The sequence below is a fragment of the Rutidosis leptorrhynchoides genome, chromosome 9 (assembly GCF_046630445.1).
Source record: "Rutidosis leptorrhynchoides isolate AG116_Rl617_1_P2 chromosome 9, CSIRO_AGI_Rlap_v1, whole genome shotgun sequence".
NCBI lineage: Eukaryota > Viridiplantae > Streptophyta > Magnoliopsida > Asterales > Asteraceae > Rutidosis > Rutidosis leptorrhynchoides.
This window is the reverse complement of record NC_092341.1, coordinates 233,094,054-233,166,142: the sequence shown is the minus strand read 5'-3', so window position 1 is coordinate 233,166,142 and position 72,089 is coordinate 233,094,054. Positions and strand designations below refer to the sequence as shown.

The 72,089-nt window shown below is 36.1% G+C and overlaps 1 protein-coding gene across 1 annotated transcript; it reads left to right on the top strand.

The window, feature by feature from the left end:
* The first annotated feature begins 31,144 nt into the window (after positions 1-31,144).
* On the top strand, positions 31,145-62,921 carry LOC139868584 (DExH-box ATP-dependent RNA helicase DExH17-like). Its single transcript, XM_071856920.1, is given in 29 exon segments — positions 31,145-31,212; positions 31,563-31,748; positions 37,112-37,271; positions 37,448-37,685; positions 37,798-37,834; positions 37,922-37,968; positions 38,063-38,100; positions 38,242-38,263; positions 38,364-38,576; positions 38,695-38,851; positions 38,938-38,989; positions 39,176-39,247; positions 39,778-39,827; positions 39,936-40,025; positions 48,063-48,111; positions 53,163-53,269; positions 53,357-53,484; positions 53,560-53,624; positions 53,626-53,721; positions 54,171-54,359; positions 54,442-54,693; positions 55,057-55,106; positions 55,249-55,266; positions 55,475-55,557; positions 55,648-55,714; positions 61,426-61,557; positions 61,831-61,868; positions 62,040-62,371; positions 62,739-62,921. Coding segments are annotated over 29 exon segments (3,219 nt in total).
* The last annotated feature ends 9,168 nt before the right edge of the window (positions 62,922-72,089 follow it).

Here is a 72,089-nt window from a genome sequence, read left to right as displayed (position 1 = left end):
GTGTATACTTCTTCCCACTACAGCTGGCCACATTCACTGGACCAAATAGATCCATATGAAGTAAGTGAAATGGTTTCTCAACAGATGAGATTTGCTTTGATTTGAACGAGGCATGGTGATGTTTCCCCTTTTCACAACCAGGACACAATCTGTCCTTCACATAAGACATTGTGGGTAGCCCAGACACCAAACTTCTACTGGATAATTTGTGAATATCTTTGAAGTTGAGATGTGAGAGTCTCTTGTGCCATAACCACTTCAGGTTGTCTGCTGCCTTCGAATAGAAACAAGTATCAGTTGTTGTGACTGCTGTGTTCATGTCAATTTGATACATGTTTTCATGACGTTTTGCAGTCAGCAGTGGCTTCCCTGTCTTATCAAAAATAGTACCAATTTTCTTTCTGAATTGGACTATCTTATTCTTGCTTGTCAGTTGGCTTATGCTGAGTAAGTTATGTTTAAGCCCAACTACATATGCAACATTTGAGAACGTGACATTCCCATTTGTCAAAGTACCAAAACCCTTTGTGTAACCCAACGAATTATCTCCATACGAAACAACTGGACCATCCTTTTCCTGATAGTCCATCAGCAGGGACTTACTTCCGGTCATATGTCTCGAACAACCACTGTCGAGATACCAGATTTGCTTGTTTTGAATGCCCTGCACAATAACTTAGAGATTAGTTCTTTTTGGGAACCCATCCAAGGATGGGTTCTGAAGGAGTCACCTTTGATGACTTCTTCTTTTCTACTGGCTTGCTAGAAGAAGCAGCAGATGGGGTTTGGGTTTGAGTACACTGGTTAGCCAGGTGAGCTTTGCTGCCACATTTGTAGCATTTTCTCACTTTTGGCTTTTGTGGCTGGTCATTCACAGATCTAATAAGGGCAGTAGGATCGGGTCGACTTTTAATTACTGCCTCAATTAGCTGGTCAAGCTTGGCTGTCATTATCTCAGTGATAGACAGCTCATCAGTCGAGTCAATTTTTGCTTTTCCCTTATGGGCAGCTTTCCTTTTGGAACCAGTACCATGACCATGGCGAACTGTCTTTTCTTTATCATTTGACAAGTTAGCGTGGGAAGTTGCTGGCTTGTCTTCTGATGCTGATGAACCAGTAGGTATCTTAATTGCTGCCTTAGATTTGGCAGTATTTCGTTTCACTGGCTTGTCTACAGCTACTGGGTGACCAGTAGATTCATCATCAGCTGGCTTAGCACTGGTAGAACTCGAACACGAAGGGGAATCAGTTGGTTTAACTTTTCTCAAATTGTTTTCAGTGATTTCCCTTTTAATACGTCTTTCTTTCGGAGTCATGTAGTGAATGCTTGAGGGGTCAGTAGTCTCATCAATTGAGTTACTGGCTTCTCTTGCTCTAACTTCATCCTCCAAAATTTCTTTCATGGCAGGTGGTGGGGACACAGTAGGTCTAACAAATTTGTTTGTCACAACCTTTTTACCTTCAACTATCTTGGCAAAAGTATTTGGCAAGACAGCTTCAGGATCAGTTTCAAGAGTCGGGTCCATGAAAGTAACTTCTGCAATAGCAGCAGCAGCAGCATAGTCACCAGCAAAGAAGGCTTGAACTTGGGCAGGCACCTGCTCATTAACACATTTAGCTGTGCGTTGAGCAGATGTGCACCATGAAGCAACAACTCTTTTGAGATTGTCCAGCTGGGTCTTGACTTCTGCTGCCTCAACGTGAAGAGTTTCTAAAGCAAAGTTTTGTTTTTCAAGTTTGGAAATTGTATCTTTTAAGATCTTAATTTCATCATTTTTGCCTTTGAGTTTTTCATTTAAAGATTTGTTATTAGATTTCAAACTCTCTTCACGTTTGCAGCTTCTGCATAAATCAATTCTTAGGTAGTCAAACATTTCAGCTTTTTCATCATCAGTATAAGTTCGAAAATTATCAACCTTATACATCATTTCAGTTTTCCATTGAGGAGAGTCTCTGTTTTGATCAGCTTCCCTCATATCAGCCAAAAACGTACTACTACCATCATCCTCATCAGACTCCTCGACCTCTTTGGCCATCAAACACAGCTTTTTACCAGTAGCATAACCAGCACCATCATCATCAGTATCACTATCAGAAGATGAGGACGTGCTGGCTTCATCCCAGTCATGATGTTCAGCAACTAGAACCTTTTCTGGCTGTTTACCCTTCTTGTCAGTCTTTGCACTTTCCTTCATCTGAGCTTTCATAGCTTTGTACTTGTTTTTGTACTTATCAGCTTTTGAGAAAGTGTTAGCATGTGACGTGGAAGGTTTCTTGGACATGCATTCAGCAGCAAAATGTCCAACCTTCCCACAATTAAAGCACTCAGATTTAGGACCCTTGACTGACTTGCTGTTGTACCTGGCATTTGGCTTTTTGCTCCATTTGTATGACTTGCTGGTTCTACTACGATTGAACCTTTTGAACTGCCTAGCCAGCAGAGCCATACCTTCAGCAAACCCTTCTACATCACTTTCATCTGTACTGCTTTCTTCAGACCCAGTACCACTTTCCTCAACACTATCAGCTGACTCTTGTTCTGCCAGTAACTTTTGAACCAGTAAAGCTTTTTGAGCTTTCTTCCATTTAGCAGCAGCAATAAGAGCAGCATCATCATTTTTAGATGATTTTGAAGTGGTGGGGGCAGACCTAAAGTTTTCTTTCATGTTAAGTTCAAACTTGGCTTCTGCCTTCTCATGATTCCAAAGGGAACTGTAGAGAGAAGACAGGTTAAAGTTCTTTAGGGTCTGTGTGGTTCTTAATGGGTCAGTAACAGGTTTCCATTTAGATGGCAGTGCATCAATGAATTTGTTCACTTGTTCAAATTCAGTGTAGGTTACATTTAAAGTGGTCAGGTCTGCTATCAAAGAGTTAAACCTAATGAAGGTTTGCTTAAGGGTTTCATTCTTATAGGCAAAGAACATTTCATATTCTCTTTTAAGAGCAATCATCCTGTTCTGCCTAACTTCTCCCATACCCTCATAGGTGACATCCAGGTAGTCAAGCATAAGCTTAGCATTTTCTTTTCCCTTGATCAGTTTGAACAGTGGGTTAGGCAAAGTTATGGCTAACAGGGTTCTGATTTTAGGGTCAAGACCAACTCGACGTTTATCCTCATCATCCCATCTAGAGGGAGTAAGAATAACCTCTCTGCCAGGGATGGCAGGAGTGTCAGCTGTTGCTGGTGCACTACCAACTGTCTCAGTGGGAACAAAAGGGCCATTTTTGGCAATTCCAGGCATGAGTGAATCCACAGACTCAAGATGTAGCATGAACCTTGCCTTCCAGGTTTCATACTCATCTTCATCAAACTTAGGTGGTCTGTTAGACGAGCCATTCTCAAGGTAAGCTGAGTTTGAATACGAAGCCATAAGAGAATTCAGATCCAAGATATTAATTATCAAGACTGAAGCTCTGATACCAGTTGTTGGTCCCTTAATAACAACAGGAGTATTGTAGAGGGGGGGGTGAATACAATTCTTTTCTTAATTAACTAGTCAGTTAATCACGTTTAGTATTCTGTAGTAAATAAGATAGAGTCACAGGTAATTTTCAACTGTTATTCTTTATTGATTAAATCAGAAAGAATCACAACTATCCTTGGCGGAAATGATAGTTGGTTGATACAGATTACCTAGATTATAGCTAAGAGATAAACTAAAGCTATTACACGGTTTTGACTCTAACAGATAAACCCACACCACTACTTTTTACAATAGTGGATACTACAATATATATAGTAGTTCTATTAACTGTGTAATTAGTCTATTGTCCACTAGTACATTGGATGCTTTGTACTTGTGGGGACAATTGTGTCAGAAGGCGTGCTTTCCTTCTTTCCTCTTAGGTAGCTATTTGCTGGAACACACCCATTCGGTTTGGCACTACCATTTGATTTAAACAAATGGAATGTTGTGTTCCCTAGGTATGATTAAAGTATAACACATGTCTGCACATGCGTTCCACTTCTGCATTCCCACGTGGTCTTGTAAGGTCACTTGTCAGCCGCCGACTCCTGTCCTTTTCTGTTCAACTTTGTCTTCGACTTCTGTTGAATAGTGCGTTGATGTAGACCACTCTGGGAAACTACCATGCTTGTAATGGAGCATGGCTGTCTTGTGTTGTATGCTAATAACCAGACTTACTGGTCCTTCATATGCTGAGTCACTTGATATTCTTGATTTGCTGGGTGCACATCCTGTGCTGATTCGAAGAATACATATCTACCTTGTGCTGATAGACTAGGCAGCATACTAAACACTCGACACAGCTATATTAGCTGACTATACATAAACAAACGTGTGCTGGCTGCACATAACACTTTAGTGCAAATAAATATTGTTTTGTCATAATTAAATCCTTAATTATTTTGGGGACTCAACATGTGTATTGAAATATGAAATCTTGTGGTCTATTATTATGATTTGATATATATAGGTTAAACCTATAACTCACCAACATTTTTGTTGACGTTTTAAGCATGTTTATTCTCAGGTGATTATTAAGAGCTTCCGCTGTCGCATACTTAAATAAGGATGAGATTTGGAGTCCATGCTTGTATGATATTGTGTAAAGACTGCATTCAAGAAAACTTATTTTGTTGTAACATATTTGTATTGTAAACCATTATGTAATGGTCGTGTGTAAACAGGATATTTTAGATTATCATTATTTGATAATCTACGTAAAGCTTTTTAAACCTTTATTGATGAAATAAAGGTTATGGTTTGTTTTAAAATGAATGCAGTCTTTGAAAAACGTCTCATATAGAGGTCAAAACCTCGCAACGAAATCAATTAATATGGAACGTTTATAATCAATATGAACGGGACAATTCAGTTGGTATCCGAGCGTTGGTCTTAGAGAACCAGAATTTTGCATTAGTGTGTCTTATCTAGTTTGTTAGGATGCATTAGTGAGTCTGGACTTCGACCGTGTTTACTTGAAAAATGATTGCTTAACAAATTTTGTTGGAAACTATATATTTTTAACATGTGAATATTATGTGATATATTAATCTCTTAACGCGTTTGATATTATGTGATAGATGTCTACCTCTAGAACAAGTCCCATTGACTCACCTAATAATAATGAAGAGTCAAATGTAAATTGGAATGATTCGTGGACTGATTCACAAGTTCCCGAAGAGGAACCGGAAGAAGAGTCGGAACCGGAAGAAGAATCGGAACCGGAAGAAGAATCAGAACCGGATGAAGAAATAGAACCGGTGGGGGAAATAATAAAACGGTTAAGTAAAAGAAAATCCTCAACCAACCGACCAAGGTTAATTATGGTCAATGGTGTTTCCGCCAAGGAAGCAAAATATTGGGAGGATTACCAATTCTCCGATGAATCGGATTCCGACGAGAATTCCGATGATGTTATAGAAATTACCCCAACTAAATTTAAAAAGGCAGAAGAAAATAATAAGGGAAAGGGCATAAAAATAGAGAAATCTAATTCCAACCCCGATGAACTTTATATGTATCGTCAACCCCCGAAGTCCTTAAGTTGAAACAATGACCCGGGAACCTCTAAACCACCAGGTTTTTCTAAACCAATGTGGATAACGACGGCTCGTATTAGGGGAACATCATATATCCCTAGAAACTTGGCAAAACGAACCAAAACCAAAGAAGAAGAAACAAGCGAGTCGGAATAAGATAGTTGTATTCGTGTGGTGTAATATAAGTAATATTGTGTGCTTATGCTTTATGATATATGTAAAAATTGCTTGTATTAATAAGTATTTTTTTTATTTTTATGAATCTAACTCTTGTCTATTTTACAGTATAAAAACACAAAATGGATAGACAACCCAATATTTTAAGAGACCTACCTGGAGACATGATTGATGAAATCTTGTCTAGAGTCGGTCAGAATTCTTCGGCACAACTATTTAAGGCGAGATCAGTTTGTAAGACATTCGAAGAACGTTCTAAGAATGCCTTGGTTTATAAAAGGCTTTTGTTCGAAAGATGGGGGATATCACATTGGGAAATCTATAAGTTACGATGTGTTTACTTTGACGCATATATTGCGGGGAACCCAAATGCTATTTTACGCAATGGGTTAAGAAATTATTTTGACTCAATATATCCGAATATTGGACTTCGTGATTTAGAAAAAGCGGCTAACATGCAACATAAAGAAGCATGTTATGCTTACGGATTAGTAATGTTCGCTTCTCACCAAAGTGAGAACAAGAACATCGGGCTACAACTATTAAACAAAACGTTCCCACAAGTGACGGAGTCGGTAATTGGGGTAAGAAATGAGGTTTTTAGATTGTTACGGGACTGTTGGACATTACGTAACCCTCATCCCTTTGATGACGTTACAACACGCTGTCTTATCAACGACCATAACGGTTATGTTCCATAAGACCAAGGATGGGAAGTAGTCCTAGTAAAACCAGAATGCATGACTTGTTTCTGGACGTATGAATTACGTGTCTTTATTGCCTTTGCTGAACGACTTGTGTACTAGCTAGAATTATCTTCACAACTATCTTGTATCAAAGTTATTGTGTGCTATATTTCATGCTTTATGTAAAATAAGCGGTATTGTAAGTTTGTAAAATATTGTATAAAAGTTTGAACGCGAAATATTATTATAATCAGTTTTTCATATAGAATTGTAGTAGTTGAATTGTATATTAGCTACTAAGTATGAACTTAACGGGTAGGTACTACCCGAATTTAAACTTATAAAACGCTAATATGAAGAAAAAGCTTTTATAAATGAGTTCATATTATGCTACGAAATACTATTAACTACTCTTAATATTCTGTATGATTAACTTGTTCCATTTGACTATTTTGAAGGAAATGGCACCGACTACTCGACACACCGTGAATATGAATGAAGAGGAATTCCGTACTTTTCTAGCTTCAAACATAGCCGCAGTCCAGGCTACGCTACATACCAATAAGAACCTTGGATCTAGCAGTATAGGAAATCGTGTAGGATGCACCTACAAAGAATTCACTGCCTGCAAACCTTTGGAATTTGATGGAACCGAAGGACCGATCGGATTGAAACGGTGGACCGAGAAGGTCGAATCGGTGTTTGCCATAAGTAAGTGTACTGAAGAGGACAAAGTAAAGTACGCTAAGCATACCTTCACAGGTTCTGCGTTAACATGGTGGAATACCTATCTAGAGCAAGTGGGACAAGACGATGCGTACACACTACCGTGGTCAGCATTCAAGCACTTGATGAACGAGAAGTACCGTCCCAGAACCGAGGTCAATAAGCTCAAGACAGAACTTAGAGGGTTACGAACCCAAGGATTTGATATTACCACGTACGAAAGAAGATTCACAGAATTGTGCCTATTGTGTCCGGGAGCATTCGAAGATGAGGAAGAGAAGATCGACGCGTTTGTGAAAGGATTACCGGAAAGAATCCAAGAAGATATAAGTTCACACGAGCCCGCCTCCATACAACAGGCATGTAGAATGGTTCACAAACTAGTGAACCAGATTGAAGAAAGAATTAAAGAACAGACTGCTGAAGAGGCCAATGTGAAGCAAGTCAAAAGAAAGTGGGAGGAAAACGGTGATAAGAATCACCAATACAACAACAACAACCATTACAACAATAATCGCAACAATTATCCCAACAATCGCAACATCAATTGCAACTACAACAAACGGTCCAACAACAACAACAACAACGAAAACTACAACAATCATCCCAACAACAATAATAACCGCAACAACAACAACAATCAGAAGCAGCTATGCCAAAGGTGTGAAAAGTATCACTCGGGGTTCTGCACCAAATTTTGCAACAAGTGTAAAAGAAATGGTCATAGCGTGGCGAAGTGTGAGGTCTACGGACCAGGGGTTAATAGAATGAAAGGAACAAATGGTGTCGGAACGAGTAATGGCGGAGCAAGTAGTGTCGGAGCAAGTTATGCCAATGTAGTTTGTTATAAATGTGGAAAACCGGGCCACATTATTAGAAATTGCCCGAACCAGGAGAACACGAATGGACAAGGCTGTGGAAGAGTTTTCAATATTAATGCGGCAGAGGCACAGGAAGACCCGGAGCTTGTTACGGGTACGTTTCTTATTGACAATAAATCTGCTTACGTTTTATTTGATTCGGGTGCGGATAGAAGCTATATGAGTAGAGATTTTTGTGCTAAATTAAGTTGTCCATTGACGCCTTTGGATAGTAAATTTTTACTCGAATTAGCAAATGGTAAATTAATTTCAGCAGATAATATATGTCGGAATCGAGAAATTAAACTGGTTAGCGAAACATTTAAGATTGACTTGATACCAGTAGAGTTAGGGAGTTTTGATGTGATAATCGGTATGGACTGGTTGAAAGAAGTGAAAGCAGAGATCGTTTGTTACAAAAATGCAATTCGCATTATACGAGAAAAAGGAAAACCCTTAATGGTGTACGGAGAAAAGGGCAACACGAAGCTACATCTTATTAGTAATTTGAAGGCACAAAAACTAATAAGAAAAGGTTGCTATGCTGTTCTAGCACACGTCGAGAAAGTACAAACTGAAGAAAAGAGCATCAATGATGTTCTCGTCGCAAAAGAATTTCCCGATGTATTTCCGAAAGAATTACCGGGATTACCCCCACATCGATCCGTTGAATTTCAAATAGATCTTGTACCAGGAGCTGCACCAATAGCTCGTGCTCCTTACAGACTCGCACCCAGCGAGATGAAAGAACTGCAAAGCCAATTACAAGAACTTTTAGAGCATGGTTTCATTCGACCAAGCACATCATCGTGGGGAGCTCCTGTTTTGTTTGTCAAGAAGAAAGATGGTACATTCAGGTTGTGTATCGACTACCGAGAGTTGAACAAACTTACCATCAAGAACCGCTACCCACTACCGAGAATCGACGACTTATTTGATCAACTACAAGGCTCGTCTGTTTATTCAAAGATTGACTTACGTTCCGGGTATCATCAAATGCGGGTGAAAGAAGATGATATTCCAAAGACTGCTTTCAGAACACGTTACGGTCATTACGAGTTTATGGTCATGCCGTTTGGTTTAACTAATGCACCAGCTGTGTTCATGGACCTTATGAACCGAGTGTGTGGACCATACCTTGACAAGTTTGTCATTGTTTTCATTGATGACATACTTATTTACTCAAAGAATGACCAAGAACACGGTGAACATTTGAGAAAGGTGTTAGAAGTATTGAGGAAGGAAGAATTGTACGCTAAGTTTTCAAAGTGTGCATTTTGGTTGGAAGAAGTTCAATTCCTCGGTCACATAGTGAACAAAGAAGGTATTAAGGTGGATCCGGCAAAGATAGAAACTGTTGAAAAGTGGGAAACCCCGAAAACTCCGAAATACATACGCCAGTTTTTAAGACCAGCTGGTTACTATAGAAGGTTCATCCAAGACTTTTCCAGAATAGCAAAACCCTTGACTGCATTAACGCATAAAGGGAAGAAATTTGAATGGAAGGATGAACAAGAGAATGCGTTTCAGTTATTGAAGAAAAAGCTAAGTACGGCACCTATATTGTCATTGCCTGAAGGGAATGATGATTTTGTGATTTATTGTGACGCATCAAAGCAAGGTCTCGGTTGTGTATTAATGCAACGAACGAAGGTGATTGCTTATGCGTCTAGACAATTGAAGATTCATGAACAAAATTATACGACGCATGATTTGAAATTAGGCGCGGTTGTTTTTGCATTGAAGACTTAGAGGCACTACTTATATGGGGTCAAAAGTATTATATATACCGACCACAAAAGTCTTCAACACATATTTAATCAGAAACAACTGAATATGAGGCAGCGTAGGTGGATTGAATTGTTGAATGATTATGACTTTGAGATTCGTTACCACCCGGGGAAGGAAAATGTGGTAGCCGATGCCTTGAGCAGGAAGGACAGAGAACCCATTCGAGTAAAATCTATGAATATAATGATTCATAATAACCTTACTACTCAAATAAAGGAGGCGCAACAAGGAGTTTTAAAAGAGGGAAATTTAAAGGATGAAATACCCAAAGGATCGGAGAAGCATCTTAATATTTGGGAAGACGGAACCCGGTATAGGGCTGAAAGGATTTGGGTACCAAAATTTGGAGATATGAGAGAAATGGTACTTAGAGAAGCTCATAAAACCAGATACTCAATACATCCTGGAATGGGGAAGATGTACAAGGATCTCAAGAAACATTTTTGGTGGCCGGGTATGAAAGCCGATGTTGCTAAATACGTAGGAGAATGTTTGACGTGTTCTAAGGTCAAAACGGAGCATCAGAAACCATCAGGTCTACTTCAACAACCCGAAATCCCGGAATGGAAATGGGAAAACATTACCATGGATTTCATCACTAAATTGCCAAGGACTGCAAGTGGTTTTGATACTATTTGGGTAATAGTTGATCGTCTCACCAAATCAGCACACTTCCTGCCAATAAGAGAAGATGACAAGATGGAGAAGTTAGCACGACTGTATTTGAAGGAAGTCATCTCCAGACATGGAATACCAATCTCTATTATCTCTGATAGGGATGGCAGATTTATTTCAAGATTCTGGCAGACATTACAGCAAGCATTAGGAACTCGTCTAGACATGAGTACTGCCTATCATCCACAAACTGATGGCAGAGTGAAAGGACGATACAAACGCTTGAAGACATGCTACGAGCATGTGTTATTGATTTCGGAAACAGTTGGGATCGACATCTACCGTTAGCAGAATTTTCCTACAACAACAGCTACCATTCAAGCATTGAGATGGCGCCGTTTGAAGCACTTTATGGTAGAAAGTGCAGGTCTCCGATTTGTTGGAGTGAAGTGGGGGATAGATAGATTACGGGTCCGGAGATTATACAAGAAACTACCGAGAAGATCATCCAAATTCAACAACGGTTGAAAACCGCCCAAAGTCGACAAAAGAGCTACGCTGACATTAAAAGAAAAGATATAGAATTTGAAATTGGAGAGATGTTCATGCTTAAAGTTGCACATTGGAAAGGCATTGTTCGATTTGGTAAACGAGGGAAATTAAATCCAAGGTATATTGGACCATTCAAGATTATTGATCGTGTCGGACCAGTAGCTTACCGACTTGAGTTACCTCAACAACTCGCGGCTGTACATAACATTTTCCACGTCTCGAATTTGAAGAAATTTTTTGCTAAAGAAGATCTCACTATTCCGTTAGATGAAATCCAAATCAACGAAAAACTTCAATTCATCGAAGAACCCGTCGAAATAATGGATCGTGAGGTTAAAAGACTTAAGCAAAACAAGATACCAATTGTTAAGGTTCAATGGAATGCTCGTAGAGGACCCGAGTTCACCTGGGAGCATGAAGATCAGATGAAGAAGAAATACCCGCATCTATTTCCAGAAGATTCGTCAACACCTTCAACAGCTTAAAATTTCGGGACGAAATTTATTTAACGGGTAGGTACTGTAGTGACCCGAACTTTTCCATGTTTATATATATTAATTGACATTGATATTTACATGATTAAATGTTTCCAACATGTTAAGCAATCAAACTTATTAAGACTTGATTAATTGAAATATGTTTCATATAGACAATTGACCACCCAAGTTGACCGGCGATTCCCGAACGTTAAAACTTGTAAAAACGACATGACGATATATATATGGATATACATATGGTTAACATGAGATTATGATAAGTAAGTATCTCCATAAGTATATTAACAATGAGTTATATACATATAAACAAGACTACTAACTTAAGGATTTCAAAACGAGACATATATGTAACGATTATCGTTGTAACGACATTTAAATGTATATATATCATATTAAGATATATTAATATATCATAATATCATGATAATATAATAATTTAACATCTCATTAGATATAATAAACAATGGGTTAACAACATTAATTGAGATCGTTAACTTAAAGGTTTCAAAACAACACTTACATGTAACGACTAACGATGACTTAACGACTCAGTTAAAATGTATTCGAAGGTTTAAACTTGTAATCACTAGAACATAGTTTAGTTAATTCTAAACTTGTTCGCAAACAAAAGTTAATCCTTCTATCTTGACTTTTAAAATCAACTAAACACATGTTCTATATCTATATGATATGCTAACTTAATGATTTAAAACCTGGAAACACGAAAAACACCGTAAAACCGGATTTACGCCGTCGTAGTAACACCGCGGGCTGTTTTGGGTTAGTTAATTAAAAACTATGATAAACTTTGATTTAAAAGTTGTTCTTCTGGGAAAATGATTTTTCTTATGAACATGAAACTATATCCAAAAATCATGGTTAAACTCAAAGTGGAAGTATGTTTTCTAAAATGGTCATCTAGACGTCGTTCTTTCGACTGAAATGACTACCTTTACAAAAACGACTTGTAACTTATATTTTTGACTATAAACCTATACTTTTTATGTTTATATTCATAAAATAGAGTTCAATATAAAACCATAGCAATTTGATTCACTCAAAACGGATTTAAAATGAAGAAGTTATGGGTAAAACAAGATTGGATAATTTTTCTTGTTGTAGCAACGTGAAAATTGGTAACAAATCTATATTAATCATATCCTAGCTAACTTATATTGTATTATACATGTATTCTAATATATTATGTAATCTTGGGATACCATAGACACGTATGCAAATGTTTTGACATATCATATCGACCCATGTGTATATATTATTTGGAACAACCATAGACACTCTATATGCAGTAATGTGGGAGTTAGCTATACAGGGTTGAGGTTGATTCCAAAAATATATATACTTTGAGTTGTGATCTAGCCTGAGATATGTATACACTGGGTCGTGGATTGATTCAAGATAATATATATCAATTTTTTTCTGTACATCTAACGTTGGACAACTAGTTGTAGGTTACTAACGAGGACAGCTGACTTAATAAACTTAAAACATCAAAATGTATTAAAAGTGTTGTAAATATATTTTGAATATACTTTGATATATATGTACATATTTGTTATAGGTTCGTGAATCGACCAGTGGCCAAGTCTTACTTCCCGACGAAGTAAAAATCTGTGAAAGTGAGTTATAGTCCCACTTTTAAAATCTAATATTTTTGAGATGAGAATACATGCAGGTTTTATAAATGATTTACAAAATAGACACAAGTACGTGAAACTACATTCTATGGTTGAATTATCGAAATCGAATATGCCCCTTTTTATTAAGTCTGGTAATCTAAGAATTAGGGAACAGACACCCTAATTGACGCGAATCCTAAAGATAGATCTATTGGGCCTAACAAACCCCATCCAAAGTACCGGATGCTTTAGTACTTCGAAATTTATATCATATCCGAAGGGTGTCCCGGAATGATGGGGATATTCTTATATATGCATCTTGTTAATGTCGGTTACCAGGTGTTCACCATATGAATGATTTTTATCTCTATGTATGGGATGTATATCGAAATATGAAATCTTGTGGTCTATTGTTACAATTTGATGTATATAGGTTAAACCTATAACTCACCAACATTTTTGTTGACGTTTAAAGCATGTTTATTCTCAGGTGAATATCAAGAGCTTCCGCTGTTGCATACTAAAATAAGGACAAGACTTGAAGTCCATGTTTGTATGATATTATATAAAAACTGCATTCAAGAAACATATGTCGATGTAATATATTTCTTTTGTAAACCATTATGTAATGGTCGTGTGTAAACAGTATATTTTAGATTATCATTATTTGATAATCTACGTAATGCCTTTGAAACCTTTATTGATAAAATAAAGGTTATGGTTGTTTTAAAAATGAATGCAGTCTTTGAAAAACGTCTCATATAGAGGTCAAAACCTCGCAACGAAATCAATTAATATGGAACGTTTATAATCAATATGAACGGGACATTTCAAAAGTTAAGGTCTTTAAACGGTTTTAACTTGGGAATGAGTCAACCGAGTGTCACACACATTGCAAAATCTTAACTCATTGACTTTATGAAAATTGTTGAATTTAATGGTTATAAATTTTAGTTAAACGAGCCCTGTATGTCAAGTGTATATGTAGCATGTATCTTGAATAAAAGTTAGAACTTTGGTTGAAAAGTTTATTAATCTTAATAACTAATCTTAAAACAAATTCACTAAAATACTACTTAAACTTGTAAAATCAATTCCCGGAGTTCTAGGATGAACTAGATGGCGAACTTGCACTTTTCGGAAAGGTCTCCGGATAATCTATTTATTTACGCTAATTTGGTCAGTTAAGAACATTAGGTTTAAGGTCGAAATTTCTGTGACTTTTGGTGTGTTCTAAACCGTTGAACATGAACATTAAATAAATAAATAAATAAATAAATATATATATATATATATATATATATATATATATATATATATATATATATATATATATATATATATATATATATATATATATATATATATATATATATATATATTACTTTAACGCGAGCACTAGGATTTATATAAACATATATATATCATGGATGTAACATTGCTTGTTTTGGGTATGTAGGACATGTTATGTAGTGACCCGAACTTTTCCATGTTTATATATATTAATTGAGATTGATATTTACATGATTAAATGTTTCCAACATGTTAAGCAATCAAACTTGTTAAGACTTGATTAATTGAAATATGTTTCATATAGACAATTGACCACCCAAGTTGACCGGCGATTCACGAACGTTAAAACTTGTAAAAATGACATGACGATATATATATGGATATACATATGGTTAACATGAGATTATGATAAGTAAGTATCTTTATAAGTATATTAACAATGAGTTATATACATATAAACAAGACTACTAACTTAAGGATTTCGAAACGAGACATATATGTAACGATTATCGTTGTAACGACATTTAAATGTATATATATCATATTAAGATATATTAATATATCATAATATCATGATAATATAATAATTTAACATCTCATTAGATATAATAAACAATGGGTTAACAACATTAATTGAGATCGTTAACTTAAAGGTTTCAAAACAACACTTACATGTAACGACTAACGATGACTTAACGACTCAGTTAAAATGTATATACATGTAGTGTATTTAGATGTATTAAAATACTTTTGGAAGACTTCAAGACATATATCAAAACACTCATACTTAACGAAAATGGTTACAGTTACTTTCCCATTCTTTTCTTTCATCAAGAATTCTAGTCGTATTCTTACCCGTATTATACACAGCTTCAAAACGTACTTACTATGGGTATATACCAATAGGAACTAGCATGGAATTCCACTCTTGATTATGTCATGTATGACTAATCAATTTTAACTTCTACCATGAGCTAGTCAACTAACTAGAACTCCTTTTAACCCCACTCACCACTCACCAATTACCACTCATCATTCACTCCATTTCACTTCCAATTCTCTTTCTAATTCTCTCTCAACACACACACACTATTATGAACGTATTTTTCCAGTAGTTAATCATCATCTTCATCAAAAATCACTTCAAGAATCAAGCTATAATCATCATAGGAAGAACACTTCAAGAACACTTCAAAAATCCCTTCAAGTTTACTAATTTACTTCCAAGCTTTCTAATCCATTCCAAGTAATCATCTAAGATCAAGAAACCTTTGTTATATACAGTAGGTTATCTTTCTTATTCAAGGTAATATTCATATTCAAACTTTGATTCAATTTCTATAACTATAAACTATCTTAATTCGAGTAAAAATCTTACTTGAACTTGTTTTTGTGTCATGATCCTACTCCAAGAACTTTCAAGCCATCCAATATCCTTTAAAGCTAGATCATTTCTTGTCACTTCCAGTAGGTTTACCTACTAAACTTGAGGTAGTAATGATGTTCATAACATCATTCGATTCATATATATAAAACTATCTTATTCGAAGGTTTAAACTCGTAATCACTAGAACATAGTTTAGTTAATTCTAAACTTGTTCGCAAACAAAAGTTAATCCTTCTAAATTGACTTTTAAAATTAACTAAACACATGTTCTATATCTATATGATATGCAAACTTAATGATTTAAAACCTGGAAACACGAAAAATACCGTAAAACCGGATTTACGCCGTCGTAGTAACACCGCGGGCTGTTTTGGGTTAGTTAATTAAAAACTATGATAAACTTTGATTTAAAAGTTGTTATTCTGAGAAAATGATTTTTATTATGAACATGAAACTATATCCAAAAATTATGGTTAAACTCAAAGTGGAAGTATGTTTTCTAAAATGGTCATCTAGACGTCGTTCTTTCGACTGAAATGACTACCTTTACAAAAACGACTTGTAACTTATTTTTACGACTATAAACCTATACTTTCCTGTTTAGATTCATAAAATAGAGTTCAATATGAAACCATAGCAATTTGATTCACTCAAAACGGATTTAAAATGAAGAAGTTATGGGTAAAACAAGATTGGATAATTTTTCTCATTTTAGCTACGTGAAAATTGGTAACAAATCTATTCCAACCATAACTTAATCAACTTGTATTGTATATTATGTAATCTTGAGATACCATAGACACATATACAATGTTTCAACCTATCATGTCGACACATCTATATATATTTCGGAACAACCATAGACACTCTATATGTGAATGTTGGAGTTAGCTATACAGGGTTGAGGTTGATTCCAAAATATGTATAGTTTGAGTTGTGATCAATACTGAGATACGTATACACTGGGTCGTGGATTGATTCAAGATAATATTTATCGATTTATTTCTGTATATCTAACTGTGGACAACTAGTTGTAGGTTACTAACGAGGACAGCTGACTTAATAAACTTAAAACATCAAAATATATTAAAAGTGTTGTAAATATATTTTGAACATACTTTGATATATATGTATATATTGTTATAGGTTCGTGAATCAACCAGTGGCCAAGTCTTACTTCCCGACGAAGTAAAAATCTGTGAAAGTGAGTTTTAGTCCCACTTTTAAAATCTAATATTTTTGGGATGAGAATACATGCAGGTTTTATAAATGATTTACAAAATAGACACAAGTACGTGAAACTACATTCTATGGTTGAATTATCGAAATCGAATATGCCCCTTTTTATTAAGTCTGGTAATCTAAGAATTAGGGAACAGACACCCTAATTGACGCGAATCCTAAAGATAGATCTATTGGGCCTAACAAACCCCATCCAAAGTACCAGATGCTTTAGTACTTCGAAATTTATATCATATCCGAAGGGTGTCCCGAAATGATGGGGATATTCTTATATATGCATCTTGTTAATGTCGGTTACCAGGTGTTCACCATATGAATGATTTTTATCTCTATGTATGGGATGTGTATTGAAATATGAAATCTTGTGGTCTATTATTATGATTTGATATATATAGGTTAAACCTATAACTCACCAACATTTTTGTTGACGTTTTAAGCATGTTTATTCTCAGGTAATTATTAAGAGCTTCCGCTGTCGCATACTTAAATAAGGATGAGATTTGGAGTCCATGCTTGTATGATATTGTGTAAAAACTGCATTCAAGAAACTTATTTTGTAGTAACATATTTGTATTGTAAACCATTATGTAATGGTCGTGTGTAAACAGGATATTTTAGATTATCATTATTTGATAATCTACGTAAAGCTTTTTAAACCTTTATTGATGAAATAAAGGTTATGGTTTGTTTTAAAATGAATGCAGTCTTTGAAAAACGTCTCATATAGAGGTCAAAACCTCGCAACGAAATCAATTAATATGGAACGTTTTTAATCAATAAGAACGGGACATTTCATGTTAGTGACCAACATTTATGTTTAGGTTGATTTTACTCTGTCACCGGTTACTTGTTACTTTCGATTTGATCGATACAGTTTGCTGAGCTTAAGGTGAGTCTACAGTCCCGCTTTTTACATGTTTTCAGGGATGAGAATACACGTTGTTGTACTTACATTTTCAAATGCTTTTTATATTGACACGAGTACTATATATACATATTGAGTTTGTTCACAAAGCCTCTAGCTTGAATACTTTTAATACCATCGAGTAAACACAATTTAGATGGACGGATCCGTTAGGTTAGACAACCTCGCCCAAACAATATTAACCGTGGCGCATTTACTTTGAACAATAGATACACTTGAACAAGTGTATAACATTTTTATGGGGTAACGGGAGTGTAGTGGATTCTATACTCTGGTCATTGCTAGTATTCAGGTGCTCATAGATTATGTAAACGTTTCGCAACTTGGAGTTGTACTTGAAAAATCTCGTGGTCAATGAACTCGAACTATTTTCTGATAACTGTTTTTCAGATACTGTTATATTAAGTTAAACTTGTAGATTCACCAACATTATTTGTTGACCTGTTTGCATGTTTTATTCTCAGGTCCTTAAGAGGTAGACTTCCGCTGTGTTTGATGCTTGGTCTGGCCGTTGAGTCAGCATACTTATTTAAAAACATCATTTACTTTCGCATTTAAAACTTTTGTAACTATTTAAATACTGTTGGCTTGTGGTTACGATCACAACGATGTTTTTATGTTGGGATTTATTGACTTATGATTTTGAAAGTCAACTATTAATAAAATTAAATGCGATTGCTTTGAACGTCTCATATAGAGGGTGTAACTGTTAACTGTGGGACCTTAATTAACACGCCGTCAGATGGTAAATTGGCGGGGTGTTATAAACAGCGGAGTCACATGACAAAGGAAAACGGGCAAATGTTATGTGGTCCAATGAAGAAAGTCGAATTTTAGCTGAATGTTGGGTGCGTGCTTCTGAAAACAACATTATCGGGAACTCTCAAACTACCGGGACATTTTAGTCCACTGTATGAGCGAATTACAATAGTTTGGTCCGTGAGCCTAGCCGACAAGATTAATTAACGGGAAAATGGAGTAATATGTGTAAAGACATCAAGATCTTCATTGCAATATACGAAAAGCTCTCAAAACATTGGAAAACTAGAGAGTCCGACGCGGATATTATGAAACATGCGAAAAAAGCCTTCAAACTTCAAACGTATAGGACATTCGTATATGAAGATGCTTGAAAAAGTATAAAAGAATGTCCTCAATTTTTTACTTATAAAGCGTTCAACAACAAACACCCCTAACCCGAGTAAATTAATCTAGAAGATCCCGACCTGACGCCGACACCGAACACGAATGTCCCAAATTTGGAGCATTTATTCCAAGGAGATCCTATCCGTCGTCGTCGAGGTCGTGATAGTTCAGAAAATGCAAGAAGTTCCGGTTCATCGGATGCAGCTTCTCGTTTCTGTAACAACCCAACCTGAGAATCGACACGAAATTTTTTATTTTTTTTATATAAGTCAGGCTGGCCTGACAGGCTTAACCCGCGGCGCAGTTAGCCCAGCCACAGCGCGGCTTAACTCGAATTCATAAAGTCAGAAACAGCAAAACCCTCGACATCCAAAACAAGTCTTATCCCGCGGCGCGGCTCAACTCTGATGCTGATTCTTACTTAATAAAATTTCACAAGTGCCAAATTCCGCAATTACGATAATCAACATTTCGAGAGACTTCACGCCACATTATTAAGCAAAGTTTACATGTTTTAAGACTCCCATTCAAATATTTGACCACCGAGCATCATTCGCTCATTGCAATTCAAAATATGAGTTTCGACCACAAAAAGTTTAACTTCCAAACGACACTTAGAGCATGGTGTTTGGGGTTTAAACTACCCATATCTTGGTCGAACTTCCAAAAGCTATATCCCTCGAGAGTCACTATTCTAACCGGATACCTTTGCCCTTATCCACGCCGGATCCTAAAAAAGGTAAACAACGAGAGGGTAAGCAAAACGCTTAGTGAATGCAATAATTACACATACACATATATAACCCATCTATTTGCAATCACACCCACCAAATACCTCATACGAACTTGTATCTCAAATAGCATGTCATCATACCCGTAATACTAACAAGTCGTACATTAACATAAAACCGCATTAGCATATACTCAACGCAATATATATGATATGCTAAACATTCACAAACATAATATGGTTAACCGTAAACGCTATGGTGCTACCGGCTCGTGGTTCACACCATACGCATTTGAGTCATACTCCTTTATAGTGCTACCGGCTCGTGGTTCACACTTTGTTTTATAGTGCTACCGGCTCGTGGTTCACACTTCATTTTATAGTGCTACCGGCTCGTGGTTTACACTTTGTTTTATAATGCTACCGGCTCGTGGTTCACACTTTGATGCTACCCGCTTATGGTTCGCATCACGACACTCGTCCCATACATGTTATGGTACTACCGACTCGTTGGTTCATACGATAACATTCACAAATAAACACGCCATATACACATACGTATAATTACTCCACTCACCTTAAAGTCTTTTGTGAAAGATAGCCGAGCTTGCAACCTTCAAAGTAACGTACCTATTACATTATACATATAATCAATCACAAACTCAAGTTGGTCAACCAACTCACTTATCATCCTAGGGTCGTTTTGACCCATGGTGCAATTTCGACCCATTTGCACACTTAACCTTAATATTGGGCCAACTTCGCCAAAACCCTAACACTAGCCAAATATGGTCTCAATTACTATTTTAACACAAGGTTATCACATTTTCACCCTCATTAAACAATTTAAGTTATCAAAGACTCATTTGACCCATTTCAAGGTTAACACACCCATTTGGGTTATCTACATAACCACATAACACCTACATATAAATTATCAAAGCGTGCTAGTGATTAACTAACCATTTAAGACTCATAAACGCCAATTATCGCTTCGAAACCCTAGGTTAGTCATTTTTGAGTCCTCATGACTCAATCTTACCCAAAAACCCCCAAAATCACCAACAATGGGTTTTATGTTCATCACTAACCCAAAACCCTAACCCTTAATCAATTAAAATAAGGAAATCAAGATTAGGACTTACTACCACAATCAAGATGTAGCTATAGACTAGATGAACAACTTTAACACACGCGCTTTGGCCCGAAATCAACTTCTTCCTCTTTGATTTGAGCTTTCTCTCTCTCAAAATGGGTCTCTCTCTCTCTAGAATTAAAGTGGAAGAGATAAAGTGGTTGAAAATGGAGTAATGACACTCCTAGATCTGATCTTGTGCTTTAAATTCGTCCACCATGCAAAAATACCAAATTGCCCTTCTTATAATTAAATAAAAAGTAATAGTTTCTGCCAGGTGCCAGCCGCGCCGCGGCCCAAGATTGAATCTGAAGGTCGCCAACAGTAATATATATATACAATATGTACGAAACGATTTCGGGTCTTACAACTCTCCCCCACTTGATTCGGATTGCGTCCTCGCAATCCAAGCCGCATGACAAGCAGGAAGATACACCAAGACAAACTCTTCGGATTCCCACATAAACTCGGAGCCTATACTATGACGCCATTGAACTTTAAAAGTTCTCACCTCCTTATTTCTCAACAATTTCACCTTCTCATCAAGTATAGCTATTGGCTCCCAAACATACTCTAACTTGTTGTTTAGCTCGATCTTTTCTAATGGTACCCATGAAGAATCATCCGCAAGACACTTATAGAGATGGGAAACGTGAAATGTATTATGGATCCCCGCAAGCTCTTCGGGTAATTTCAAACGATATGCAACCTCACCAACACGAGCTAAAACTTTAAATGGCCCGATAAACCGAGGAGCTAACATTCCCCGTTTTCGAAACCGAATGACACTCTTCCAAGGCGAAACCTTGAGCATCACCATGTCACCTTCTTGGAATTCGATCAGTCGCCTACGTTTATCGGCATACGACTTTTGTCTATCTTGAGCCTCTTTCAAATGAGTTCTAATCATCTCAATCTTACTATTTGTCTCTAAAACCAAATCGGTACTCCCGATTTCCCTTTGTCTCACTTCACCCCAACAAATTGGAGTTCGACACCTTCGTCCATAAAGCATCTCATAAGGTGGCATCCGATACTAGTATGATAACTATTATTGTACGAGAATTCCACCAAATGCAAGTGCTCATCCCAACTGCCACTGAAATCAATAATACACTCCCGTAACATATCCTCCAATGTTTGATTAGTACGTTTGGTTTGACCTTCCGTTTGAGGATGGTACGCCGTGCTCAATTTCAATTGTGTACCCATATCTTCATGAAACTTTTCCCAAAACCGAGATGTGAAACGAGTATCTCGATCTGAAATAATAGATATAGGAACCCCATGCCTTGATATCACTTCCTTGATAAACAACTTAGCCAAAGTCTCCGATGATATCGCTTCCCGAATAGGAAGAAACAAGGCACTTTTCGTCAATCGGTCAACTATCACCCAAATCGTATCAAACTGGGTTCTCTCCGTCTTAGGTAACTTTGTGATAAAATCCATGGTGATGTGCTCCCATTTCCATTTCGGGATTTCTAATGGTTGTAACATACCATACGGCTTTTGGTGCTCGGCTTTAACTTGCAAACACGTGACGCATTGCTCAACATACTTAACAACATCACGTTTCATGCCCGACCACCAGTAATCCTTCTTCAAGTTAAGATACATTTTCGTCGCGCCCGGATGAATGGAATACTTTGACTTATGTGCCTCATCAAGTAGCACTTGTCGTAAATCTCCCATTCTAGGCACCCACACTCTTCCTTAAAAAGACAACAAACCATACGAACCTAAAGTAATAGACTCCATTTTCCCCACGATTCGTTCCTCATGCTTATTGTTAACAAAAGCCTCAATTTGAATCTCGCCAAGCTTCCCAAGAAAATCGTTAGTAATAATCAAACGTAACGATCCTAGCCGTATCACCGGATGTTGACTCTTTCGACTCAACACATCCGCGACAACGTTCGCCTTACCCGGATGATAAAGTATCTCACAATCATAGTCCTTTACCACATCCATCCATCTACGTTGACGATAATTCAAATCTCGTTGATCAAAAAGATGTTTCAAACTCTTGTGATCCGAATAAATCGTACGCTTGACACCATACAAATAGTGGCGCCAAATTTTCAATGCATGCACAACCGCCGCCAACTCAAGATCATGAGTTGGGTACCTCGTTTCGTGTTCCTTTAATTGTTGAGAGGCGTAAGCGATGACTTTACCTCTTTGCATTAGAACACACCCGAGCCCATTTAAAGAAGCATCACAATAAACCGTCATGTCTTCTACACCAACACTAACATCGGAGCTTGACACAACTTCTCTTTTAGCAATTGGAAGGCGATCTCTTGCTCATTCTCCCAATTAAATCTAGCGTTCTTTCTCGTCAATTTCATCAATGAAGAAGCAATCTTAGAAAAGTCTTGGATAAACCGACGATAATAACCGGCCAATTCGAGAAAACTTCGGATTTCCGTAGGCGTAGTCGGTCGTCTCCAACTCTTCACCGTCTCTATCTTCCCCGGGTCTACTTGAATACCATCTTTGTTCACAATATGGCCAAGGAATTGAACTTCCCTTAGCCAAAATTCACATTTAGAGAATTAAGCATACAACTTCTCCCTCCGTAACATCTTCAACACACCACGCAAATGATGTTCATGTTCCTTCATACTCTTCGAATAAACAAGTATGTCGTCAATGAATACTATTACCGACTTGTCCAACATAGGTTGGCACACTCGGTTCATAAGATCCATGAATGCCGCCGTTGTATTCGTAAGACCAAAAGGCATAACTATGAATTCAAAATACCCGTAACGCATTCGAAAAGCCGTTTTCTCAATATCTTCCTCACGGACCCGCATTTGGTGATAGTCGGACCGTAGGTCAATTTTAGAGAAATACGTTGCACCTTGGAGTTGGTCAAACAAATCGTCAATCCTAGGAAATGGATAACGATTCTTGATCGTCACCTTGTTCAACTCCTGATAATCGATGCACATCCGCATACTACCATCCTTCTTTTTTACGAATAAAACCGGAGCGCCCCATGGCGAAGCACTCAGTCGAATAAAACCCTTTTCAAGCAACTCTTGGGTTTGATTTAAAAATTCTTGCATTTCTGTTGGTGCAAAACGATAAGGAGTTTTAGCAACGGGGGTAGCCCCCGGAACCAACTCAATGCGAAATTCAACTTGTCTTTCCGCCGGAACACCCGGTAACTCATCCGGAAAAACATCTTCAAATTCACTTACCATCGGAATTTCACGAATGGATGGTGGCTCATCACGAGTATCAACAACATGGGCAAGAAAAGCCATGCCACCACTAACAAGGAAACGACGTGCCCGTGCATAAGTGCATATCAGCACAAGTCTTCTTCGCTTATCACCATGAATAATTAACTCTCCCTCACTAGGGGTCTTCACCCGAATAAACTTTTCATGGCATGCAATATCGGCTCTATAACGATCGAGCCAATCCATACCAACGACAATATCAAAATCACCCAAAGTCATCGGAATGAGATCGATTTTAAACATTTCGGTACCAAACACAACATTACAATCATTACAAACATCAACCCCTAGCACCGTCTTACCATCCGCTATTTCGACTTCTACCGGATGACTCAACTTAGCTAGCGGTTTTTTTAACTTAGGCACAAATCTTGGAGACACAAACAACAAATTAGCACTACTATCAAAAAGTATCTGTGCCGGATTAGAGTTAACCATAAAAGTACCTGAGACGACTTCATTGGATTGTTTGGCCTCATCATTGGTCATTAAGTAAATTTGTCCCCTAGTCGTACCCGCCGCCTTTTCTAGCCGCTTAACATTATCGGTGTTCAAATCGGGACACTTCGTCCTTCGGTGCCCTTCTTTACCACAATTATAACAAGTAAGTTTGTTCGGCGCCTTGGTACAATCACGGGCCATGTGTCCTCTTTGATTACAATTAAAACACGTGGGCCCGTAACTCGGAGTACCACCCTTCTTCACGCTATTGGTACTTTCGGAACCCTTCTTAGACTTCTTGTTTGAAAAATTCGAATGACTTGAACCTTCAAACTTTCTTTTAGAAAAAGAGAAATCACTTCTCTTTGGAACTTCTGGTTCAAAACCCCGAGCCAACTCATACAACTCTTCAAAAGACTTAGCCATTCCCCGGCTAATCTTACGTTTCAATTCACCGCTCAGAGTGCGATAGAAATCTAGCATCAACATTTGGTCATCACCAACATACTCCGGACAAAAACGAGTCTTGGACAAGTAGGTAGACTTGAGAGTAACTAAGTCCATAGAACCTTGTCTCAATTCACGCAACTCGTCCCGAATTTGATTAATGTCGGATGGAGTGCGATATTCACCAAAGAACTCCTTCTTAAACTCTTCCCACGTTAAGCCATGCATTGTTCTTCGCCATACAATTGAATCTTATCATCCCACCACAACTTCGCCTCTTCCCATAACATGCTAGAACCGTACCTCGTTTTCTTCTCGGGAGGACATTCCGCGGTACGGTCAGCCCCTTCGATGTCGGAGATCCAACATGTACTTTTCACCGGATCCCTTGCCCAATTAAACATAGGAGGTTGGGCATCCTTGAAGTTTTTATAATGGAAGTCCCGCCTTCCATGTCCACCATTACCATCACCTCCTTCACCACGAGGATAAATATTTCTAGCGTCAAGTGCCTCTTCGATCGTGACCTTCATTCGTTCGTTAATTAAATCGGTTACTTGCCCATCAACCAAATCTTGGAAGACCTTTCGGACGTTCTCAAGAAATTCCGCTTTTTTGCTTTTTAAAGATGGCCTCAACTTTGGCCGTGAATTCGAGGTCCTCACTCGTACCCCCGCTTTCGTTATCGGTTCCGTTTCTCGTCTTCAATCTATAAAACGGAAGTAGGTTAAACAAAGAACGAAAGGACATAACACGTATGTATATATATATATATATATATATATATATATATATATATATATATATATATATATATATATATATATATATATATATATATATATATATATATATATACACCACACCACCCCATCTTGCTCAACAATCATCCTACATCACTTGTTTGACACGATTTAAACCCGTAACAATGGTAGCTAATCATTGTTACGCGAGCACGTCGCATTAACTTGTTAGTACAACGTCTATCTCGCTTGATGATTGCTAACACAACACAAAACAATTAGCGCAAGGTTAGTTCACATAAACCCTAGCACTAACCAAACCCCGGTTCGACCCGTCTCCTACAAGTCCCGCATAAAGCTAATACACAATAAAATCTAAGTCTAGGCACCTATCTCAAGTCGCCTAAATCCCTCAGACCATGCTCTGATACCACTTGTAACAACCCAACCTGAGAATCGACACGAATTTTTTTTTTTTTTTTATATAAGTCAGGCTGGCCTGACAGGCTTAACCCGCGGCGCGGTCAGCCCAGCCACGGTGCGGCTTAACTCGAATTTAGAAAGTCAGAAACAGCAAAACCCTTGACATCCAAAACAAGTCTTAGCCCGCGGCGCGCCCATGAGGGCCGCGGTGCAGCTCAACTCTGATGCTGATTCTTACTTAATAAAATTTCACAAGTGCCAAATTTCACAATTACGAGAATCAACATTTCGAGAGACTTCACGCCACATCAATAAGCAAAGTTTACATGTTTTAAGACTCCCATTCAAATATTTGACCACCGAGCATCATTCGCTCATTACAATTCAAAATATGAGTTTCGACCACAAAAAGTTTAACTTCCAAACGACACTTAGAGCATGGTGTTTGGGGTTTAAACTACCCATATTTTGGTCGAACTTCCAAAAGCTAAATCCCTCGAGAGTCACTATTCTAACCGGATACCTTTGCCCTTATCCACGCCAGAGCCTAAAAAAGGTAAACAACGAGAGGGTAAGCAAAACGCTTAGTGAATGCAATAATTACACATACACATATATAACCCATCTATTTGCAATCACACCCACCAAATACCTCATACGAACTTGTATCTCAAATAGCATGTCATCATACCCGTAATACTAACAAGACGTACATTAACACAAAACCGCAGTAGCATATACTCAACGCAATATATATGATATGCTAAACATTCGCAAACATAATATGGTTAACCGTAAATGCTATGGTGCTACCGGTTCGTGGTTCACACCATACGCATTTGAGTCATACTCCTTTATAGTGCTACCGGCTCGTGGTTCACACTTTGTTTTATAGTGCTACCGGCTCGTGGTTCACACTTCATTTTATAGTGCTACAGGCTCGTGGTTCACACTTCATTTTATAGTGCTACCGGCTCGTGGTTCACATCACGACACTCGTCCCATACATGTTATGGTACTACCGGCTCGTTGGTTCATACCATAATATTCACAAATAAACACGCCATATACACATACGTATAATTACTCCACTCACCTTAAAGTCTTTTGTGAAAGATAGCCGAGCTTGCAACCTTCAAAGTAACGTACCTATTACATTATACATATAATCAATCACAAACTCAAGTTGGTCAACCAACTCACTTACCATCCTAGGGTCGTTTTGACCCATGGTGCAATTTCGACCCATTTGCACACTTAACCCTAATATTGGGCCAACTTCGTCAAAACCCTAACAATAGCCAAATATGGTCTCAATTACTCTTTTAACACAAGGTTATCATATTTTCACCCTCATTAAACAATTTAAGTCATCAAAGACTCATTTGACCCATTTAAAGGTTAACACACCCATTTGGGTTATCTACATAACCACATAACACCCACATACAAATTATCAAAGCGTGCTAGTGATTAAATAACCATTTAAGACTCATAAACGCCAATTATCACTTCGAAACCCTAGGTTAGTCATTTTTGAGTCCTCATGACTCAATCTTACCCAAAAACCCCCAAAATCACCAACAATGGGTTTTATATTCATCACTAACCTAAAACCCTAACCCTTAATAAATTAAAATAAGGAAATCAAGATTAGGACTTACTACCACAATCAAGATGTAGCTATAGACTAGATGAACAACTTTAACACACGCGCTTTGGCCCGAAATCAACTTCTTCCTCTTAGATTTGAGTTTTCTCTCTCTCAAAATGGGTCTCTCTCTCTCTAGAATTAAAGTGGAAGAGATAAAGTGGTTGAAAATGGAGTAATGACACTCCTAGATCTGATCTTTTGCTTTAAATTCGTCAACCATGCGAAAATACCAAATTGCCCTTCTTATAATTAAATAAAAAGTAATAGTTTCTGCCAGGTGCCAGCCGCGCCGCGGGCCTTTTGGCCGCGCCGCGGCCCAAGACTGAATCTGAAGGTCGCCAGCAGTAATATATATATATATATATATATATATATATATATATATATATATATATATATATATATATATATATATATATATATATATATATATATATATATATACAATATGTACGAAACGGTTTCGGGTCTTACAGTTTGTCTTCGGACGAGGCTCGGGCTCGTGTTATTGATTCTGTGACTGCTACAAGGCTTACTATGGAGGAGTTACAAAAGGAAGCACACACGCGTATGAAGTTTGACGGTTTAAGACTTCTATCTCAACCGGTTTCTACCGACATTCCACCGGACAATATGATTTGGTTATGAAATATCGTAACCAGCTCACAAAAAAATACGTCAAGGAGTACAAGTCGGACGACGAAGAAGATTAAATTCTATCTTTCTTAAATTTGTAGCTTTTAATTATGTATCTTCTTTAAATTTTATTTGTACTTTTTTTAACGTAATGTGTGATTTTAATTTAATGAATAATTTTATTTTATTATAATTTATATTTTGAAAGTTAAAAAAAAATACAAATATAACTTACAGAATAAAAAACATTTTACAAATAAAGACAATCATAAATATAATAAGCATAATAACAAAAAATAATAAAATAAATAATATTGGAAGTGTAGTCAATGTGGCTGGTGTGATGGTTGTTAGTGAATGTGGTTGGTAAAGTGAAAGAAAGAAGTTGCTGACGTGACGCTAATGTGACACCAATATGGTTCCATGACATGTGTTATGGTTAAGAGTGGTCTTAGAAAACTTCAAAATAATAATAAAAGGCATATTAAAAAATCTTCAAACCTAATGGCATGCATGATCGGATCGAAAAGAAGTAAATATCAGCTGTATATGCGCCTACGCTAAAATAATTTAGCTCTTGATAAATCTAAACCATTTTAAGGGAATGATTTGGTATGTGGTTAGAAGAGTGAAATAATATAAGTCCTTGTAATTTTGGGGGTACTAAAGTAGATAAAAATATTATGTTACATATGTTTTCCTTAATTTAATCTAAAAATCCTCTTAAGTTAACCAATGGAAGTCCGATATTGATCCTCTTTATTTGTTCAAACAATTTTTGTACAGTTAAATTGTACATCAACGTTTTTTGGTGTTGATGTATTAGTGATGACATAACTTTTTATAAGACAGGTCATGATTTCGACTCTCTTGTACTGCAAAATATTTTTCTTAATGTTACCCGTTTATTTCATGGGTTTCGGAGGTCTCAGACTTATTGTGTTCGAGTCTCATCCGAGAGGGTTTTACCACACGTGATGCTCGTATGATTCGTCGTGAAAGTTTCCTTCTGAGGGCGGTGTGCCAAAAAATAATCAGGTGGTGAGTTTCGACGTCGCGTTTGAATCCCTACAGTTACTCCTAACTGTAGTTATAAAAAGTTATACAAGGTAATATTTTTCGTAAATATAATGAACAACGCTACAGACATAACTACAATAAATTTTAGTTAAAATTTTTGAATCAAAAATAGAAAGGTAACTTTGTATCTACAATAATAAAATGCTAAACATATTTGAAAACTTTGTATGTTATATTTTCTACTTCCTGTTTCCTAACTTTTAAAAAAATATTTTCTATTCCGTACTTCATCAAAAAGAGTAGATTACCAAAATAGTCCCTGTGTTTGTTCATTTTATCTCAAATAGTCCCTCCCAATTGTTTTCTGCAAAATCAGTCCTTATTTGCATTTTGGAGTCCCAAATAAGTCCCTGTGTTTGTTCATTTTATCTCAAATAGTCCCTGGTAACATGAACAACAGATAGCAGCACAGTGCACTTGAGAGACGGTTTTCGAAAGGCTATAACTTCTAAATCGTATATCCATTTTTGATGAATAAGCTGTTGATAGAAAGGTGAGATAGTCAACTTTTCATTGGTCAGGTCATAATAGGTTAAATCGGATTTTACGGGACCTGAAACGTACCATAAATTTTCTGAAAAAAAACCAAAATATGATTTTATAGCCTTTCGAAAACCATCTCTCAAGCGCACTGTGCTGCTATCTGTTGTTCATGTTACCAGGGACTATTTGAGATAAAATGAACAAACACATGGACTTATTTGGGACTCCAAAATGCAAATAAGGACTGATTTTGTAATAAATAATTAGGAGGGACTATTTGGGATAAAATGAACAAACACAGGAACTATTTTAGTAATTTACTCCATCAAAAATTTCAATATAAAAAGTTTCAAACAGTATCGCTTTGCACAGTTTGCTACCGTTCCCTCCAAACCACTCAACAACAATAAGCGTTCAGACACACAATTTCATGATCGAATCATTCCACTCTCAAATTTGAGTGTGCGTTCAGGTAAATTCTTCACACAAGCTCTAATTCTCTTCCAGTTTTGCACAGATCATACTCCATATTGTATACTCGTATCTATCAACTACGAAATTACACGGTACAGTTTACAGGAAAACCTAGAATCGCTGTCGTTTTTGTAATTATAAATCTTAGGTCAAGTTATTATTATTATATACAGTATATTATAGGAGACTAATGTTACTGATTCTTCATACAAGTTTCAAGCACATCATCAGTTGGATACAGTTGAGATGATTACTATTATAATTTATTTGATTCAATTTCGGAGTATATCATTCCGTAATCTGCATTATTACTTAACTGTGAATATCAATGTGCACTTAACTAATATAATTGTGAAGTTTTTTCGGAAGTTAACAAGGTTTATTTAGTCAACTTAGTTTGATGTTTATTTAGTTGAATAACCGTGTAAAATTCATAACTATATTTTGAGACTATCTATAAAGTGCTTTTAGTACGGGTATAATTCTCATTTGAAGCTAATTTTTGGTAACTATTGTTGACTGTAATGTTTAACTTGAACACATTTACCACTCTATTGGCAACCCTGATGTTCCTTCCACAGTTTAATAGCAAACGACTATGGATTCATACTCACTTAAGTCTGTTTTGGATCTACCGGATCCTTTGCGTTCAACTTTTAGTTTCAGGTATGACTTCAACAATAATGAATTATGGATGTGTATAATTTGTTTAGATGCGAGTCACATTTTTAGCGTCATCGTGTAATTTCATGCTTGATTGGTATCTCACATTAGTACATAGTACAGAGAATTGATTTTATGTCTATTAGTTTCATATTTTGGTCATCATGTTGTGCTTCGGTGGCATTTAATGTTTAAACTCTGTATTTCTATAACTATCGTTTAACTTAAAATTGTTTTAACTATTATGTCAAGGCACAAAAAGTTATATATCAGTTCTTTATTATCATTCTTCACAGTTAGTGAAAATCTTTCACTCTGTGTAATAATAGCATCCTTTGTCTAATCTATTACAGGTACTTCAACTCGCTGCAGAGTGAATGTTTTTCTGCTTGTTTCCACTCCGACATAAACATGGTTATCTCTGCACCGACTGGAAGTGGGAAGACGGTGCTTTTTGAGTTATGCATCTTGAGGCTTTTATCAAAGTTCATCTCCAAGGAAGGAAGGTTCATTCATTCAAAGGGGACTCTAAAAACTGTAGGTTGCATACCAAGTTTGTCTGCTTTTCGAAATGATTTATTTTCTAGTATTATTACCAGACATTTCAACCTAGTGCCAGAGTATTTATTGTGGGTGCTGAAGTTTATAACTATTTAGTCTGGTATCACTGTATTTCTTTTATTACTTTATAAGTAAATTTTGAATAAAAAATGATTTAACCTCGGCTATGATTGTGAATTTGTGCTTATGTAGTCTTCACCCTTTAAATTACTTAAGGGTGAAGACTCTATCCTTCGGTGGTTATTTTGTGTGTATTGTTATACTTAGTGTTATCTTCCTTTGGTTTGAAGATATATATATTGTCAAATATGGAGGCTTGATTGGTGAATTCTATGGTCAAATAGACACATGTATATTGTGATATAAGACTTGGTAAAACTTGGCATACTATACCTACCAAATTGTCTACTAAATATTTACCATTTAGCCATCTTGAATTAGTATAAATAGAGCAACATGTAAGCTCATTTATACATCCCATATTCATTCTTCAATCTTGTATTCTAGTAGATAAATAGAGAGTTGTGAGTATTAATCTCCTAATTACAAGAGATATAAAGATTGATACTTATCCTTGTAATTAGAGAGAAAATGTAATTCTTATTTTTCTTATTAGTGAAACGTTTCTTTCCTTGCCCGTGGTTTTTACCCTATTGGGGTTTTCCACGTTAAATCTTGGTGTTCCTTTATTGTCATTATTTCGAGTATTACTAGCGGTTTGCTATAATTCGGTGTAGCTTTTCACAACAAGTGGTATCAAGAGCTAAGGTCTAATATCTAGTGTGTATTAATCTACTTATCGTATGCTCTGTGGTTGCCACGAAAGTGGATCGTCCACATCAGAAAATAAGTAAGATTATTTTCACTCGGTAAAAGTCCTTGGGTGTTATTTCAAGAAAAATAGTATTGTCGAAAAGAAGATTGTAATTATAGCATTGTCTACGAAATTTGAAATTGAAAAGTTCAACGGGAGTAACTTCTCGTTATGGAAACTAAAGATGAAAGCTATCCTGAGAAAGGATAAGTGTTTAGCGGCCATCAGTGGACGTTCCGCCGAAGTCACTGATGAAAAATGGGAAGAGATAGACGGCCAGGCTATCGCAAATCTTCATCTGGCACTAGCAGATGGCGTTTTGTCTAGCATAGAAGAAAAGAATACGGCGAAAGAGATTTGGGATCACCTCGTAAAATTGTACGAGACCAAATCACTCCACAACAAGATATTCCTTAAGAGGAAACTTTATGCGCTACGCATGAATGAATCTACTTCAGTTAATGAGCACATTAATTCTTTGAATACTCTATTTTCTCAACTTGCTTCATTAAGCTGCAATATAGAGCCAAAAGAACGTGCTGAACTTTTACTTCAGAGTCTACCTGATTCATATGATCAACTCATTATTAACTTAACCAATAATGTTCTCTCGGAGTATCTAGTCTATGATGAAGTTGCGGCTGCTATTCTAGAAGAAGAAAATTGGCGCAATAACAAGGAGGACAAACAGGCCGGTTCACGACAAGTGGAGGCCTTATTGGTGTCAGGAGGGAGATCAACGGAACGTGGCCTAAGTGGGAGTCACAATCACGGTAAACCAAAGTCTAAAAAGAAAAAGACCTATACATGCTACAATTGTGGCAAGAAAGGTCACCTGAAGAAGGATTGTCGAAGTTTAAATAACTCAAATCCTCAAGGAAACATTGCAAGCACTTCAGATGATGGGACTACTTTGGTTAGTGAGGCAGTGGTAGCAAATGAAGGCAGAAAGACATTTGTTGATGTCTGGTTATTTGACTCGGGAGCTACTTTTCACATGACCCCTAGAAGAGAATGGTTCAAACAATATGAACGTATCTCAGGAGGATCTGTATACAGTTGTAATGATCATAAACTAAAGATCATTGGAATTGGAGATATCATTTTGAAGATGCATGATGGTATAGTTCGTACTATTCAAGGTGTGCGACACGTGGAGGGTTTGAAGAAGAACTTATTGTCTTTAGGACAATTGGATGATCTTGGTTGTAAGATGGTGATACATGAGAAGATTATGATAATCAAGAAAGGCGCGGTTGTACTTATGAAAGGAGAAAAGGTGGGTGCTAATTTATACATTCTTAAAGGCGAGACGGTACAGGAATCGGAAGCATCTGTTGCTTCGAATAGTTCAAGTGATAAAGTTGCTATGACATGGCATCAAAAGCTTGGACACATGTCTGAACAAGGTATGAAGATTCTTGTGGAAAGAAATCTTATTCCTGGTCTTACAAAGGTATCGCTACCTTTCTGTGAGCATTGTGTAATCAGCAAGCAGCATTGCCTGAAGTTTAACACATCAAATTCTAGAAGTAAATTGATTCTAGAATTGGTTCACTCTGATGTGTGGCAAGCACCAGTTCAATCCTTAGGAGGAGCAAAGTATTTTGTATCATTTATTGATGATTACACTAGGAGATGTTGGATGTACCCAATCAAGAGAAAGGCGGATGTGTTTGAAGTTTTCAAAGTTTACAAAGCGCGGGTTGAACTTGAATCTGGTAAAAAGATCAAGTGTTTGAGGACAGATAATGGAGGAGAATACACTGGTGATGAATTTGATAGGTTTTGCAAACAAGAAGGTATCAAAAGGCAGTTCACGACAGCATACACTCCTCAACAAAACGGAGTGGCAGAGCGGATGAACAGAACCTTGTTAGATAGAACAAGGGCGATGTTGGCAACTGCAAGCTTGGGAAAATCATTCTGGGCAGAAGCAGTAAGTACTGCCTGTTACGTGATAAATCGGTCACCATCAACTGCAATTGAGTTGAAATCGCCGATGGAAATGTGGACTGGAAAACCAGTTAATTATTCTAACCTTCATGTATTTGGAAGTCCTGTGTACGCATTGTACAATTCTCAAGAAACGACAAAGTTGGATCCGAAGTCCAGAAAGTGTTTGTTCTTGGGGTATGCTGATGGAGTTAAGGGGTATCGCTTATGGGACCCCACTGCCCACAAAGTAGTCATCAGCAGAGATGTTGTCTTTACAGAAGACAAAGATCTTGAAGATGTTAGCACTTCAAAAGAAACTATACCGATACAGGTGGGTAATGAATTTCATAAAGATTCTTCTGAAGCAGTACCAGAGCACGATGAAAATCAAGTAGTCGTTGATGAAGCTCCAGCGACTCGTATTTCTAATCGGGAAAGAAAACGTCCAGGGTGGCACTCAGATTATATTATGGAAAGCAATGTTGCATATTGTCTTCTAACAGAGGAAGGAGAGCCAACAACTCTTCGCGAGGCACTAAATCATTCAGATGCATCTCAGTGGATGACAGCTATGCAGGAAGAAATTGAAGCTCTTCATAAAAATAAAACATGGGAACTTGTGCCATTGCCAAAAGGTAGAAAACTTATTGGAAATAAATGGGTGTATAAGATCAAGCGAAATGGCGATGATCAAGTGGAGCGGTATCGTGCAAGACTGGTGGTTAAAGGATATGCTCAAAAAGAAGGTACGGACTTTAATGAAATATTTTCTCCTGTGGTTCGACTTACAACAATTCGAGTAGTTCTAGCGATGTGTGCTACATTTGATTTGCATCTAGAGCAGCTAGATGTGAAAACTGCATTTCTTCATGGAAATCTTGAAGAAGAAATTTATATGCTTTAACCAGAAGGTTTTGAACTACAAGGAAAAAAGAACTTGGTTTGCAGGTTAAAGACATCTCTGTATGGTCTCAAACAGGCGCCGAGATGTTGGTACAAGAGATTTGATTCTTTCATAATGAGCCTTGAATATAACAGACTTTATGCAGACCCTTGTGCATATTTCAAGAGGTTTGGGGAAAATGATTTTGTTATTTTGCTGTTATATATAGACGACATGTTGGTTGCAGGCCCCAATAAAGATCGTATTAATGAGCTGAAGGCTCAATTGGCTAGGGAGTTTGAAATGAAAGACTTGGGTGCCGCAAACAAGATTCTAGGAATGCAAATTCACCGAGACAGAGATAATAGGAAGGTTTGGCTTTCTCAAAAGAATTATTTGAAGAAAGTCTTGCAGCGCTTCAATATGAAAGATAGTAAGCCAATCTCAACCCCACTTCTGACTAATCTCAAGTTATCCTCCGTTATGTGTCCTAGCAGTGAATACGAGAGGAAGGAGATGTCTTACGTACTGTATGCATCAGCAGTGGGAAGTTTAATGTTCGCAATGATATGTACAAGACCAGACATTGCACATGCAGTGGGAGTAGTTAGTCGGTACATGGCGAATCCTGGTAAAGAGCATTGGAATGCGGTAAAGAGGATCCTTAAATACATCAAGGGAACCTTAGATGTTGCATTATGTTATGGGGAACCAGAATTTATTGTCAAAGGGTATGTTGATTCAGATTATGCAGGTGATATCGATAAAAGTAAATCTACCACTGCATATGTTTTCAAACTTTGTGGTGGAACAGTAAGCTGGGTTTCAAAACTGCAGTCAGTTGTGGCAACGTCAACAACAGAAGCAGAATATGTAGCAGCTACTCAAGCTACTAAAGAGGCAGTATGGTTGAAGATGTTGTTGGAAGAACTCGGGCACAAACAGAAGAATATCACTTTATTTTGTGACAACCAGAGTGCCTTGCATCTTGCAAGGAATCCGGCATTTCATTCGAAAACAAAGCATATACGAGTTCAATATCACTTCGTTCGTGAGAAAGTGGAAGAAGGAACCGTGGATGTGCAGAAAATTCATACTGACGACAATGTGGCCGATTTTCTAACAAAGTCAATCAACCGTGACAAGTTTATTTGGTGCCGTTCCTCATGCGGCCTAGCAGAGACGTAAGCAACATCATTGGCAAGGAAGAATTATCGTGTGAAGATTGATTGAGCTTCAATCGAATCTTCAAGTGGGAGATTGTCAAATATGGAGGCTTGGTTGGTGAATTCTATGGTCAAATACACACATGTATATTGTGGTATAAGACTTGGTAAAACTTGGCATACTATACCTACCAAATTGTCTACTAAATATTTACCATTTAGCCATCTTGAATTAGTATAAATAGAGCAACATGTAAGCTCATTTATACATCCCATATTCATTCTTCAATCTTGTATTCTAGTAGATAAATAGAGAGTTGTGAGTATTAATCTCCTAATTACAAGAGATATAAAGATTGATACTTATCCTTGTAATTAGAGAGAAAGTGTAATTCCTATTTTTCTTATTAGTGAAACGTTTCTTTCCTTCCCGTGGTTTTTACCCTATTGGGGTTTTCCACGTTAAATCTTGGTGTTCCTTTATTGTCATTATTTCGAGTATTACTAGCGGTTTGCTATAATTCGGTGTCGCTTTTCACAACATATATCCCCATCCAAGGCTTTGGTTCAAGAGAAACTACGAAGTTGGAACCAGAAGCTAGGTTCTTGGGGGGTAAATTGCTTGGAGCTGACCGGAGATAATGAATCTTACAATATAAGGAACATACAAGAGGCAGACATTGTCCTGACTACTCCTGAGGTTGTATATATATAAATATATATATATATATATATATATATATATATATATATATATATATATATATATATATATATATATATATATATATATATATATATACTTATATATTTATATTTGCTTTCACAGTTTCCTTTTCCAATGTTTGCTAAAGACTTAAAGAAATTTATCTGCAGAAGTTTGACTCAGTCACTAGGTTTGGTATCAAAGATGGTGGCCTAAGCTTTTTTGGTGATATATCACTAGTACTTATAGATGAAGTACATTTGCTAAACGATCCTCGTGGAGCAGCTTTGGAGGCAATAGTTAGTAGAATCAAAATGATTGGTCGTAGTCCACAAATGCAAACGAGTGCATTGGCCCACATGCGTTTCCTAGCTGTTTCTGCAACTATCCCTAATATTGAAGACCTAGGTAAAGTTACTTATGTTCCCATTGCGGCCTTTAATCTAGTCGAACTTTGTTGAAGTCTTATGATAATTAAGACCATTTAAGATAAATTACTGACTGTCATTGGCACTTGCAGCTAAATGGCTTATGGTTCCTGTAGAAGGACTCAAAAGGTATATGTGGAATCTGTTAGAATTATCACTTGATGAGTGGCTGTCAACTTTTTTCTAAAGAAATTGGTTCTTTTACCGTTTGTGTAGGTTTGGTGAGGAAATGAGACCTGTAAAGTTGACTACCAAAGTTTTTGGTAATCACAGTTGTCACAATATCTTCATAAAACTTATAGTTTGTAGCAGTCTTTTTGTTTGAAATTTGCTTAATGTTTAAGTGTTTGCTTGCAGGCTACACAGCAGCCAAAAATGACTTTCTATGTGAGAAAGTAAGTGCTTTGTGCTCTTATTCATTTATTCAATAGTATCTTTGGTAAGTTCATATTTGCTCAATCTTTTTGTAACTTTAACTTCCATATGTTATACTTACCTGCAAGTCAGTAACCCTTTTTTTTTCTTCTGTTATTCAGCGGCTTCAAAACTACATATTTGGTGAGTGTAGAACTATAAGAGTTTTATATTCTCAGCTCCTTTAGTAAACCTCTATACTGAACACAACAAAATCCCTCAATTCCTAAAACTTGAAATACAGATCTCCTAATGCAATATTCTAGAGGCAAGTCTTCACTAGTTTTTTGCTCAACCAGAAAGGGGGCACAAGAAGCAGCACAACAGCTATCGCAGACTGCAATGACTCATGGTTACTCAAACCCATTTATTAAACACAGGGATCAACAAGAAAGGTTAAGAGAAGCTTCACTCTCTTGTGGTGACAAACAGATGCAATCTTACATACTTTATGGCAGTAAGTTTTCATTTATTTAGAATTACAGAACTAAAGAGTTTGATAATAGCATATGGAAATCAAAGTTGGCACAACATTCATTGTGATTGATCTTTCCTTTATACTTCTCATTGCTCAGTTGGTTATCACAATGGTGGACTTTCTCCTAAAGACCGCAGCCTGATTGAAGGTTTCTTTCTGAGTGGAGATCTTCAAGTTCTATGCACCACAAACACTCTTACCCATGGAATTAACCTACCAGCACATACAGTTATAATCAAATCAACTCAGTTTTACTATGTCTCGACCTACTTTTTCTTAAGATATTATGAGCAAAGTTACAATCATCTAACAATTTGCATACTTGTTATCTTATAATTAGCAACAAGGAGAAAGGAATGTACACGGAATATGAAAGATCAATGATACTACAGGTTTGACTCTTATTTATGCACTTCTTATTATTATGTAAGTCTGCAGCGGAAACATTGATATCAGGATGTATACATTCTTAAATGGGTGGTCTTTAAATCTACCTGTTTATTGCTACTCTGTTTTCCTTTAGAGTATATAATCTGCTTGTCTTCTCTATGAGTAAATTCACTGTTTTGGTTGTGCAGATGTGTGGGAGGGCAGGGCGTCCACCATTTGATGATACTGGAATGGTCATAATCATGACAAGAAGAGAAACGGTACCGACCGTCTCTCTCTCTCTCTCTACCTCTCTTTCTATATATGTATATGTATGTGTGTGTGTGTATACACACACACACACACAGATACATATTTGTACCAGCTCCCTATATGTGTGTAAGAGAGAATATACTAGTTGTACATGAGATGTTTCATGTTAGCATCAAATTGATAATCATTAAGTTACAAGTCAAACTCTATGTTCCAGTTTAACATAAGGGTTGATCCAGAATACTTTATGTGCAAAAATCAATACTTTTAATGAACAATTACTGTGTCAAATACAATCATAAAATCTTTATTACCTTCATTTTCGAATAAAATGGTTTAGGAGGTTTCATGCATTATTATTTACTAATACACTTTAGGCTATATTCTACCTGCTCAACTCGCTTGACCCGTTTCCGTATATAACTATTTTTTAAACCCGTTAGAGATAAAAACATAACCTGAATCGACCCATAATGAGTCAAAATTTCCACCTCTAATTTCTTCTGGTAAATGATATGTTTTCTAAACATGATTGTAGGTCCATTTGTATGAAAATCTACTAGGTGGATGCGAATTGGTTGAATCTCAGTAAGTCTGCAGCATAGTTTAGCTTATACTTAAGTATCATACAGACAAAAGAAATTTTTATATGGATGAAAGCCATCTTGTTGATGATGTGGTCCATCTTTCTTTCAGATTACTTTCCTGTGTTACCGAACACTTAGCTGCAGAAATAGTTCAGCTTACTGTCCCAGATATAACTGATGGAATTCAACATATCAACAAGTTCTTAATGTAAATGTAATCATGAAACCAATTCATAAAGAGTTATAACAAGCGGAAGCATAATTATTAAGAAAACAAGTTATGTGTTAAACCATTTTATATGAATTCCATATAGTTATCAAGTTATGAAATAATGCTTACATATATATACATAAAGGAAGAAAGTTATACCTCCTCCAAGATGAGTAGTGAGCTGAATTTTGGACAGCAAATTGATGATGAAAATGATGGAACCTAGCCTCTAACTTGAAGCCTCAAGAGTGTTATACCCACAAGCCCTCTAACTTGAACTAGTTTATTAAGCTCAAAACACCCTCCTTTTCTGCCCAATATTTCGGCCAGCAGCTTTTCAAAGAGAGGGAGAGAGTATTTTTGAAACCTATCACTTGAATTCCTTAGTCCCCTTACTTGGTTAAAGAGAGGCATGCATGTACATGAGGAGTGTGCACATAGAAAGCAACAATCAAAGCATGGGTGGTCTTCCTTGGTCACATAAAACCGCCACCACCCCATTATTTTATACCAAATCAGTTTTTTTTAAAACTTGTAATAAAATATCATGCTTATATTATGTTACTTGCATTCTATTTTGTTTTATAAACCAATTTATAAAACATAACACATCTTAATTATTTAAACCTATAAATAATTAAACCCTTTGTAAATATAAATTATCCAAATAATTTATCTCAAGTGATAATATTTTAGAAAACCGATTTTCTAAAGTTCAAGTGTCGCGTATTTACTTGATGATCCAATCGTTAAGATTAAATACATATAAAGTGTCGGTAAGCTTGTTATTGGGTATGACCCGACTTAGATCATAACACATTAGCCACATTAATTTAATATGTCTCTCGGGCATACGAAATACCTTCAATCTCCCACTTGCACGAGAAACATAAGAAATTAATGCAAGTGATGGATACCACCTAACGACCGTCCATCACCCCCAATATGTTATGACTTTTGCCATTCATTAACATCATCCCTTTCGAGTTCCCATCTCGAATATGAATAGGTGAATCTTTCATCACATCCTTTCGTCCTAGATGTCATGTTAAATCCAAGAGATATAGAGTGATCACTCTCTTTTAGATTTAACTTTATCAGGCCTTAGACATCTAACTCTCAACGAATAAGAGGGACAAATTCCATCTTGACTACATACGTCCTAAATATATACCTTGTATTATATCTGAGCTCTTCCTTATGAACTACCATATTTCAGAATAGCGAAGGAAAGAATCACGGTATAATATTTGGTAAATATCCGAACCCAATATGTATCTCAGGTCAGAGGATACAATGATATTCGCCTTTACTCAAGACTACATGTGATCAACCACAAAGGCTCCATTTAGTAAGTCTTGAGAGCGGGTCTTCCAATATTTGTATCCCACAAATATCTATGAACTTTGGTAGCAACCTTGCCCCACATTCATCCCGTGAATGTACACCAATCCAAGTTCATAATAGTCTAAACCTCACACTTGCTCCTACAAATGTGATCGACTACGGAATTCAGAATAATTACTTATTCATGGATAAAATATGCAAATGGGAACATAACTCAAAATAAATCAATACCATAATTATATTAGTGAGTTTGAACAATTTCGTTCCGTTATAATACTTAAAACAGATCATGACCAATCACTAGAATATCGAAGCCCTAATGCACAAACATGTCCTGCATGTTTTGCTCCATGTAAGAGCTTCGTGAGAGGATCTACTATATTAAGATCTGTATGAACTTTACGAATACATATCTTTCCCTTTTCAACTTCATCCCTTATGTAGTTGAATCTCCGCTCAATGTGACGGGTCTTTTGGTGAGCACGAGGTTCCTTGATTTGAGCAATCGCACCCTCGTTGTCACAAAAGATCTCAAGAGGGTCCTGAATGGAAGGGACTACTCCTAAGTCGTCGATGAATTTCTTCATCCATGTAGCTTCCTGAGCTGCCAATGATGCGGCGATGTACTCCGACTCTGTAGTGGATAAAGCAACAACATCCTATTTTGAACTCTTCCAAGAGACTGCACCTCCATTTAACATGAAGACATAACCAGATTGTGATCGAGAATCATCTCGATCAGTTTGGAAACTCGCGTCCACGTAACCTCTTACAGCGAGTTCCTCCTCACCAGACCCATATATTATAAACATATCCTTAGTCCTCCTAAGGTATTTCAATATACTTTTAACAGCAATCGAATGACTGTTTTCTGGGTTATTCTGGTATCTACTTGTCAGGCTAAGAGCGCATGACACATCCGGTCTAGTGCATATCATTGCATACATGATTGACCCAATGGCAGACGCATATGGGACTTTCTTCATTCTCTCTTGTTCATCTTTCGTGGTGGGGCACTGAGATGAACTAAGGAGCGTTCCTCTTTGAATAGGTACCAAACCTTTCTTAGAGTTTTCCATCTTGAACCTTTTCAAGATTTTTTCAATGTATTCACTTTGATTCAAACCTATTAATTTCTTGGATCTATCCCTGTAGATCCTAATCCCCAAAATGTATTGTGCTTCTTCAAGATCCTTAATGGTGAAGCAGCCTTTTAGCCAAGTCTTAACGCCTTGCATTGTTGGAATATCGTTTCCAAATAAAAATATATCATTCACATATAATACAAGGAACATGATAGTGCTCCCACTAGCTTTCTTGTATACACAAGCTTCATCACCATTTTTAATGAAGCCAAATTTCTTGGCTTCCTCATTAAAACGATGATTCCACATTCTAGATGCTTGTTTCAATCCGTAGATTGACTTCTTTAACTTACATACTTTGTTAGGATGTTTTGGATCGACAAAACCTTTAGGTTGAATCATATAGACATCTTCCTCAAGATATCCATTTAGGAAAGCGGTCTTGACATCCATTTGCCATATTTCATAATCATAATAAGCAGCAATGGCAAATAATATCCTAATAGACTTTAGCATTGCCACAGGCGAAAAAGTTTCATCATAGTCAACCCCTTGAGTTTGAGTGAAACCTTTTGCTACAAGTCTAGCTTTATATGTATTTAAGTTTCCATGCATGTCGGTTTTCATTTTGAAAATCCATTTACAATCAACTAACTTGGAGTTAGCAGGTTGCACAACTAGTTCCCAAACTTGGTTGTCATACATGGATTGCATCTCAGCGTTCATGGCTTCCTGCCATTTATCTTTATCAATCCTTGATAAAGCATCATGGTAGTTTGTTGGTTCATCCAAATCAACCACATAGCAATCATCCATGAGAAACCCATATCTCTCAGGAGGATTACTAATCCTACTAGATCTGCGAACGTCTTGTATACTTTGATCATCCATTTGATCATTCTCAACATTTTCATGTTGAGTGCTAGTGTCAACCAATTGTGTATCATCTACTTGATCTTGAACCTCTTCAAGATCTATCTTCTTTTCACTATTACCTTCCATTAGGAACTTAGTTTCAAGTAATTTAGCCTTCCGAGCAACAAATACATTCTGCTCGGATGGATCATAGAAATAGTATCCCATATCATCCTTGGGATACCCTATGAAGATACACTTCGTGGATCGAGCATTCAACTTATTAGGGACGTAATGCTTAGGATAAGCTTCACATCCCCATACCTTTAAGTATGATAGAGATGGAGGTTTTCCAAACCACATCTCATGAGGTGTTCGTTCCACTTTCTTGGTTGGGGCCATATTTAAAATACGAGCCGCAGAGCATAGACAATAACCCCAAAATGATAGAGGTAACGAGCTTCTAGCCATCATAGATCGAACCATATCCATTAGGGTTCGGTTCCTCCTTTCGAAAACTCCATTAAGTTGTGGTGTCCCGGGTGGAGTAAGTTGCGAGATAATCCCACAACTTCTAAGATGATCTTGGAAAGCATCGCTTAGGTATTCAGCTCCTCTATCGGTACGAAATACCTTGATTGTCTTATTGAGTTGATTTTGTACTTCGTTTTGATATTCCTTGAATGCCTCAAAAGTTTCGTCCTTGTGTCTTAATAAGTAGACATATCCGAAACGACTGAAGTCATCAATGAAAGTAACGAAGTAACTTTCACCATTCGTAGTTATGGGCTTAAAGGGTCCACATACATCCGAGTGTATTAATCCCAATAAGTTCTTAGCCCTTTCATAGGTCCCTTTGAAAGGTGCTTTAGTCATTTTGCCTTGTAAGCAAGACTCACATACATCAAATGAGTCTAGTTCATTTGACTTCAAAAGTCCATTCTTTTGAAGTGTATGCATTCGGTTCTTATTTATGTGACCAAGGCGACAATGCCATAAGTAGAAATCACTCAAATCCCTTTTGAGTTTCTTGGTGTTCGTATGGAACATTGAGCTACTGCATGAAGTGTCATTATGAACCAATTCATAAATACCATTCGAAGGTGAAGCCTTAAAATAGAACACATTATCTAAAGAAACATGGATATCATCATTAATGAAATTAAGATTAAAACCATATTGTTTCAAACGGGATACAGAAATAATGTTTCGAGATAAATCGGGTGCATACAAAACATTTTTCAAAATAAGCTCCAAGCCACTTGGTAGCTTTAAAACAAAGTCTCCTTGAGCTTTCACTTGCACCCTTGCTCTATTTCCCATGAAGAGACTTGTCGTTCCCGCTTCTCGATCACTTCTTTTGAACCCCTGCAAAGAATTTCAAATATGAGTTCCACATCCTGTGTCTAATACCCATGTATTAGAAGAAGTAATACTAAGCTCAATGTATACCATATATACATTACCTGAGGTTTGCCCTGCATCCCTCTTTTCCTTCAACTCCTTAAGGTAGACCGAGCAGTTTCGTTTCCAGTGACCCATTTCACCGTAACCGAAGCACGAATCTTCCTTGGAGTTAGCTTTACCGGCAACCTTTTGCTTCTTGTTGTTGGTTGGGGTAACCATCTTCCCCTTTCCCTTGCCCTTGCCTTGGTAGGCGGGTCCTTTCCTCTTAGCCACCTTCGGCTTAGGAGTGTTATTGTTTTTGGACCCACCTTCATTGATCGTAAACACGGGTGAAGCCCTTTTTCCCATGCTCGCTTCGGCCGTCTTAAGCATGGCATGTAATTCGCTGATGCTCTTATCCCATCCATTCATGTTATAGTTTAACACGAATGTGTCAAACCTCTTTGATAATGAGTTAAGGATATGGTCCGTGGCTACTTCATTAGACACGTTACAATTTACACGGTTTGCTCGATCAATAAGGCTTTTCATCTTAAGGACATAAGATGAAACGGATTGGGAGTCGTCCATCCGACATGCATGAAGCGCTCGGACCGTTTCAAAGCGCTCGACACGAGCTTGTTGAAGGAACATCTCCTTCAACTGTGTGATCATGTCGTATGCACTATGATGCTCGAAGTCCTTTTGGAGTTCGGGTATCATAGTCCCAAGCATGAGGCAAGAAACTTGCAACGAATCGGTGCAATATTTCTCCCAATATGCCATGGCTTCCGTATCATCCTCGTCCGGTTGATCGGGAATGGGGTCCTCCAACACATACGCCATGTCCTCTAGTTTGAGGACGATTCTTAGATTGCGGAACCTATCCATGAAGTTTGTATGGTTGAGTTTTTCCTTTTCGAGGATTGACCTCAACGATAGGTTGTTAAAGTTAATAGGTGCGTTAGGAATGTTGTTGTTGTTATTGGCAGCCATCTACAAAATGTAACAAAGTTGTTTAAGTATCAATTTTAATTTAACAATCAATACCCTTTAAATCCAATTGATATTAAATTTTAGAATCCAACGGTAAACCAAATTTCGGTTAGGTGACCTTTATCCCGTCATTTGATTTAGCTAGGTAGTCATTATATGACAATTGCAATCCTTTTACAACTTCTAAGTTATGGGATCATGCAATCCTTTTGCATGGCATATTATCCCATCAACGCCTATTTGTTCATCATGCTTCGGTGACCCTAAGTTCATGATTCCCAAATCAAGTCGTCCTACTTGTGCTAACGTGTAAATTCAACATACTAGTGGTTAGGTGACCTTTATCCCACAAGTGTGCGAAATTCACCTCAATCATATTAGTTTGCTCATAACGGTTAGGTGACCTTTATCCCATTAAGAGTTCCCTAATATTTTTAAGTGTTTGCAGAAAAGGATGGCGTTTAACTTGTTTGCCTTGTTTGTTAAAGGGATTTTAAGTTTTCATTATTTCTAGTTTGAGAAAACTTTTATGCCATACACCAACATGCATTTAGTGTATGGTATTTATGAAAATCCATTTACATGTCATGTAATTTGCCAATTACTTGATATAAACCATTTTATATATATGTGATCCTTTTCTTGTTCTTAATAACCATTTATTAAGGTCTTTAGTTACTTTTAATTTAACCAATTAAATTGTCATTTTGCATGTCATTAATATGTCTAATTTAACCAATTAAATTGTCGTTATGCTTGTTGTTATCTTGTAATTAATTGTATCAACCAAACATACAAACACAATAAACATACAAACAACCACACATGCAAAACAAGTTTGTTCACAATCTAGCCATTTTGGTGGACATTTGTTTAGCCGAAAACAAATGTCACCGGGTTAAGGGGTAAAATACAAAGTAGGAGATTTCAAATCTCCCACTTAACCTTGCATCCATATGCTCCTTGTGTTCTTCAAGTCTTCATCATCTTGTATCTTCATTTTACAAAATATGTATCCTAATACATTTTTATCTAGAAAATGAAAATACAACCTATTCTATTTTACATACCAAATGTAAAACAAATTACATAGCCAAAATAAATATTACATGCCATATGAATGAATAATATTACAAGCCATATGAATCATACAATTCATTCAAACATTCAACCAAACACAAGGTCAAGGCATAGATTGTGAACATCAACATGCAACAAATATGACCAATTTGCAAGTTCCAAACCCACTTTTGGAACCCTTAAAATTCGGCCAAAATCATGAACCCACTCAAACCCGAATATTTTTACATTCTACTTTCATGCATGTACATAGAATGCAAAGTTGGTGGGTTTTAAAGACCATATATAAGAAGCATATTTCATAGACTTCGGCTCTAGATACCATTGATGGAATTCAACATATCAACAAGTTCTTAATGTAAATGTAATCATGAAACCAATTCATAAAGAGTTATAACAAGCGGAAGCATAATTATTAAGAAAACAAGTTATGTGTTAAACCATTTTATATGAATTCCATATAGTTATCAAGTTATGAAATAATGCTTACATATATATACATAAAGGAAGAAAGTTATACCTCCTCCAAGATGAGTAGTGAGCTGAATTTTGGACAGCAAATTGATGATGAAAATGATGGAACCTAGCCTCTAACTTGAAGCCTCAAGAGTGTTATACCCACAAGCCCTTTATGCACTAACACCACCTTTGTTTTAGTTAGGATTTAGACACCAAATGAACTAGTTTATTAAGCTCAAAACACCCTCCTTTTCTGCCCAATATTTCGGCCAGCAGCTTTTCAAAGAGAGGGAGAGAGTATTTTTGAAACCTATCACTTGAATTCCTTAGTCCCCTTACTTGGTTAAAGAGAGGCATGCATGTACATGAGGAGTGTGCACATAGAAAGCAACAACCAAAGCATGGGTGGTCTTCCTTGGTCACATAAAACCGCCACCACCCCATTATTTTATACCAAATCAGTTTTTTAAAAACTTGTAATAAAATATCATGCTTATATTATGTTACTTGCATTCTATTTTGTTTTATAAACCAATTTATAAAACATAACACATCTTAATTATTTAAACCTATAAATAATTAAACCCTTTGTAAATATAAATTATCCAAATAATTTATCTCAAGTGATAATATTTTAGAAAACCGATTTTCTAAAGTTCAAGTGTCGCGTATTTACTTGATGATCCAATCGTTAAGATTAAATACATATAAAGTGTCGGTAAGCTTGTTATTGGGTATGACCCGACTTGGATCATAACACATTAGCCACATTAATTTAATATGTCTCTCGGGCATACGAAATACCTTCAATAACCAGGGCAATAGAGTGGATAAAATGCTCATATTTATATGTGAGAATGAAAAAGGTAATTTTTTTCAATATACTGTTGGGTTTTAATTTGGTTTCCAATTAATGTGAAAGGCCCAAGCCCAACAAAATTAGGCCCAATGGTTTTTTGACTCGGTCAACCATCAGAGGCATCTCTTAATTCAAATCAAGTGCAGCTGTATTCATTATTAGAGATCAAAAAAGAGTGAAGTCAACTCAAGAAAAAGTGTGTTTTCTCAATTCCCGTTTTTATGTACAGAGCCCAGTAAATTGACGATCCCCGGAGATCCGACCGTTAAATCTTCTTCAATTTTGGACTGTGTCTTCCTGACATCAGGGCCAACATTTTCAACCGTTGAATTTGTCTAAAGAGGTCTGTAGGTCGTGATTTTGCTGCTGGAACAGAGAGCAGTTTTTGGGTGAGATAATTCCTCTTTTGTCTTTTAGGTTGTTCATATACTTGTTGATTGTTGTAGTTCAAGAGTATGATGATGTTTTATACCTCTAGATGATCTAGAGAAGACCTATTGTATTGTTCTTCTTGTTGATGATAGTGAAGTTTAAGTGGCTTACGAGTCCCGTGGTTTTTACTCTCGATTTTGAGGGGTTTTTCACGTAAAAAGTCTCGTGTGTATTGTGTGTGCTTGATTATTGCTTAGCTAATGATTTGCTACTGATTTGGTATTGTTTAGCTACTGATTTGGGTTGGATTTGGTATAGCTTGTTTGTTAGCATCCTCATGGGTTCATACGGGTCGGGAAAGTATTGGTCAAACGGGTTTGTTTCCGCTTTGTAGATTGTCCGTTGTGATTATTTTCCCCATCAAATTGGTATCTAGAGCTTAAGGTTTTTTGATTTGACTTATGTGAAAGATGGAAGCTAATACAAGTAAAATGATTAGTTTAAATGGTTCAAATTATCATGTTTGGAAAGGCAAGATGGAGGATCTTCTTTATGTGAAAGATTATTATTTGCCTGTTTTTACTGAGGATAAACCTGAGGAAAAATCTGATGCTCAATGGAAAATTTTGCATAGACAAGTATGTGGGTATATTCGGCAGTGGGTTGATGATAATGTTGTGAATCATATTACTGGGGAGACTGATGCTAAAGCCTTATGGAAAAAGCTTGAGCAGTTATATGAGCGAAAGACTGGGAATAATAAGTTGTTATTAATTAAGCAGATGATGGCTTTGAAGTATCATGATGGGACTCCTATTACAGATCACCTAAATGCATATCAGGGTATTATAAATCAGCTTGCAGGTATGGGTATCAAGTTTGAGGATGTGATTCACGGTCTCTGGTTACTTGGTACATTACCGGACTCTTGGAAGACTTTTAGGACATCTTTGTCCAACTCTGCACCGAATGGTACTATCACCATGGAATTGGCTAAGGGTAGTATTTTGAATGAAGAGATGAGAAGAAAGTCACAAGGTTCCTCTTCACAGTCAGATATCTTGGTCACAGAAACGCGGGGGAGAAGTCATAGTAGAGGTCAGGGTAAAAGAGACAATCATCGTAGCAGCTCACGCAAAGGTAAATTTGCTAATGTTGAGTGTTATAATTGTCATGAAAAGGGGCACACAAAGTGGTATTGTCCAAAGTTGAAGAATGAGAAGAAAAAGGCATATGACAAGAATAAACAAAAGAAAAGTGATGGTGGTGATGATGATAAGGTTGAAGTTAACGCTATCACAGATGAGTTCTTTGTTTGTATTGATTATGATATGATCAATCTTACTCATGATGACACGAGTTGGATTGTTGATAGTGGTGCTACATGTCATGTTTCAATTTGTAGAGATCACTTCTCATCTTACACTCCAGGTGACTATGGATTTGGTAGGATGGGTAATGCCGGGTTATCAAAGATCGTTGGTATTGGAGATGTTTGTTTGAAATTTGACACAAGAATGGAGTTAGTTTTGCATAATGTAAAACATGTTTCGGATATGAGACTTAATGTTATTTCAACAGGCATTCTTGATGATGATGGTTATTATAACGGTTTTGGTAATGGTATTTGGAAACTAACTCTTGGTTCTATGATAGTGGGAAGAGGCAAGAAAGACTCAAGATTATACATCACGCGTCCGAAGATCGTCCAGAACATTGTTAACGCAGTGGACAATGTTGATTCTACTGAGTTGTGGCATAAAAGACTTGGCTACATGAGTGAAAAGGGGATGTCTATCTTGTTTAAGAAGAATGTGTTGTCGGGTGTTAGTGATATTAATTTGAGTAAGTGTTCTCACTGTTTGGCAGGTAAACAGACCAGAGTTGCGTTTAAGAGTCATTATCCTTTTCGAATGGAGAACATACTTGATATAGTGCATTCGGATGTTTGTGGGCCTATGAAGACTAGAACACTTGGTGGATGTTTCTACTTTGTTACATTCATCGATGATCATTCCAGGAAGGTGTGGGTTTATACCTTAAAGTCAAAGGATCAAGTATATGAGAAGTTTAAGGAATTTCATGCACTAGTTGAAAGGCAAATGGGAAAGAAACTCAAGTGTATTCGGACTGATAATGGCGGTGAATACATTGGCAGATTTGATGCTTATTGTAAGGAGAATGGTATTCGGCATCAAAAGACTCAACCAAAGACACCTCAGTTGAATGGCTTAGCAGAGAGGATGAACAGAACTTTGGTTGAGAGAGTTAGATGTTTGCTTTCACATGCAGGGTTGTCCGATTCCTTTTGGGGTGAGGCTTTAAATACGGCAGTTCATATTATTAATCTAACCCCTTGTGTTCCTTTGCGTTTTGATGTTCCTAACAGGGTTTGGAGCGGCAAAGATGTTTCTTACCGTCATTTACGAGTTTTTGGATGTAAAGCTTTTGTTCATGTTCCCTAAGATGAGAGGTCAAAGCTTGATATGAAGATTAAGCCATGTGTATTCCTCGGCTATGGTGAAGATGATTTTGGGTACAGGTTATATGATCCAGTTCAGAAGAAACTTGTACGAAGTCGAGATGTTGTTTTTACAGAAGATCCGATGTTAAAAGATGTTGAGAAGACAGATTCAGTTCCTCAACCTAGTAATGATCTTATTGATTTGGATCCAGTTACTCCACAACATGTTGGAGATGATGTTCAGAATGATGAACATGGTACTGATGTTGGTGATGTTCCAGAGCAGGTAGAGATTCCAGTACCAGATATTCCTTCATTTGTCCCACTTAGGCGGTCTACTCGAGACCATCATCCTTCTGTTAGATATTCTGCTGATGAGTATGTATTACTCACTGATGGGGGAGAGCCAGAGTGTTATTCAGAAGCAATGAAAGATGAGCATAAAAAAGAGTGGGGTGAAGCTATGCAAGATGAGATGAATTCTTTGTACGAGAACAATACTTATGACCTGGTGAAGTTACCGAAAGGCAAAAGAGCTTTGAGAAACAAATGAGTATTCAAAGTGAAGACAGATGAGCTTACTTCACAACAAGGTACAAAGCTAGGTTAGTCCTTATAGGATTCAGCCAGAAAAAGGGTATTGATTTTGATGAGATTTTCTCTCCGGTCGTGAAGATGAGATCTATTCGAGTGGTTCTTGGGTTAGCTGCTAGTCTTGATCTTGAGGTTGAACAGATGGATGTCAAGACTGCTTTTCTTCACGGTGATTTGGATAAGGAAATCTACATGATGCAACCTGAAGGTTTTCGGGTTAAGGGTAAAGAAAATTATGTTTGTAGACTTCAGAAAAGTCTATATGGGTTGAAGCAAGCACCGAGACAGTGGTATAAGAAGTTTGAGTCGGTTATAGGAAAGCAAGGCTACCGAAAGACAACTTCAGATCATTGTGTTTTCTTTCAGAGGTTTGGTGATGATGATTTCATCATATTGTTGTTATACGTTGATGATATGTTGATTGTTGGTAAAAATATTAAAAGAATTGCGCAGTTGAAGCGAGAATTGAGCAAGTCTTTTGCTATGAAAGAATTGGAACCAGCAAAACAGATTCTTGGCATTCGGATTTCTAGAGATAGAGGTGCTAAGACGTTACATATATCACAAGAGCAATACATTGAAAAGGTGCTTAGTAGATTCAACATGGAGAATGCTAAAGTGGTTAGTTCCCCTCTTACTAACAACTTTAAGCTAACAGATAGAGATTGCCCTACTTCAAAGGAGGATGTTGAGGAGATGGATAAAGTTCCATATGCTTCAGCGGTTGGTAGCTTGATGTATGCTATGGTGTGTACTAGGCCTGATATAGCTCATGCGGTAGGTGTTGTTAGTCGGTTTATGTCAAATCCGGGTAAGAAGCATTGGGAAGCAGTTAAATGGATTATGAGATACTTACGAGGTACTTCAAAGTTAGGTATCACATTTGGAAATGGAGAGCCGGTGCTTGTTGGTTATACAGACTCAGATATGGCAGGAAACAAAGATAACATGAAATCCACTTCTGGATATTTGATGACTTTCGCAGGGGGAGCAGTTTCATGGCAATTAAGGTTACAAAAGTGTGTTGCATTGTCTACGACGGAGGCTGAGTATATGGCAGCAACAGAAGCGTGCAAAGAACTATTGTGGATGAAAAGGTTTCTACAAGACCTTGGGTTTAAGCAATCACGATATGTGGTTCTTTGTGATAATGAGAGTGCGATTCATTTGGCTAGAAATTCTATGTATCATAAGCGAACAAAACATATAGATGTGCGGTATCATTGGATTAGAGAATGTCTTGAAGATGTTTTGTTTGAACTTGATAAAATTCATACCGACGATAATGGTTCCGACATGTTTACAAAGGCTTTAGCAAGTGAGAAGCTCAAGATATGTTGCACGATCGCCGGGATGGCGAACTCTTCCACATAATTGGAAAGGGGGAGATTTGTTGGGTTTTAATTTGGTTTTCAATTAATGTGAAAGGCCCAAGCCCAACATATACTAAGAACTACCTAGTCAATTTGTTGTTATTAATATATTTTCAGAAACTTCCCAATTAACGTTTTACAATTAACGTTTTAGAAGCCTGAAATCTATGGTATAAAGAAAGGAGTACCCGGTGCCCATACAGAAAAGCATATACAAGGTACTTCTATATTAAATCAGTTTTCTGTGCATCTCAGTTTATGACTCATTTTATCCACTGCAGAAGTCTGGTCCAAAAAGTTAATGAATTAGCAGACTACCAAATGATCTGGACTGATGAAGATGGTTTTGTATTGAAGCCTCTTGGTATAGTAAATCTGTTTGCTTACTATAACCATACAATTTTCATGTTTACAAATATATTATTGACAAGTATCCATCTTTTGCCCACGGAACCTGGAAGGCTGATGACAAAATATTATTTGAAATTCGACACAATGAAACACATTATGAAGGCGCCTTCAAATTGCACCATAGAAGATGCCCTTCATATTGTTTGTCGTGCAGAGGAAATTTCATGTATGATTATGTCTAATTGCTTTTATATACTGATTTATATATTGTTATGGAGCTGACTCTAGTTTCTGAATAAAGGGATACAATTAAGGAGGAATGAGAAGAAACTTCTAAATGACATAAATAACGATAAAGGAAAGAAGAAAAAAGCGCATACAGACTAGAGAAGAGAAGCTATTCATTTTGGCAAATGATTGCTTGACTGGAGATCCATTAGCTCACGATCTGTCTCTTACCCAGGTCAGAATCCCACATTATAAGATAAAGGTGGCAATTTTGACCCAAAACAATTTGACCTACAACCCAGTATGTCCATTTTGCCACATCTAAATACAGTTTAGCTAGAAGGGAATGGGTCGCATGGATCGAGCAGGCCAAATGAGTTGATTGTCATTCAAAGTTGATTATTATTATAATTCCTGCAAGCTTCTAACTTTCTTCAGTGATGTAGATTATCGTTGTAATAATATAATATTTGTATACATTGTTGACTTATTGACTATCAATAATTTCAAGAAACAAATACATAAAGTAGTGTTTCCAGGTCAACCCAATCTAACCTAACATATATTATAATTTCAAGAAACAAATACATAAAGTAGTGTTGACTCATTGACTATCAATAATGTTCATTTCGCCACGTATATAATATAATACACTTACTCTTCTCATATTGGGGTTTCATACAGGACACGAATTCTGTTTGCTCAAATGGGTGCCGAATTGCAAAATGCATGAAAGAATATTTTATATATAAAAAGAATTACAAGGGAGCTTTGAATTCAATGTTTCTAGCAAAATCTTTACATCAAAAACTCTGGGAAGACAGTCCATATCTGCTCAAACAGTTGCCTGGCATTGGTATGGTGACCGCAAAGGTATTATCTCAAAATCTATATAACCTAATTGAATTGTATATCTGTGTACATTTAAGATAATAGTCTTCTTGTTTATGTTCAGGCCTTGCAATCTATGGGAGTAAATACATTTGAGACTCTCGCTGAAGCAGACCCAAGGAAAATAGAGATGGTTACTGGTCGAAAGTTCCCGTTTGGCAACCACATTAAGGATTCATTGTTATCTCTTCCACCTAAATTGGATCTGAAAGTTGAGGAGACCGCATGTCCATATTATGCAAAGTACAAGCTTGTTATGACATTAACCAGACTGTCACAGTCATCACAAGCAACTAAACGACATTATGCAGATGTGGTATGTGATTAGGCACACATTATTACAATACAAGTATAGGTGGCGACATGGGTGGGTTAGGCGGGTCGGGGAACATGTCAATATGGGTTCGCCTTGAAACAAGACATTCTATAAATAGGCTGGGACTGGACGGCCCTTATCTCTCCTTTGTTCGTTATTAATGAGTGTTTCTATTATGATTATTAAAAAAATACCAACAATTTAGATATTTAAATTAATGAATTAGAATGCTGTATGGATTACATATACACTTTGGCAACACATCTGACGTGTTACCTCATTTCAAATTAGGCCATTTACTATTAACCTGTATCTACAATGTTTGTTTGAAATAAACTTTTACATAACTTCCATTTTTCACAGGTTGTGGCTGTAGAGGAAGATAACATGATAGTTTTCCATGAAAAAATAAGGTAATAAAACTGTAAATACAATGCTTCATATATATTTAAAACAAGGTGATTTGACAAAGGTGATTTAATACAATGCTTCATATATTTAAAACACTATATTACAAAGGTGATTTGACAGCATAAAATAACTCGTTTTCTGCAGAGTGGAAGAATTTACCAGGTAACAAAGATGTTTCCTTTCATTGAGTAAGATATCGAGCCTGAGTTAATTTTAAGACTTGCTAAACATAGTGTAAGCTGATCAAACTGTGAAAAGTGTTTAGAAGACATCCGGTTTATGTAGTTTTTGTCCGCTCTTTTCTTACTTATTATTATCTTTATTTTTATCTTTCTTTTGTAAAAAACTTTGTATTTGTATTTGGGTGCAGCCCATATAGTGCAACAATACTAGTTACAGGCCCTCAACAAGGAAAGTTTACTGTCAAGGCAAATTTGATTTTCGAAGAATACGGTGAAGTTTTATGCTCTAATCCAAATCCTTATATTTCTTATTTCAATGATAGTTGTGCTATTACTTATTCTGGTTTTGATATTTGTGCAGCTGGGATTGACGTACATCAGAAAGTTATACTAATGCGAGATAATAAACTAGAAAGCTATTATAAACATAAAACTGTTATAATATAGAATATATATTATATAAATGGATAGTCAATTATTGATACACAAAAGTAATATTATTGTATTACCTAAACTTGTGATATTTTTGCTATAAATAGCCATGAATGCAAGCATTAAACTTGCACCATTTTCTCACACTTACAAAGTGTTTCTTTCTTTCTCTCCATTATCATCTTTGTTCTTACACTTCATTATTAGCATTCTTAATCAAGAATCAAACCACTAAAGGTAGTTATAAGCCTACTGAATTATAACACGTTATCAGCACGATACTCTTAATACTAAATATGGTTGACTCTGCCACCTAAATGATATATGGTCGGTTATACCACCTGAAAAATATATGGTCGAAAATGTCGCCTAATTATCATTTATGTTACTAACATTTATATTTCTATTATCTAACATTTATATGGTCGACACTGTAGCCTAATTATCATTTATGTTTACTAATATTTATATTTCTGTTATATAACATTTATTTATGATTGCTTACACATGGTCGACACTGTCGCCTACTTATCATTATGTTATCTTAAATTTATGTTTAGTGTTTATATACTTATGAATATAAATTGACTCTAATTTATCATGTTGTTTGTTTTAATTTTTGATAATAGAAAATGTCGAATCTGAAAAAGCTTAAATTTACTCCTTTAGAATCAACTGGAAACAACTACATGCCATGGGTTATAAAAGTAAAAATGCATCTTAAATCAATGGGCATTCTTGAAACCATAAATGAAAACAACACTTGTTCTGAAAAAGAACAAGCAACGGCATGTTGCTTTATTCATCAACATATTGATGAATGCTTACAAAATAATTATGTGACTGTAGAAGATCCCCATGTTTTATGAGAAGGTCTCAAAAGCAGATTCAATAATCAAAGAGAAATTTTACTTCCAGCTGCTATGGAACAATGGAGAACATTAAGGTTCCAAGACTTTGAGAAAGTAAATGAATACAGCTCAGCTCTGTATAATACATGCTCACAACTTAAATTCTATGGACATGAAATAAGTGATGCAGATATGATGGAGAAAACTTTCTCCACAATGAATGCTGCAAACATCACAGTGCAAAGAAATTTGAGAATGCTAAAGTTCAAAACATATCCTGAACTTAATTCATATCTCTTAGTTGCAGAGCAAAATGATGAGCTATTAATGAAAAATCAGCAATCCCGTCCTACAGGTACACTTGCAATCCCTGAAGCAAATACTGCAAATAATTATAAACAGGGACAAGGATGCGGGCAAGGTCGTGGTTATAATAACCATCACCATCATCATGCCAAAAGCCATAACTATGGTAGAAACCATCCTTATGGTAATGGTAATAGGCGTGGATGTGGTGGTGGTCGTGGCCGTGGTGGTCAAAGAAATAATAATCCACGAAAATATAAATATCAACCACAAAACAAGCTCACTAAACAAGATGTTGAAGAAAATTCTTCTAAAAATTCTGAAGAATCTTGCTACAGATGTGGTAGAATGGGCCACTGGGCTAATACTTGCCGAACATCTAAACATCTTGTTAAGATGTATCAGGATTCGCTGAAAGATAAAGAAAAGGAAGTAAACTTTGTGGATAACCTCGATCCAACAGTCACTGAGAAACCATCTGATTTATATGAAGATTTCTTGAATGTTTAAGTTGTTGTGTGTCTTTCAAAAAATAAACGATTTAATATCGTCTGTCTTTGTCATTATGTTTGCTAAATATTTCAGTACTATCTATTTGCGTGTAAAATATTGTGTAATATTAATGTACTCACTATTTATTTCTTATATATGAAGTTCAATATGAATTTTGCTGGAATACAACATCAATCAAGTGGTGGAGATCTCTGTATAGCAGACAGTGGAATTACACACACTATACTTAAATCCGAGAAATATTTTATTGATCTAAAACCAACGGAAGGAGCTATACATACAATATCAGGACCTGCTAACTTGATAAAAGGGATAGGAAAGGCAAATTTCATACTACCAAATGGTACAAAATTTTTAATAAATGATGCCTTATTTTCTCCCAAGTCAAGCAGAAATTTATTGAGTTTCTCCGACATATACCTTAATGGGTATGATTATCAGTTAGTGACAACAGAAAATGAGAAATATTTAAGTATCACTGACAAGAGTCATGTGGTTGAAAAACTGCCAAGACTTAGTTCTGGATTACATTATACACATATAAATGTACCAGAAACACATATGATAGTTAATGAAAAATATATTGATCCTGGTGTATTCAGTTTATGGCATAACAGATTAGGCCATCCAGGATCAACAATGATGAAAAGGATTATTGAATGTACTCATGGACATCGACTAAAGGATAGAAAAATCCATCATGATACAATGGTTCCATGTACATCTTGCTCTCTTAGAAAATTGATAACTAGACCCTCACCACTTAAGGTTGAGAAAGAATCACCAATGTTTCTTGAAAGAATTCAAGGTGATATATGTGGACCAATTCATCCACTATGTGGACCATTTAGATATTTCATGGTTCTAATAGACGCATCTAGCAGACGGTCTCATGTTTGTCTGTTATCAAGTCGTAATGTGGCATTTGCAAAATTTCTTGCTCAAATTATTAAATTGAGAGCACGTTTTCCTGATTACACCATTAAAAGGGTGAGACTTGATAATGCTGATGAATTTACATCTCAAGCATTTAATGACTATTGCATGTCTATAGGAATTGTTGTTGAACATTCTGTTGCTCATGTGCATACACAAAATGGTTTAGCCGAGTCACTGATTAAACGTTTACAGTTAATCGCTAGACCATTGATAATGAGAACAAAACTCCCTGTATCTATATGGGGTCATGCAATTTTACATGCTGCTGCATTGATTCGCATCAGACCGAGTGCAAGTCATAAATATTCCCCCCTACAACTTGTTTTTGGTCGAGAGCCAAATATTTCCCACCTTAGAACATTTAGTTGTGCAGTGTATGTTCCAATTGCAACACCACAACGTACAAAAATGGGTCCTCAAAGGAGGTTGGGAATATATGTTGGATATGAAACATCTTCAATCTTAAGGTATATTGAACCTATGACAGGTGACGTTTTTACAGCACGTTTTGCTGATTGTCATTTTAATGAAACATTGTTCCCTAGATTAGGGGAGAAATGAAAAATAAAGAAAATGATGTTTCATGGTGTAAACCTCAATTAAAGTATCTTGATCCTCGCACAAAAGAATGCGAGACAGAAGTTCAAAAGATAATGCATATACAAGAACTTGCAAATCAATTGTCTGATGCATTTACAGATACAAAAATGGTGACAAAATCATATATACCAGCAGTAAATACTCCAGCTCGAATTGAAATTCCAAAAGCTGGCAATAACGTCACTCATGAATCTTTGCCACGTCAGAAACGTGGAAGACCAATTGGTTCAAAGGATAAAAATCCTCGAAAAAGAAAATCAGCCGATAATGAGGTAAAAGAAAGTGTTCAAGAAGAACCACAAATCAGTACTCCTACTGCAGAGGAGATTGATGATGTCAATACAGAAATTGCAATCAATTATGCATATTCAAAAATATTATGGAACCGAAATGAAATGAAAAATCTTGATGAGAAATTTTCATTTAATGTTGCATATGACATCATGAATAATGATGATGATCAAGAACCAACATCTATGGTTGAATGTCAAAATAGACATGATTGGGCTCAATGGAAAGAAGCAATACGAGCTGAATTAGAATCACTCAATAAAAGAAAAGTTTTCGGATCCATCATTCTCACTCCTAAAGATGTGAAACCTGTAGGATGCAGATGGATTTTTGTCCGAAAAAGAAATGAGAAAAATGAAGTTACAAGGTATAAAGCTAGACTTGTAGCTCAAGGTTTTTCTCAAAGATCGGGAATTGATTATGAAGAAACTTATTCCCCTGTTATGGATGCAATTACTTTTAGATACTTAATCAGCCTGGCAGTTTCTAAAAATTTAGAAATGCATCTCATGGATGTTGTGACTGCTTATCTATATGGATCACTTGATAGTGATATATATATGAAGATACCTGAAGGATTTAAGGTACCAGAAGCATCAAATGCAAAACCCAAAGAAATGTATTCGATTAAATTACAAAGATCTTTATATGGGTTAAAACAATCGGGACTTATGTGGTATAACCGATTAAGTTATTACTTAATAAGCAAAGGGTATACAAATAACCTTACTTGTCCTTGTGTTTTCATTAAGAAAACAACATCCGGATATGTGATCATAGCTGTTTATGTTGATGATCTTAACATCATAGGTACAAATAAAGAGATCCATGAAGCCATTCAACTTCTAAAGAAAGAATTTGAAATGAAAGATCTCGGAAAAATCAAGTATTGCCTTGGTTTACAAATTGAGCATATGCCTAATGGTTTACTTGTACATCAAACAACATATACTGAAAAGATTTTGAAACGTTTCAATATGGACAAGGCAAAACCATTAAGTACTCCTATGGTTGTTAGATCACTCAATGTTGAAGCTGATCCATTTCGTCCATGTGAAGATCATGAAGATATTCTTGGACCAGAAGTACCATATCTTAGTGCAATTGGAGCTCTTATGTATCTTACAAATTGTACAAGACCTGACATTTCTTTTGCAGTTAATTTGTTGGCAAGGTTCAGCTCTGCTCCTACCAAAAGACACTGGAATAGGATCAAACACATATTTTGATACCTTCGAGGAACTAATGATTTAGGATTATTTTACTCTAACGAATCTAAACAAGATTTGGTTGGTTATGCAGATGCAGGTTATTTATCTGATCCACATAAAGCTAAATCTCAAACTGGATATGTATTCCTAAATGGAGGTACTGCAATATCATGGCGTTCTCAAAAACAAACACTTGTTGCAACATCATCAAATCATGCCGAAGTGATTGCATTACATGAAGCTACTCGGGAATGTTTTTGGTTGAGATCAATGACACAACTCATTACTGATTCTTGTGGACTAGAACGAGATAAAAGTCCAACAACTATCTATGAAGATAATGCAGCTTGCATAGTACAGATGAAAGAAGGGTATATCAAAAGTGACTGAACAAAACACATACCTCCTAGATTCTTCTCATACACTCAAAATCTCATTAAGAACAACCAGATTGAAATGAGATATGTTCAATCCAGCAAAAACTCTGCTGATCTTTTCACGAAAGCACTTCCAACTACTATTTTCAGAACACACGTTCATAACATTGGCATGAGACATGTTCAAAAGATGTAACAGCTGAAGCGATGTCTACTTGAGCGGGAATCAACTCCATGCTGCACTCTTTTTCCCTAAGCTAAAGTTTTTTTCCCACTGGGTTTTCTATAGCAAGGTTTTTAATGAGGCAGTAACTTACAGTTGATCTTCAACAAACAAAATTGCTATCCAAGGGGGAGTGTTATAATATAGAATATATATTATATAAATGGATAGTCAATTATTGATACACAAAAGTAATATTATTGTATTACCTAAACTTGTGATATTTTTGCTATAAATAGCCATGAATGCAAGCATTAAACTTGCACCATTTTCTCACACTTACAAAGTGTTTCTTTCTTTCTCTCCATTATCATCTTTGTTCTTACACTTCATTATTAGCATTCTTAATCAAGAATCAAACCACTAAAGGTAGTTATAAGCCTAATGAATTATAACAAAAACCAAAAAAATCTCCTTACCTCAGCCAACCGATGTTTGCGTTATTGATCCTGAAAACGATTATTCACCAACTGTCCCAGCTCTCAGGCCAGACAAGTCCTTAAATTCTAAAACAGAAGATGCTTCTGTGTATGTTCTTATATTCCGTCATTCTCGTCCTTAGCTTATAAGCGATTCGGGTTATGTTTGATCTATAACTAGTCAAATGACTAGGATATTAATATAAAAAGAAACTGGTCAAGTGGGTTCGATGGGTTGGAAGTCGTCCAAAGTATATCTGTTTAAAAATATAGTTTCTGGCTCAACCCGACCCATACAAAAGTGACCATTTTGACATGTTATCCAACCTGCCCAGTTTTCCACTTCTACGATGCTGATTAATTTTTCCGTTTCTGTGGTCAGACCAAGTTTTAAGCTCCTGGATGAAGATTTAGATGAAGGTAAACTTATATCTAACATTCGAATGCAATCCACACAATAAAAAAAAAAGATAAAACATCTTCCGAGGCTTACTATTTGAAATCTGATTTATCTTCTTAATTTATAGTATAGCACCATTCTAACTTAGTTTTAACATATAGTTATTATTAAGCTAACGGATGCTTACACAGGTGAGGCAGTTGTTGAGAACAACAACGATGATGACGATTGCAGGATCGTTACTGAAAGAACCATTTTTGATCACATACGTGAAAAGGCTAAAACTTTGCCATCGTTGGCAGCCAACCCAACTACTGAATATCCACCATCTGAGGAGACATTAAGCCTTCTAAGAAAGCAAACACGTGATCGACAGCTGGCACTGGGCGATACTCTAGAATTTCTAAACCAGACTGCATCAGGTTCCAATCTATGTGAAGAAGAATCAAATGAGCCAGCAAACGAAACCACACCATCCAACATATTAAAGGGAGAATCAATTTTTGAACATATAAGAAAGAAAGTGATACATATCTCACTACAGCAGCAGCAAAATATGAAGAATAGCAGATAGCAATATGAATAATATTGAAGATAACGAAGAACAACAGATAGAAAATAATAGTAGCTGAAGTGATTAACTCATAAATTGATAAAACAGAAATCAGAGGAATCCAAGTAATGGAGAACACTCTGCCTAATCAAGAAGAAGCACCATGCTTACTCCTTGCCCAAGCTGATCACAGCCGTACATAAAACACACATAAAATCTGAATCATTTTCTAATTGACCAACACTACTTATATATAAAGAAATTGATAATGAAACCCTAAGTAACTTTCCATTGGGCTGCTCATAATTGGGCGTGGCCTTATCTTGTTCTCTATCAGAAAGCTAAGAGCTTCCCTCGAGTCGATGAAATCAAGACCTTATGCTCCATGTCATCCAGTACTAATAGTTTTGTAACTCATATTGACTCATTTGTTGATGCAAAGTCAAATGCACTTCAGGACGCAACTTTTATCATCTTAGATTCAAAACTTGTGGAACCTCGATCCCAAAAAAGAAGCTAACAGTCAAAGTAATCTGAAGTGAAAAAGCTCAAGTCTCCAAGTATAGCAAACCAGCAATGCCGTTCACCGGTAACAGCAGCTGTAACAAGGGAGGCAGCAGATTCATTCCTGTTGGAGGTATTAAAAACTTTCGTGTAGGGTAAAATAATCGATGACCGGATATTTCACTGAATCGTGTAACCACTTTTCGAAAGTAATTATTCGACCCTAATTGCCTGCGTTACACGAATATCACTTTGGGATAAGACAGAGATTATGTTCTAACTTTTGGCTAAAGTAAGAACCCGTTCGCTAGAGAGTATTATGTGTATTTCTTATATATTCTCATGAATGTTTCTCTCCTTATATACGCACCCAAGAAGATGAAATATATTATGAGATTTTAATGGCCATTTAAAATCTCCCGACATTCTATCTTAACAATAAAAGAAGTTACATGGCAATTTAAGCAACCATTTAACGTCACTAAATCACAATAAGTTCATTATGGCATTAAATCACAATTCATGATATTAAATCATACATTATAACTCATTATGACATTAAAGGTTATTAGTGCTTTCAAGTTTAATCTTAATGCCGTTAGAGATTAGGAGACTAGTCTTAACTACATTACACCAAATGTGGTTACAAGACTAACTTTAATGTCTCAAACCCCAATACGTAAATATCAATAATAATATTAAGACAATTACCAAACTTCTTTTGGGTAAGGGAAGTTTATCACTTAATGGGTGTACACTCCGTACCTCCAAACTCATTTCTAAGTGTAAGCTAAGTCCCTCAATTACACTAAATTACCAACAATCCTCTCCAATTTAGTGCAATTCGTTAAATGAGAAATAAATAATTAAAACAAAACTCATGCGTAAATGAAAATATCTTGAAAATTGAATTTTCACCTTAGTACATTACACATTCCAAATGTTCGAGAATCGGGGTGTTCTAAGAATTGAACTCTTCAACCCATTTGAATAACTGAAAATAACGTACACATAAGTTTTCAAATACTCTAGAGCTATCTTGACACTATACAAGCCATGTATCCATATCCATTCATGAATGTAACCAAAGCTAAAAGTCCAAAACTTTCTTGAAGCGGCAAAACTTCACATTCACATAGGTAGTTCACTTTAGTCATGCACCTGCTCTTGCACTTTTTTAAATGAACCATTAAGAAGCTAGACTTCAACCTCACCTTCAGCAGGTCCGAGTACCCTTACCTTGGGATGATACAAAATTTATGTACTCCAAATTTCTAAGTATAATCTTTCCACATTGAATTCAGCTTCTGATTTTCATCAGAAGGGAATTGGGTATCTTATTATCAGAAATTTATTGTGGACTTTAAACCCATCCCCACAGCAGACTTGTTAACCAAGTCTCTTGCCAATCCCTTCATCAAGTGATCAGCTAAATTCTGTTGTAACCTCACAAACACTATAGAGATTACCCCATTCGTGATAAGTTCACGAATCATACTATGTCTGACACCTAAGTATCTAGACTTTCCATTGTACATATGGCTATAAGCTTTGGCCAATGTAGCAGCACTATCACAATGGATAGAAATGGGTGCAATAGGTTTAGGCCATAATGGTATCTCATGGATCAAGTTTCTAAGCCATTCCGCCTCTTTACCAGCAGCAGCTAAAGCAACAAACTCTGACTCCATCGTTGAGTTGGTAATACATGTCTGCTTTTTGGAAGCCCATGAAATAGCACCTCCCCCAAGGAAGAACACCCAACCACTTGTTGAAGAATGATCTTCATCATTGGTTATCCCACTTGCATCAGTATATCCTTCTAATACTGAAGGAAACCCACTATAAGATAAACTATAGTCCATGATTTTTTTTCTCAAATACTTCAGTACCCGCCTAGTTGCTTTCCAGTGATGAGTACTAGGGTTACTAGTATATCTACTCAGTTTTCCCACATCAAAAGCAATATCCGGCCTTGTACAAGTCATGACATACATCAATTAGCCAATCACCTGAGAATACTCAAGTTGTGATACAGCTTCACCTTGGTTAGGCATAAGCTTCTCACTCGGATCCACAGGTGTACTCGCAGGAGTACAATCAAAGCAATTGAACTTTCTCAACACCTTCTCAATATAATGAGATTGAGAAATTGAAATTCCTTTGCTTTCACGTTTGATCCTAATGCCAAGGATAACGTCAGCTTCTCCCATATCTTTCATGGAGAACTTTGATGACAAAAATTCTTTTGTTAAATCAACCCGACTTTGGTCAGTCCCAATGATTAACATGTCATCAACATATAGACAAATTATAACTCTTTTACCAGAATCATCAAATTTGCTATATACACATTTATCTGCTTGGTTTAATTCAAAACCACTAGATAAAATCACTTCATCAAACTTCTGATGCCATTGCTTAGGTGTTTGTTTCAATCCATATAAGGACTTCACAAGTTTGCATACCTTCCTTTCATTACCTGGCATGACAAATCCCTGAAGTTGGTTCATATAAACCTCCTCATCCAAATCACCATTCAAGAATGCCGTCTTCACATCCATCTGGTGAACAACCAGATTGTGAATTACAGATAATGCAATCAGCAGTCTTATGGTAGTGATACGTGCCACTGGAGCATAAGTATCAAAATAGTCAATTCCAGACTTTTGTCTAAATCCTTGAATGACTAACCTTGCTTTGAACTTTTCAATAGTTCCATCTACCTTCATCTTCTTTTTGAAGATCCATTTACAACCCAAAGGTTTACAACCAGGAGGTAGATCAGTTAATACCCAAGTGTTATTGCCCATGATGGAATCCATCTCATCATTAATTGCCTCCTTCCAGAATGCAACATCTCGAGACCTCATTGCTTCATCAAATGTTTTAGGATCATCCTCAACATTGAAGCAATATGAATATTGGGTAGAAACATCATCCCTGGAACCTTCAATTAAGTATAACTGAAAATCTGGTCCAAATGATTTAGGTTTCCCTTTCCTTTTGCTTTTTCGAATCTCAAGTGGCTGATCAACAGCCTTTTCAGAGACTTCATCATTACAATCCTCATTGATTCCATTGTTACATGGAATCATATCCTTTGGTCTAGGTATAGATGAAAATCTGTTTTCATCAAAGATTGCATCCCTTGATTCAATCACAGAATTGATTGAGACAAAGTCATTAGGCTCTATAACATAGAACCTATACGCCTTGGAATGTTAAACATATCCAATAAATATGCAATCTATACCTCTTTCACCCAAACTTTTCTTCTTGAGATCAGGCAGTCTTACAACAGCCCTACAAACCCATACCCGAAGATAATTCAAGTTAGGTTTTCTTTTGTTCCAAAGTTCATAAGGTGTAATCTTGTTCCTTTTGTTAGGAACTCTATTAAGCAAATAACAAGCTGTTAATATAGCTTCTCCCCAAAATCCCTCACTTAAACCCGAATAAGTTAGCATGGAATTAACCATCTCTTTGAGGACCCTATTCTTCCTCTCAGATATACCATTTTTGTTGTGGTGTATAAGGAGCTGTGGTCACATGGATAATACCAACGGATTGGAAATAAGTTTGATTAGTGTATTCACCTCCCCTATCCGTTCTAAGTCTTTTAATCAAAGTCTTCTGTTGCAATTCTACTTCGGTTTTAAATATTTTGAATTTATCTAATGCTTCATCCTTAGTATGTAATAAATAAACATAGCAAAATATAGAAGCGTCATCAATAAATGTCACAAAATATTTCTTGTTCCCTAAAGTAGGAGTAGCATGCAAATCACATAAGTCACTATGTATTAATTCTAAAATTTCAGTATCACGATGTACATTTTGAAATGGCTTCTTAGTGATTTTTGTCAGCATACAAGTTTTACACTTTTCATTGTTTATATCAAAGGCTGGTATTAAACCATCTTTAGACATATCAATCATTCGTTTAAAGTGTACATGTCCTAGTCTAGCATGTCAAAGAATAGAATTATTTATGCTAGTAGTAGACATACAAGCAATATCAACACTTACATGTTCAATGTTTAGTCTAAACATTCCATTACTCAAATAACCAAATCCAACAAATAAACCATGCTTAGATAAAACAAACTTGTCAGATTCAATAACTTGCTTGTAACCACAATTATTCAACATACTACTTGAAACCAAATTTTTTCTAATTTGCGGTACATGCAAAACATTAAACAAAGAAACAGTCTTTCCAGAACTAAAACTTAAATCCACACTTCCACGTCCATGAATAGAGGCTGTTGACTCGTTTCCCATATGAAAAATTGATCCATCAGTCATCGACTCATAAGTCTTGAACCAACATCTATCCTTGCACACATGAGTAGTAGCTCCCGAGTCAACCCACCATGCAACATCATCGTCCTGCACAAAACAAATCTCAGATATATATGAAGCATAATAATTCTGAATTGAATTATTAAATATAATCTGACCTTTATGGGTTTGGTTGTTCGAACCATTACCCGAACCGTTTGTGCTAGATCCCTTAGCATTGTTAGTGCCAAAAATAACTTTACAATCCCTTTTCAAGTGTCCAGATTTACCACACTTCCAACAAGTCAATTTAAACTTTTTATTAGGATTAACTTTGTTAGTACCTTGATGTTTACGTTTGCCCTTTTTGTCATTATTACCAGTGAACCTTTTATGTTTCACCATATTGACAGTAGAAGTACCAGCAACTTCGTTGCTTTTTGGATTGTCATTATCCGGAAACCTGAGGCTTTCCTCAATACGCATATGACTACCCAACTCAACAAGAGTTAACTCCTCCTTTTATGTTTCAAAGTATGCTTAAATTCTTTTCAAGAAGGAGGTAGTTTATCAATGATACTTGAGACTTGAATAGACTCATCCATGTTCATCTTATATTGTGTGAATTGACCAAGTATACGAATGAGCTCATTATATTGTTCCAGGACCGGTCTAGAATCGACCATCTTGTAATTATTAAAATTACTCATCGAGAAATTTTTACTAGAAGCATCCTCAGACATATACTTAGTTTCCAACATGTCCCATAGTTCTTTAGAAAAATTAACATTTTGATAAATATCAAAAAGAGAATCAGCCATATCATTGAGTATTAAACCTCTAGCGATATAGTCATCGTTCTCCCACTTGCTCCTTTGTCTAATTTGTTCAAGAGTAGCCTCATCACCATGATCTTCAGGAATAGTAGAAGTCAGATTATATGACACATTCATACTAGTGAGAAGAAAGTGCATCTTTTTCTGCCATATCCTAAAATCAATTCCTTCAAACTTATCAAGTTTGGAGAAATTAGTCATCATGTGCTTCATCGTAGCTGTAGTGACCCGAACTTTTCCATGTTTATATATATTAATTGAGATTGATATTTACATGATTAAATGTTTCCAACATGTTAAGCAATCAAACTTGTTAACACTTGATTAATTGAAATATGTTTCATATAGACAATTGACCACCCAAGTTGACCGGTGATTCACGAACGTTAAAACTTGTAAAAACTATATGATGACATATATATGGATATATATATATAGTTAACATGATATTATGATAAGTAAACATATCATTAAGTATATTAACAATGAACTACATATGTAAAAAAAAGACTACTAACTTAATGATTTTTAAACGAGACATATATGTAACGATTATCGTTGTAAAGACATTTAATGTATATATATCATATTAAGAGATATTCATACATGATAATATCATGATAATATAATAATTTAAAATCTCATTTGATATTATAAACATTGGGTTAACAACATTTAACAAGATCGTTAACCTAAAGGTTTCAAAACAACACTTACATGTAACGACTAACGATGACTTAACGACTCAGTTAAAATGTATATACATGTAGTGTTTTAATATGTATTTATACACTTTTGAAAGACTTAAATACACTTATCAAAATACTTCTACTTAACAAAAATGCTTACAATTACATCCTCGTTCAGTTTCATCAACAATTCTACTCGTATGCACCCGTATTCGTACTCGTACAATACACAGCTTTTAGATGTATGTACTATTGGTATATACACTCCAATGATCAGCTCTTAGCAGCCCATGTGAGTCACCTAACACATGTGGGAACCATCATTTGGCAACTAGCATGAAATATCTCATAAAATTACAAAAATATGAGTAATCATTCATGACTTATTTACATGAAAACAAAATTACATATCCTTTATATCTAATCCATACACCAACGACCAAAAACACCTACAAACACTTTCATTCTTCAATTTTATTCATCTAATTTATCTCTCTCAAGTTCTATCTTCAAGTTCTAAGTGTTCTTCATATATTCTACAAGTTCTAGTTACATAAAATCAAGAATACTTTCAAGTTTGCTAGCTCACTTCCAATCTTGTAAGGTGATCATCCAACCTCAAGAAATCTTTGTTTCTTACAGTAGGTTATCATTCTAATACAAGGTAATAATCATATTCAAACTTTGGTTCAATTTCTATAACTATAACAATCTTATTTCAAGTGATGATCTTACTTGAACTTGTTTTCGTGTCATGATTCTGCTTCAAGAACTTCGAGCCATCCAAGGATCCGTTGAAGCTAGATCCATTTTTCTCTTTTCCAGTAGGTTTATCCAAGGAACTTAAGGTAGTAATGATGTTCATAACAACATTCTATTCATACATATAAAGCTATCTTATTCGAAGGTTTAAACTTGTAATCACTAGAACATAGTTTAGTTAATTCTAAACTTGTTCGCAAACAAAAGTTAATCCTTCTAACCGTCGTAGTAACACCGCGGGCTGTTTTGGGTTAGTTAATTAAAAACTATGATAAACTTTGATTTAAAAGTTGTTATTCTGAGAAAATGATTTTTATTATGAACATGAAACTATATACAAAAATTATGGTTAAACTCAAAGTGGAAGTATGTTTTCTAAAATGGTCATCTAGACGTCGTTCTTTCGACAGAAATGACTACCTTTACAAAAACGACTCGTAACTTATTTTTCTGACAATAAACCTATACTTTTTCTGTTTAGATTCATAAAATAGAGTTCAATATGAAACCATAGCAATTTGATTCACTCAAAACGGATTTAAAATGAAGAAGTTATGGGTAAAACAAGATTGGATAATTTTTCTCATTTTAGCTACGTGAAAATTGGTAACAAATCTATTCCAATCATAACTTAATCAACTTGTATTGTATATTATGTAATCTTGAGATACCATAGACACGTATACAATGTTTCGACCTATCATGTCGACACATCTATATATATTTCGGAACAACCATAGACATTCTATATGTGAATGTTGGAGTTAGCTATACAGGGTTGAGGTTGATTCCAAAATATATATAGTTTGAGTTGTGATCAATACTGAGATACGCATACACTGGGTCGTGGATTGATTCAAGATAATATTTATCGATTTATTTCTGTACATCTAACTGTGGACAACTAGTTGTAGGTTACTAACGAGGACAGCTGACTTAATAAACTTAAAACATCAAAATATATTAAAAGTGTTGTAAATATATTTTGAACATACTTTGATATATATGTATATATTGTTATAGGTTCGTGAATCAACCAGTGGCCAAGTCTTACTTCCCGACGAAGTAAAAATCTGTGAAAATGAGTTATAGTCCCACTTTTAAAATCTAATATTTTTGGGATGAGAATACATGCAGGTTTTATAAATGATTGACAAAATAGACACAAGTACGTGAAACTACATTCTATGGTTGAATTATCAAAATCGAATATGCCCCTTTTTATTAAGTCTGGTAATCTAAGAATTAGGGAACTGACACCCTAATTGACGCGAATCCTAAAGATAGATCTATTGGGCCTAACAAACCCCATCCAAAGTACCGGATGCTTTAGTACTTCGAAATTTATATCATATCCGAAGGGTGTCCCGGAATGATGGGGATATTCTTATATATGCATCTTGTTAATGTCGGTTACCAGGTGTTCACCATATGAATGATTTTTATCTCTATGTATGGGATGTGTATTGAAATATGAAATCTTGTGGTCTATTATTATGATTTGATATATATAGGTTAAACCTATAACTCACCAACATTTTTGTTGACGTTTTAAGCATGTTTATTCTCAGGTGATTATTAAGAGCTTCCGCTGTCGCATACTTAAATAAGGACGAGATTTGGAGTCCATGCTAGTATGATATTGTGTAAAAACTGCATTCAAGAAACTTATTTTGTTGTAACATATTTGTATTGTAAACCATTATGTAATGGTCGTGTGTAAACAGGATATTTTAGATTATCATTATTTGATAATCTACGTAAAGCTTTTTAAAGCTTTATTGATGAAATAAAGGTTATGGTTTGTTTTAAAATGAATGCAGTCTTTGAAAAACGTCTCATATAGAGGTCAAAACCTCGCAACGAAATCAATTAATATGGAACGTTTTTAATCAATAAGAACGGGACATTTCAGTTGGTATCCGAGCGTTGGTCTTAGAGAACCAGAATTTTACATTAGTGTGTCTTATCGAGTTTGTTAGGATGCATTAGTGAGTCTGGACTTCGACCGTGTTTACTTGAAAAATGATTGCTTAACAAATTTTGTTGGAAACTATATATTTTTAACATGTGAATATTATGTGATATATTAATCTATTAACGCGTTTGATATTATGTGATAGATGTCTACCTCTAGAACAAGTCCCATTGACTCACCTAATAATAATGAAGAGTCAAATGTAAATTGGAATGATTCGTGGACTGATTCACAAGTTCCCGAAGAGAAACAGGAAGAAGAGTCGGAACCGGAAGAAGAATCGGAACCGGATGAAGAAATAGAACCGGTGGGGGAAATAATAAAACGGTTAAGTAAAAGAAAATCCTCAACCAACCGACCAAGGTTAATTATGGTCAATGGTGTTTCCGCCAAGGAAGCAAAATATTGGGAGGATTACCAATTCTCCGATGAATCGGATTCCGACGAGAATTCCGATGATGTTATAGAAATTACCCCAACTGAATTTAAAAAGGCAAAAGAAAATAATAAGGGAAAGGGCATAAAAATAGAGAAATCTAATTCCAACCCCGATGAACTTTATATGTATCGTCAACCCCCGAAGTCCTTAAGTTGTAACAATGACCCGGGAACCTCTAAACCACCAGGTTTTT